This window comes from Hevea brasiliensis, chromosome 14 (genome assembly GCF_030052815.1).
Source record: "Hevea brasiliensis isolate MT/VB/25A 57/8 chromosome 14, ASM3005281v1, whole genome shotgun sequence".
In the NCBI taxonomy this organism is placed as follows: domain Eukaryota; kingdom Viridiplantae; phylum Streptophyta; class Magnoliopsida; order Malpighiales; family Euphorbiaceae; genus Hevea; species Hevea brasiliensis.
In genome coordinates, this window is record NC_079506.1 from 12,333,166 (window position 1) to 12,405,254 (window position 72,089).

Consider the following 72,089-nt stretch of genomic DNA (forward strand, 5'->3'; position numbering starts at 1 on the left):
TTTACGCTTAGGGTCAGCATAACTTCTCTATCGACTTTGAGCAGTCAAAAGTCTATCATGAATTAGTCGAACCTTCTTTGAAGTTAACTGTATCAATTCTGGTTTAGTAAGCCTTCTTTCTCCAACTTCATCCCAACAAATCGATGACCTACACTTTTGACCATATAATGCCTCATATGGAGCCATCTCTATACTTGCCTGATAACTGTTATTATAAGCAAACTCTACTAAAGGCAAATGATGATCCCAACAGTCACCAAAATCCATAACACATGCACGAAGCATGTCTTCTAACGTCTGTATAGTCCTTTCTGATAGTCCATCTGTTTGAGGGTGAAAAGCAGTACTAAAGTCTACTCGTGTTCCCAAAAGCTTCTTGGAATTTCTTCTAAAATTGAGAAGTAAATTGAGTACCACGATCAGAGACAATGGAAACTGGAACACCATGAAGACTAACAATCTTGTTTATATACAACTGTGCAAGTTTAGCAAACTTATATGTAGTCTTCACAGGAAGAAAATGAGCAGATTTTGTCAATCTGTCCACTATCACCCAGATTGCATTGTAACCACCTCGTGTACTAGGTAAACCCATAACAAAGTCCATAGCAATGTGCTTCTACTTCCATTCGGGAATAGGCAATGGTTGAAGTAACCCGGATGGTCTCTGATGTTCAGCCTTAACTTGTTGACAAGTCAAACATTTAGCAACAAAGTCTGTAACATCCCTCTTTATGCCACCCCACCAATAATGCTCCCTTAAATCATGGTACATCTTAGTTGAACCTGGGTGTACTGTGTAAGCAGAATGGTGCATCTCCTCCATGATTTCTCTTCTCAACTCATCAACATTGGGGACACAAAGTCTAGTGCCATAACAAAGAACTCCATCATCTTTTAACATGAACCCTTGAGCTTGGCCTTGATGAATACTATCAGAATCTCTCTTTTGAGTAGCCTTAATTCGATCAATCAAGATAGGCCTAACTCGAAAATGTGCTAAGAATGATCCAACTACGATTTCAAACTCTAATCTCTGATCTAACAACTCATGTAATTCACCAATCAGAGGCCTCCTCTTGGTAGATATATGGGCTAAACTACTAGAAGACTTTCTGCTTAGAGCATCAGCCACCACATTAGCTTTTTCAGGGTGATACTGTATGGTGCAATCATAATCCTTCAGTAATTTTACCAATCTCCTTTGCCTAAGATTAAGATCACGTTGGTCAAAGATGTATTTGAGACTTTTGTGGTCAGTGAAGATTTCATAAGTCTCACCATACAGATAGTGCCTCCAGATTTTCAAAGCAAAAATTACTACAACCATTTCCAAATCATGAGTTGGATAATTCTGCTCATGCCTTTTCAACTGACGAGAAGCATATGCAATAACCTGTCCATACTGCATCAAAACACATCCTAAACCAATCCTAGAAGCATCACAATACACTGTATAACCCCTTGATCCAGACAGAAGGGTTAACACTGGTGCTGTAGTTAAACGAGTCTTAAGCTCTTGAAAACTTTTTTCACAAGCCTTAGACCACTGAAATTTCACATTCTTCTGTGTCAACTTAGTTAAAGGTGCTACAATACGAGAGAATTCTTGAACAAACCGTCTATGATACCCTGCTAAACCCAAGAAACTATGAATCTCTGACATAGTTGTGGGTTTAGGCCAATGAAGCACTGCCTCAACTTTCTTTTTATCAACACACACCCTATCCTTAGACACTGTATGGCCTAGAAAAGCCACACTATCTAACCAGAACTCACGTTTGGAGAACTTGGCATATAGCTTGTGTTCCCGTAAGGTCTGAAGGACAATTTTCAAATGCTGCTCATGCTCCTCTTTACTCTTTGAGTACACTAGAATGTCATCGATGAACACTATAACAAATTGATCTAAGAAAGGCTTGAAAACTCTATTCATAAGATCCATAAAAAGCGGCTGGAGTATTAGTAAGACTAAAAGACATTACAAGAAATTCATAGTGTCCATACCTAGTCCTAAAGGCCGTGTTGAGTATATCTTCTTTCTTGACTCTCAATTGATGATACCCAGATCGAAGATCAATCTTGGAAAAACACTTTGCACCTTGAAGTTGGTCAAACAGGTCATCTATGTGTGGAAAAGGATACTTGTTACGCACAGTTACCTTATTCAATTGCCTATAATTAATGCACATTCTCAAAGGCCCATCCTTCTTTCGCATAAATAACACAGGAGCACCCCATGGAGAAACACTAGGGTGAATAAACCCCTTATCTAGTAGGTCCTATAGCTGCTCCTTCAACTCCTTAAGTTCTGCGGGTGCCGTACGATAAGGTGGCATAGATATGGGCTCAGTTTTAGGAACTAAGTCTATACCAAACTCTACCTCTTGCTCCGAGGGTAAACCTAATAAATCTTCTGAAAACACATCAGGAAACTCCTTAACCACTGCAACTTTCTCCAAACCTGCACCTTCTACCTGGACGTCTCTAACATAAGCTAGATACCCCTTACACCTCTTTCGCAATAATCGACTAGCACTCACTACTGAGATAAGATTGCTAGAGGCTATACTGCGATCTCCCTGAAATTGAAATTCTGCCTCCCCAGGAATTTTAAAGAGTATAATTTTATTATGACAATCCAATGAAACGTGATAAGTGGCTAACCAATCCATGCCTAAAAGCACATCAAACTCAAACATATCCAAAGAACCAAGATCTGCAGCTAATTCCCTATCTCCAATGTGAATTATACATCCCCTATACACCATATCAGTGTCTATTGCATTCCCCATAGGTGTTGATACAGATAAAGGATACTCTAACAAAGTAGGTGGTGTACTAAATCTCATGGAAAAATATGGAGAAACAAAGGAATGATTGGAACCAGGATCAAATAGTACTTTAGCATCAAATGAGTAAATAGGAAGTGTACCTGTCATTACTGCATTAGATGCCTGAGCATCTTGCTGAGTCAAAGCAAAAAACCTGGCTTGACCTCTACCACCAGATGTTTGTCTCTGAGTTTGAGCAAATCCTCTACCACCAAAACCTCTACCACCTTGTCCTGACCACCAGAACCCTGACTTCTACTACTATACTGTGAAATTGGCTGAACCTGAGAGGGAGTAGAATGTATTGTCTGACTAGCACCCTGAGTTATCCCACTAGTAGGACAGTCCTGTCTACGGTGTCCTAGCTGTCCACAACTAAAGCATGCTCCAGTGACCCAATGGCAAGTGCCCTTATGTGGCTTACCACAATGCTGACAAGGAGTGGAAACAAGCCCAGTGCTAATTTGACTATACCGAGCATTCGCTGTATGAGTCCTCTACTTACGTCCCTGATCAACTCCAGATTGATGTGCCTTATTACCAACTGTAGACTGAGAACCCTGCTTATTACCCTGATAAGAGCCCTAATGACTCTATTCTCTGTTAAACTGATTACCCTGACCATCTTTCTTAAACTGCTTATACTGCTCACAAGCCCAATGTTCATCATCATACATCTCCATCTGTCTAGCCCGATCAACCACCTTTTCATATTTAGGTAGTCGTAAAGGAGCTACACGATCAATTAGCTTGTCTTGTAAGCCCCTTTCAAACCTGTGTGCCTTTTTCTCCTCATTTGAAATCAAGTGTTTACCAAAGCGAGATAATTTGATAAACTTCATCTCATACTCTATAACTATCATGTTGCCTTGCTTCAAGGTTTCAAACTCCAAAGCCTTAGCCTCTTGAACACTAGGAGGGAGAAATTGCTCTAAGAAGAGAGAGTGAAACTCAGGCCAGAGGATAGAACCTTCGGGTCGACCATTCTTCTTAGAGATATACCACTCACGAGCAACTCCCTTAAGCTGATTTCCTGCCAACATCACCATCCTAGCACTACTGCAACCCATAGTGTCGTAACACCTCTCCATGTCATTTAGAAAATCTAAGGGATCAGCTAATGCATCTTCTGCAGTGAACTCTTTTAGTTTTAGCTTGAGAAAGTTTGTAAAGTCAAGAAATCGAGCCCTATCCTGAGCTAGTATTGAAATAGGGCCAACCATAGGTTGCTGTTGTTGAGTTGTAAGGTACTCGGTTATAGTATTAACAGTATAATTCAGTGCATGCAATCTCACTGCCAGATTTGCCATAGTAACCTGATAAGCTCTAGGTGCTTGAGCTGCAGTAGCTAATTGGAATTGTTGTGCCCCTGTCTTAGCTATAGGCATCTGTTAAGATGTCTGATTAATAGTTTGAGGTGGTACCTTCCCTGTTGGATCAAGGTTTGCACTATTAAGACCCTTGGCCCTAGCTCTCCTCTTATGTTTAACAGACCCAGACACTTATTCATTTTAATAGAACAGCATTAAATCTGAAAATGTAAGCCAAATTAAGACAGGCGAAAAAGTACGAAGGACGCAGATATCTAAAGCAATGATAAACTGAAAAGACGTTAAGGATCTGTAGACCCTTATTTTGTGATGAGTATGTGCATTAAGGCCGTGGAAAACCCGATGATGAAAAATTATATGACTGTAAGATATAATTAGAGACATGGAACTGAATTATTAATTCCGTGGCATGATCTTGAAAAAAAAATAATATGTTTTTTGGGAAATTAATTTAATTTAAATAAAATTTTATTTTGTTTAAATTTGATATGGGTAGTTCTTAAATAGACCTAATTAAGTTTAATTGGGCCCCATGGGCCTAAGAAAGCCTAGTTAAGAATTTTAAATATGACCTATTTAATTTATTTTTAAAAAATTTAAATAAGAAAATATCTTTTTCTCTATCCCTTTCCCATACAAACTCTCTCTCCCCCTTTGGCCCCACTCTCTTTCTCACTCCCTATTGGTGCCACCCCCTTTCCCTCTCTTCCTATTGGTTGGAATACCTCACCCATATCCTAGTCTCACCCAAATTCCTCAATCCCAGTTGTTTAAGTTTTCTGAACCTTATCACACTAGGACTTCAAATCCTACCACACCTCTTCCTCACTTCCTATTGGTGCCTTCCCCTTCCCCTCTCTTCCTATTGGTTAAAACACCTCATCCATATCTCAGTCTCACCCAAATTTTACAATCCTAGTTGTTTAAGTTATCTTAACTTTATCACTCTAAGACTCCAAACCCTATCACACCTCTCTCCTAAAACCCTATAAATACCCCACTGACAAAAAATAAAAAAAAAGAAGGTGGAGGAGAAAAAAAATTAATAAAAAAAGGAAAAAAATTAAAGAGAGGAATAACCAAAATTCTTTTAGTTCTTCTTTCTTTCTAGTGATATTTCTTAAAGGTTAGTTCTCTTATTTTCTTTTCAAGATCTATGCCATGTAATATTTAATTTTATGTTCCTTGTTTTAAATTTATTTTATATGTTCATATAAATCATGTAATCATGTTTAATTTGAGGGGATACACAACTCTATACATATTCAGTTTTCTGTCTCTCATATTTTTATTATTTTTCATTATTTGTAAAAAATTTGTAAAAATTATATTCAAATTCAACACAAAATTCTATTAATTTTAGGCTCAAGAATCACTAAAAAAGCTTTAATATTTTGTAAGTTATGGCTGTTTGAAGTTAGGGTTCCCATAAAATCTGATTTATAGGATATCTGATTTTTGGAGCCCATATCTCCCTTGTTTCTTAATATTTTTTTGTAAATCTGGTGTCTAAAATTAAGTTTGGAATCTTATGAATCTTTTCCAATTAGTTTCGCATTCATATCTGTTATGGTTGGTGAGTTGTGAATTTTACAAAAAAGTAGTGCGATTCTGTTATTGGAAAAAGTTATGATTTGTGTAGACCATTCAGTTAGGGTTTTGTTTGGTTTATAAATTTTATGATGTTGTATGGTATTTTGGCTATCTTCTGCAAGTTTTTCATGATTTTTAGGCTTGTCTAACTATTTTTTAAAAATTAAATTTCTTGCTATTGTCAATCTGCTAGAATTTGAAAATTGTATGTTTATGCATGTTCTTGTATTTTCTTGGGTTTCAATTGATATTTGATCTATTTTTTTGTGCTTTTTTAATTCAAGAAGTATTATGAAGTGTTTGGACTATGTTAGAAGATGTGGACCCTTAGGTAGTTGTAACTAATTAGGAATCTTAACCCTTTAGGAGACTAGAGTTAGAATCCAATATAAATTGTTATTAATATTTTCTTATTTTCTTTATTTCTTTTATTTTCTTTAGTTTCTTTATTTTTTATTACAAACAAAATTGGTAAGTAGCCCTAAGATAAGTACCAAAGAGGGCATTTACGTGGAGCTTACATGGAGCTAAATGGGAGTAACCTAGGGATATCATTGTTATACTAGAAGATAATACCCTTTTTTAAGGGTAGCTTACCCCAATGGCAACTGTAATTACTGACAAGTAAGTAATCCTAAATTCTTAGAATAACCATTGGCATAAAATTATAGTAATAATAGGATTTTTATTTGATAAATTAAAATTAACTTTGTTTTTAATTTAACTGACATTTGTATGTAATTAATTTAAATAAATACTTTGTAAATTAAAATTAATCTTGTTTATAAATTAAACTAACATTGGCATATAAAATAAATTTAATTTAATACTTGATAATTGTAAAATAAATTTATATGTTAGAAATATTTATTAGGTTGCGATTGTTTGGGCCTTATGTGATATTAGAATAAATTACGCATGTACATAATTAAATTAGTTCAATTATCCTTAGGGTAACTTGGTGAAAATTAATTAATTAGATTAAATATAAACTTAGTGTTATTTGAAATTGAATTTGTTTGTAAATTAAATTCTCAATAATAAATTAATTTTAGTAATCTGGTAAATATCATTTAAATAATTAGCAATCCCATAGATAGGAATTATTTGTGCATGAAAATTGTTTGTAAACAACAACCCTTTTGTGAATTACTTGCATGTGTAGGATTAGAATTGCATTTTTAGGATGAATTTTAATAAATGAATAATAAATAAGACTTCTAGAAACATTAGTAGATGACTGGCACTCGAATTAACGAGGTTAGACCAAGCGTAAGGGGTGCCTAACACCTTCCCCTTACGTACTCACTATCCTGAACCTAGATATTGGGCTATGGTAATGACGGTTGAGGAAACTCTGCAAGGAGTAAGTTGCCATTCATGACCCTCGGAAGAAACACTGAATATGTCCCGGTTATTACCCAGGTGGCGACTCCTGTCTATCTATGTCTTTGTGACATAAATCCTTAGTATCGTGGTAGTGTTATGGGAAGGCGGTACTTACTAGTGGTTCGATTCTATTAGGATTGTATGAAGTGCACGTCTAGAAAATGTTGTCTAAGGAGGTAGTACTTAAGTGAGACCATTGTGACTCCACCATCTTTTCTGGGCATTACCTGGTCCATTTTATATAATTCTAGTGGATGATATTTCGCCTCATGCCCGCCCCCTCTTACAGGATCCTATGCTCTGCAAGTTTACTAGATCTCAACCGGGCTCTGATACCAACTTTATCACGACCCAAAATTCTGAGCTGTGACCGGCGCATAATTTAAGTATTCTTAAATCATGCAAGCCTTATCAGAGTATCTTGAATAAATATATTATCACTTACTAATTCTAAAAAAATAGACAAAATCCAAATAAACAAAATATTGAATAAACATCATAAATATCTCATAAGTAAACTACGGAGTCTCTACAGATTTCAAATAAAAACTTAAACTATTTAATAAACTAAACTAATTATTTGCTCGAGGGAATATGAATTCGGGCATACTATGAGAACAAATCAAAGATTGTCCCTATCCAGAAAATAAACTGAATATTTGGATCAGCTGCAGAATTCTACTGATATGAAACAGATAATAGACAAAGAAAATGTGGTTTGAGCTAATGCTTAGTGAATGGTAATTAACACAAAGGAATAGGAACAGACAGACGCTTGATTAATTTCACAATAAATTTTCTATTCAATAAAATAATGCTCATGCTATCAAATCATTAATAAAATAATTTCATAAAACATATATATAAAAGAAATTCATTCAATAAAAATTTTATGGTACAGTGCATCAGGGTGATGATACCCCACTTCACCAAAGGTCAGATGGTAAGCGCGCTACCAGATATTAGATACCTTCATCCTCCTTCACAGATATTAATGTACATGATACTAATGCAAACCATAAAGTGCAATGATGCATGACTCAACAATGCAACCTAATACCATGATAGTCCACACAGCGAGGCCAGATAGCAGATACAGATACTGAGCACAGGTACCAATTCAAAACAGAAAATCAAATTGTACAAATCAATCAAAATCCATGAAAAATTTCACATAGCAAATAATAACTGATAGTGCAATTTCAACATTTTATTTCAATAAATTCAGAGAGTCAATAAGATCAAATTAATCTCAAATAAATTTAGTGTAACACATCGATAAATTTTATATTAAGATATCAATCAATATAAAGACATTAAAGGCTTGTTCCCAGGATCCTAATATCTCTAATGTAGAGATAATTGACAAAATCAATTATTTAATCAAAATCAGAATAAAATTCAATAATAAATAAAACTCTAGAACCTCACATATAAAATAATTGTTAAAATATTGATTTAAAATTTTATTTAATAACAATTTTAATGCTAAAAAATTTTAAAAGGAACTAAAACGGTGTCATGTATTATAATTATCACTCACCTGAAACCTCCAAGACAATAGCTATATTCAATAAAAGAGAGACAATTTCAACTGACAGATTGAATATTCGAATCTCCTATACACTCAAAATATAAAAGAAAAATATCAAATAATAATAAAATAAAATAACTTCAATATATATATATATATATATATATATATATATATATATATATATATATATATATATATAATCTAAATTTAAAGTTATTGTCTCACAGTATTCATGATCAACGCAAATAAATATCAATAGTCAAAGAAAAAAAATAAATTTTTAGAGTAGTTGTAACAATTCAAGAAAAGAAAATAAAATCAAATTCACTCATTATTGAACAAAGAAAGGAAATTTTTACCTTGAAAATAGAATCTAAGGTGATCAATAAAGAAATAAAAATTCATGAATTCTTTGCGCTCATCATATTATAAATCGTAAATATATATATATATATATATATATATATATATATATATATATTATAATAAATAAAAGATAATAAACATACTTGTTGAGAGTATTTGGTAGAAGAAGGAGGTGATACACAAGCTTTGAGAGTAAAGTTTAGCAAAAAAAGATGATTATAATATATATATTTCAAGAATTATATTAGGTATATAATGAAATAAAAATTATTATTAAATTGAATTATTTAAATATCAGATATATATTTAATTTTAAAAATAATATATATATATATATATATATATATATATATATATATATATATATATAAATAGATAAATCATCATTTAATAAAATATTTTATTTATTTATTTTTAATAATTATATTAAATTATTATTAATTAATTAAAATAAATAAATAAATAGGTAAAATATTAAATTTCCACAAAGCTTTTGCTAAAGCTGCAACGCTTCAATCCCACATTATTAGACCCACTCTACTGTTTTGCATTTAATTTGTGTGGACTAAATAGAGCTATACGATCCTTCCTGGAAGGCAAATCTTATGTTGACTAAAATTCCAGTTGTTCTTTTTGTCCATTAGTAATATGGTGTTTCTGGTCATCTTCATCTTCTTTCTTTTTTTATTCTTCCTTTACCTCTTCATTTGTTCATAAATTTCTTGCATCAGACTAGTCTACCCAAATATTCATCTCTAGTATTTTGCTTTCTCTACCTTCTTCAAACTCAGTTGCACAAGATCCTTCTTTTATCACTTATCATGGCTTCTACTTCTTCCACTCCTCCCAATCAGTGGAAGAAATGGGATGTTTTTATTAGTTTTAGAGGCGATGATACGCGTTATGGTATTCTCTCCCATCTCTCTAAAGCCTTGAAGGACAAACAAATCAAGACTTTTACGGACGAAGAGCTTCATAAAGGGGAAATGATATCACCAGAGCTCTTGAAAATAATTCGAGAATCAAGCGTCTCAATAGTCATTTTTTCTGAAAATTATGCAGATTCTCCATGGTGTTTGGATGAGCTTGTTGAAATACTTAAATGCAAGGAAGAATCAGGACAAATAGTTCTACCAGTTTTTTATAAGGTAGATCCAACTGACGTTCAAAAGCTTACGGGGAATTTTGGGAAGGCATTTGCTATTGCTACGCATGGAGAAAAAGGCAGTCCACAAAAGGTCGACAACTGGAAGCGTGCTATGATGGAAGTAAGCAACTTATCAGGATGGGATTCACAGAATATCAAGTAAGTTAATTACTCTTTACTGCAGTTTTTTTTTTAGTTTTTCATTTTAAGGAAAGAGAATCAAAATATAGAAACTTTTAATAGATTACATTATTCTTAATACCTAATTCGAATATAGGCAGCACTAATATGAAAATCGATATTTGTTAACTTATTCTAAAATCAAAACATATTAATTATATACTAATCGTTTTGCCTTATGTTGAGCATATTGTTTATTTTTTTATTTAATAACATAATTCAATATATTTTTTTATATTTTTATATTTTCATAATTATATTATAAAATGTTAATAATAAAATTTTTAATTAATTATAATTTTATCTCAAGTGTTAATAAGTAAATAAATTGATTAATATATTAATTTTTGTTATTTTTAAGTTATCTGACATATATAAGTAAAATAATAAATAAAATAAGAAAAATTGGATGACAGGTGATAATTTTTAAAACACCATTATTAAATTTTTTAAATTTTAAATATAATAAAAAATATTTTTAAAATAAATGCCTGAATTTTATAAATAATTTTTAGTGAACAAATTGTTTTTAATTTCATTTTTATTAACTTAGAAAAACAATGACTTATTTTTTTAAAAAAAATTATATCAATAATATATATTTAATAAAATAATTTAATGTGTATTTTTCTATATTTTTTATTTTTATAATCATATTATAAAATGTTAATAATACAATTTTTAATTAATTATAATTTTATTTCAAGCGCTAACGTATAAATAAATTGATTAATATATTAGTTTTTCTTATTTTTAAACGTAGCAATATTTTAAATATTATTTTTAAATTTTTTCAATTTTAAATATAATAAGAAATGTCTTTAAAAATAGTTACTTAAATTTTATAAATAATTTTTTAGCAAATAATTATTTAGATATAAATATGTATATATTAATATAATTTTAAATGAATTTAAAAATGGTTAATTTTTAAAAATATTATGATCAGTAGAAGTTCAAAAATTTTAAATTTTTTTTTTTTAAATAGGAAAATGAATTTTAAATAGTTATTAATAATTTTGTATTTTAATGGTCGAAATTCTAAAATTTTTGGATAAAAAGTTAATTTTTCATGTGATACAACTAGTTATGATATAACAAAATATAAAAACAAAAATAAAAAAGTTGTGCCTCATGTGCCCTTTTCTAGGCAGCACACACATGTAAAGTCATTTATATATATATATATATATATATATATATATATATATATATATATTAGTATTTACTTACAAGTGTGAGTCTATCTTACTTATCAGTGTTTGTTGTTTATATGTGACTAGGTATGAGGCCGAATTAGTAGAGAAAATCGTCAATGATGTGTTGAAAAAATTTAGTGATATGTCTAAAAGTGATGATTCTTATGATCCCAAATTGATTGGAATTAAATCGCGTGTGGAAAAAGTGGAATGCTTGTTAAAAGATAAGCAAGTTGTAGGAATTTTGGGGATGGGAGGCGTTGGTAAAACAACTATTGCACTAGAAGTATTTCGTCGAAACAAAAATCAATTTAATGGTCATTACTTTGTTGAAAATGTCAGGGAAACAATGATAAAGAAATCATCAAAATCAGCACGAAAAAAAATAATTTGTGAATTATTAAGGGACAAACATATAGATGATTTGAATGATCATGTTTGCAAAAGGCTCAAGAGTATGAAGGTATTGATTGTTTTTGATGATATAGAGGATCGAAACCATTTAAAAGATTTAGCAGGAGAGTGTCATTTGTATGGTGAGGGAAGTAGAATCATCATAACTAGTAGAAATTCACTTGGTTTATCAAAAGAAGGCATATATGAGGTTGAGGAGTTAATTGATTCTCAAGCTCTGGAACTCTTTAGCTTACATGCCTTCGAGCAAAATCGTCCCAAGGAAGAATATAAGGAGCTATCAAAGAAGGCGACAATCTATGTTGGAGGCCATCCACTAGCTCTTAAAGTTTTGGGATCTCATTTATTTCATAGGACGATAGAAGAATGGGAAAGCGAATTGGAAAAATTGAAAGGCAAATCTCTTAAAAAAATTGAAGATGTTTTGAAAAGAAGTTATGATGGGCTAGAAAAGAATGAACAGGAAATATTTCTTGATATTGCATGTTTCTTCAAAGGGGAAGATAAAGATGTGGTTGAGAGAAAATTAAAAGCATTTGGTTTCTATCCAGAAAGTGGAATACCTCGTCTAATTGAGAAGTATCTGATAACTATTTCAAACAATAGGGTAGATATGCATGACTTGCTAGAGCAAATGGGCAAGGAAATTGTTAATGAGGAATGCAAACAGCCTGGCGGACGCAGCAGGTTGTGGAATTATGAAGATATTGATCATGTATTGACAACAGAGACGGTAAGGACCAAATTAATCAATGAAGCTTTTATCAATTATCATATTTGAATTTTGTAAGAATTGTAGATCTCGTGACGAATTAAGTATTAATCAATAATCCTTTTTGCTGTTATTTTACTAGGGAACCGAAAATGTTGAGGCCATATCGCTTCTTCCTTTTGGGGGAGGTATTTTGAAGCCAAGTGCCACGGCCTTTACGAAGATGTGCAATCTTAGATTCATCCACTTAGATGAAATTTCGAACGAAGTGCTCCTTCCTAAGAACTTTGAATTTTGTGCACAAGCACTAAGATGTCTTTACTGGGATTATTATCCTCTGGAATCTTTACCGTTAAATTTTTGGCCAAAGAATCTTGTAGAACTTCACATGACTTCTAGCAAACTCATACAACTGTGGAATGGAGGAGATAAGGTACAGTTTATAAAATTTAGATACATTTTATAGAAGTTAATTTGTATCTTCTAATTTATTGATATTTTTCTATTTAATTACAGCCTCTTGGAAGTTTGAAATTGATGGACCTTAGCGGTTCTTGGTACCTGATCAGGATTCCGAACCTGTCTAGTATTGCCCCAAATCTCGAGTTTTTATATTTGAAAGAATGTTTGAGTTTGGTTGAAATTCCCTCTCTTCAAAATCTGACCAAGCTTACTGAACTTGATCTAAGTGACTGCCATGAAGTCAAAGATTGTCCAGAGATTCCGTGTAATATAAGGATTCTAAAATTAGACGGAACTGGAATAGAACAACTGCCCTCATCAATTAAGCATCTGTCTCAACTTGTCATATTGTCCTTGGATGAGTGTACAGCACTCGAGGGTCTTCCAAGCAGCATTGGCAATTTGAAACGTCTTGAAGAACTTCATCCATCTGAATGTCCAAGTCTCATGACTATTCCAAGGAGCATAGGCGAGCTGAAATGTCTTGAATATTTATTTCTCCCGAATTGCTCAAATTTAGAAAGTCTTCCTGAAAGCATCAAACAACTTTCGAAGTTGAAAGAGCTTAATTTAGAAGGTTGCAAGAGACTTAAAAGTTTACCAGGGCTTCCATCATGCTTAGAATTATTAAATGCAAATGATTGCCGCTCTCTGGAATCTGCATCAATTTCTTTCAATTTCTTAGAACATGAAGATGAAAATGAAGAAGCACATAAAAGTGAACATGAAAATGAAGCACATAAAAGTGAATCTGAAGATTGCAAATTTCTTCATTTTAGTCGTTGCGTCAAATTGAATAAGAAAGTAATGGAGGATGTTTTTGAAGCGCACCTGTTGGGTCAGAAAGTTACATTATTGATGGCAGGAGGTGAAGTGCCAGAAAGGATGAGGTATAAGAATAAAGGATCCTCGCTTTCCTTCAAACTTGACCTTCGTCACTTAATTGCCTTCTCTTTCTGCGTTGTTCTTCGTCCCAGCGGTTTTATTCATTTTCCTGGATTTGAAGTGGATTTCACATGTGAATCTGGAAATAGGCGGGAACGTAATGCGTTCAACTTATTTAGCGATAAGGACGTTGCGAATTGGAATGGTTATTATGGAGGTCCGTATCTTTCGGACTTATCACACGTGTTGCTTTCATTCAATGGATTGAGGACACGTTTTGATGAAGAGTGTTTCGTTGAGGCCTCATTTTGCTTCAACACTGACTATTACATGGATCGGCCGGAAATTATGGAGTGTGGGGTCCATCCTATATATAGTAGAGATAAAAGGAGAAGCAGAAATGAAAAGCATCAAGATGACGAGGAATGCCAATCACTTCTTCAAATATTGGAAGACAAATTGAAGAGAAGAAGAATAAATAATGAGGAGGAAGCTTCTTCTTCTTCTTCACTCGATCTAAATCTCTCTCTATCTCTTCCTGCTTCCTCTTAACCAAACCCCACTCACTTTCACAACAGGTATAGCTCATTTCTAGTTTGCCGTTACTTTTTAGCATTCTTAATTGCTTTACTCTTACAAATACCTGCAATCTTTTGCAGCTCTATCATCTGCCGCTCTATTGTCATTTGAGAGAGGGAAGACTATACAGGAGAATAATTAAGCTCAAATCAGGGGAAAAACAACAGGTGAAATGATAAATAGTATCTTCGTTATATGTAATGTGAACAATATTACAATATAATATGTTGTTATGTGAACATATAATCTATTCTGTCATCCACATTACAACATTAGCTTCCAAATCTAACGATTGACTGAAACTGAACCCCACTTCACTTCCAAATCAACTAAGATACACATTGCAAATAAACTACAACTCTCTAACCTGAAGAACAAATAGCCTTTATAATTATAACAGGCTTATAATGGAAAGCTAAAGAAATGATAAAATAAGGACGAGGAACAACAACATCACATTAGAGTAGAATAAACATTGTAAATAACTAAAAAACCTCTAAAATGCCTATGGTACAGGAACAACAGGAATTGAATTTTCTATTGGCTTCTTTACATAATTACTCTTTTGATTGTAGCCGTGGAGAGAGAGATTCTTCATTAGATTGATAAGAGTCATGGGATTAGTAGTTTTCTTGATCGTCAAATCATCATCACATTTCCTATCTCCTGCTTTTATATGCTTCTGCACGATAAAAATAGAGTTGCAAAATTAGCAACTAAAAATGAACAAACATTAAGCAGAATTCAGCTAACTTCCATAGCAGTCGGCAAATTTAAAATGGAGCACTAATACAATTCACAGCAGTCATTCAATTTTAGTTAAAGTATCTAGGCAAGACTTAAGGTTTAGTTGTTGTTGTATCTAGGCAAGATCCCTAACATTGCACAGCAAAACTCATAGAATTCAGCTACTAGTCCAAAACTGATAACAATGAGATCATGATTTTAACAATAGCAAATTTTAGGGAATAAATGCATCTTCTCAGAAGATGCAATGGTCAAACCTGAATTGTTGACAAAACTATAAGGCTAGTTTTCGAGAGTGAACTTGCAGAAACTCACCATTTTCGTGTATCTCCATTTGCAAAGTTGCAGGCTTATTGTTCTTTTTAGTGTGTAGAGATTTCTCTCGATTTTCATAGAAATTGAAGTCATCTAACATTATGAGGTCTTAGCTGAATAACTCTTAAATATATTCAGCATTTCCAAACCTTGCTAAAGTCCAATCTGCAAATTATTATAACAAATCGTGTCAATCCAACCTTTAATATATTCAACAAGAACAGAGGCCACCATGCACAAGTTTCTATTCTAGCAGCATCTTTTGCCAGATATATTGAAATATCAAGCCTAAATTGTATAGTACAACCACTGAAAATAACAGAAAAATGGCAACATACTCTGCTAAGTTGAGTTTTTAATGCAGGGGAACCATATGCACAGCATATTGCAGAAGACTTCCACAAATAGAAGCTGTCGTGTAAGAGAACAGGTCTTTTCTCAAAACCACGAACTTCAAAAATAGAGAGTAGTTTTTTTTTTTTTTTTTTGAGGTTAACATGAACTTAAAAATATTTCTGCTCCATTCCCAACATGACAAGGTCAGGTATAACAAATATTCATTGTAAAGCAGTACTACCATGAAGTAAACACAATTTTCGACAATCAATATGTATTTAGTTCTAGCCATATTTCTTAAAATATAATATAACAAATTAGAAGATGTAAATGTAGAGCAGACTGGCTTTCACAACAGAAACATCAGAAGACAATTGAGTTCTAAAGCAAAGGAGATACCTCTTGAGTGTCTCTGCTATAAGTTACAGGCCGCCTACCATTATTTTCAAGATCTCTGTTCTGCTTCATGGAATGCTGCATCTAACTTCTTATTGCCATTTGGAGTGCTTGCCCATACATCATATTTAATGCTCTTATGAATGCCATCTTCATTGTAAGATTTGATAACATAGAACTTAGCATCTGCGTACTTAGTTTCAAAATCTGGTTTGTTATACTGATCTCTTTGTACAGTGATTCCCAAGTCTTCCTTGACAGCAGTCTCCAGAGAAGGAAATTTGTTAGAGCCCCTAGGACCAGAAGTTAGTTCATTTGAGGTTTCAAAATCACTGTTTTTATAGAATCTGTCTCCAGATTTATTTCTATCATTTCCATTCCATATCCTTCCGTTCTGTCTATAGTTCATAGGACAATTATGCGGGAATGGACCATGTTTTTGGATAGAAAAAGGAGGCAAATTTCCTACAGGATGGTATCCTTTCGAGAGACCTGCTGAGAAATCAGAACCCAATGCAGACACCTGTAACAAAAAAAGTTAAATCAGCAACAACACTCATAACTGAAGACTAGTGATGACCAACAAGCACAACAAACTTCAAAATCAATTCTTTTTGGGAAAGTTTAAAGATATAGACATAAAAAGTAAGAATATTTCATACCTTGTTTAAAGGTCTGATTGCTTGTGTATTTGTAGACTTAGAGGATTTGCCAGCAGTATTGTCAGTAGACTTCATAGAGTTAAAACCACTGGACTTGGCAAAAGTAGAAGCTGATCCATATTTTCCATTTTGAGAACCAGTATTGCCATTTGAGACATCACTAAAATATGCTGAATCCCATGAATAGCAAGCCATGGCTTCTGATCCTTTGAAAACAGGATGTGGAAGGTATCCAGGTGAAGAAAAATATGCTTGTTGACCAACACTTTGCCCATCTACCCCAACCACTGCCCCAGAAGTATATGGATTATAGCCAGGTAAATAATAGACTAGTGATCCATTGTCTGATTGCATCCCTGATGTGATCAACCGACACACTAGTATCAATTATCAACAAGACACAATTATACAAAACTACCCTTATCAGCCAAGCAGAACGAGACATAGTTTTGCCTAATTTTTGCAAATAGAAATGAAAGTATACGTCAGAAGAACATACCATATGAGATCCATCTGCTTGAAAATAACCATGATCATCCAATTGTGTGAAGGATCCATTATACTCTGCAACAAAGAGTAAGTTTAAGAAATAATATACCATAAATTAATCTAATTCTCAAATTATAAACTTCAGAGCTGCAAATCAAACTGAAAAAAAAATCTTTAATTGAAGCAAAGTAAAGTAACTTAATATTTTCAAAATTATCATGCTTGAAGACGTGCTAAAGTATTATCTTTTCATTTTTCAAATGATTGCACCATTAGCCTAAAAAATGATTCTGACTATATGGAAGTCAACTAAGAAATATGAGTACTTAATCACAAGGCCGATTAACATCATCCTATGCAATACATTGAGGAGTATATTACCAGACATCTCAAGTCTCAACTTTACTGAAAACCTATTATATGAGTACTTTTAACTAAGATTATGGCATTCCATTTTATTGACTTTATCACAACTCCAAAAGATTATATATAAGAAGAATATATAACCGTCTCAATATCCCACCTGGGTAGCAATAATTGTAACTACTAGTCGGTGGATTGTAAATACCAAGGTCTCCAACAGACTCTTGGTCAGTCTCCCCTTTGATATCAGAATTACCATCTACTTCACCTTTGGTATTAGAAGTAGCATCCCGTGAAAAGCAACTGAATGATGTTGAGCCACATGGTAATCCATCTTTTCCAGAAGCCTGAAAACAAAGACATACAAAGGAAAATAAGATAATAAAAAGATAATCTTGTTCTACTAAGCATTAAGTAAGTTTGTTGTTAAAATAACCATCTAATCTTGTTCTACTAAGCATTAAGTTTGTTGTTAAAATAACCATCTACCATGCACAGAATAAATTTGTGCAATGTGGATGCCTAGAGATACACATACAGAGCCACAAAAATCTAAGATCCAAAAAATTTAAATAAAACACTAGCAATCCTTTTAAACAAGAAGAATGGATCTCATGGTACTCACACAAATAGATCATATTCTTGAACTTATGTTATAATGACCAAAAACATATTTCCTTGACCTTTTAGTGTTTTATAATTCTCAGTAATCCAATGCATACCATACACCAAACAGCAAAGTGAAAGTTGGCACAACTACAAGAAAGATAGGAATGCACAATAAATTAAAACCAAGCCTTTTCACCTTCATAACGCCATTTTTCCAAGCAATTATCCACAAGGAAGAAAACAAAAGCAACATAGATTAATATGACATACCACATCACGCCCAGCCAATTTCCTAATGGACTCCGACTTCAATCCTGTAGGAACAGATTCAGCTGCATTATATAGTTAAGAATACAATACTTATTCAATTAGCCAACAAATCATGGAGTTGCCAACAATATCTACACCATTAAACAGTCAATACAGAATTTTTCTTTTTTTCTTTTTTTCCACAGGACAAAGCCCATACGCAATTTTAGCAGCAAGAGGAAGGAATGAAAGGGGCGAAAGGGGCATAAATCAAACAAGCCAAACAATTTACTTTCCATAAAATCAAAATCTTGATCATCCACGATAATTATTACCCATCTTTAATATAAAATGAACAACCCAGATTTTTTTTTCCCATTTTCAGTTAAAAAAAAGTTAACACAAATGAAATTAAAAAACAGAACCCATAATAGCTTTATATTTAAAAAGTTGGGGGGGGGGTGGGGGGGTGTGGGTTTGGTGGGGGTGGGGAAGGAGGGGGGGGGGGGGGGTGTGGGTTTGGTGGGGGTGGGGAAGGAGGGGGAAGAAGAGGAGGAGGGGGAAAGGGGAAAAGAAACCCAATAAGAGAGGATACATTTCTCAAGTTCTGTTCCAGTGGCAATCGTCGATCGATAAAAGCCCAAGTTAACACCTGTTTGACAGAGAGACAAAATAAATAGCAAAAGTGTTAGTCAAAGTCAAAGCACCAGTACTTTTATACCAAAGTCTTACGATTTAGCATTGTATTTTGATGGGTGAAATTATTTTTTTTAATAAAAATATTATTTTAAATATTATTAAAAAATAATTTAAAAAATTTATTTTATTATTTTTATATTTTTATAATTAAAATAAATTTAATTTAATTTTTAATTATTTTTTAATATTTTATAATTAATATATTTTAAAAATAAATTTTTTAATAATAATTTTAGTAGCAATATCAACCCAACCTAATTCAACCCCTATCGATAAAACAAAATATTTATTCTTATAAAAATTGAATTTTATTGTTTTTCTTTTAATAATAAAAGTAAAAAAAAAAATCTCATCTTCAAAAGCAAAAACGCTGGTTGCACGCTATCCAGTGTCCATCAGGCACACGTTGGCAACTTACACAGAACGGGAAAAAAAGAGATTCAGATTCCTCTTATTATTAATTAATTAATTAATTAATTAATTAATGGAAAGCATAAAATTCTATTTTATTATTATCTTTTGATAGTTTTTTTTTCTTTTGAGATAAAAAACAAACAGAAAATGGAATTTTGTATATAAATTATAAAAAAAAATCCCTGGAGAAAAAAATCAAATGCAAATTCTCAACTTAAAAAAAAAAAAGAGAGATCTTTTTGAGTAAAAGTGGGAAATTCAATATATATCTTACAGAAAACAAACAACTTTCAAAGATTTTTCGTTTTTAAAGGGGGGGAAGGGAAATCGGGAAATTGACCGTACAAGGGTAAGTTAGAAACAAAAATTACTAAAATTGGGTTCGACATGAAAAATTTACCTGACTGGGGTTAGAAAAATCAGGAGCCTAAAAATGCTAGTACCAGTAGCGTTTTAATGTCCAAAACGCTATTAATAAAAGCGTTCAAACAAAACGCTACTCTTAATAGTGTGCAGACGCTATCCAAATTAAAAAAAAAAAAAAAGCTGGACGCTACTATAAGTAGCGTCAAGCTTTTGTTTTAATTTTTTTAATATTTTAAATAAAATATAAATATTATTTTAATAAATAATATTATAATAATTAATATTATATATTATAATATTTTTATTATAAAAAATATTTTTTAATTTAAAATTAAATTAAATTTTAATTAAATAAAAATTAAAAATATAAAATATTATTATAATAAAAAAATTAAATGAAAACCTGGACGCTACTATAAGTAGCGTCCAGCTTCTTATTTAATTTTTTAATTATTTTATTTTTATATTTTAAATAAAAATATAAATATTATTTTAATAAATAATAGTACAGTAATTAAAATTATATATTATAATTTTTTATTATAAAAAATTATTTTTCAATTTAAAATTAAATTAAATTAAAAAAATATAAAAAAATTTGTAATGTAATTTAATTTTAATTTTTAATTTAATTTAATTTTTATAATAAAAAAATTAAATAAATTAAATAAAAACCTGGACGCTACTATAAGTAGCCTCCAGCTTCTTATTTAATTTTTTAATTATTTTATTTTTATATTTTAAATAAAAATATAAATATTATTTTAATAAATAATAGTATAATAATTAAAATTATATATTATAATTTTTTATTATAAAAAATTGTTTTTCAATTTAAAATTAAATTAAATTAAAAAAATATAAAAAATTTGTAATGTAATTTAATTTAAATTTTTAATTTAATTTAATTTAATTTTTAATTGAAAAATAATTTTAATTTTTTATTTAATTAAAAATATTATTTTAATAAATAAAATCATAATATTTAATATTATACATTATAATATTTTTATTATAAAATATTATTTTTTAATTTAAAATTAAATTAAATTTAATAAAATAAAAAATTAAAATTAAAAAAAAATAAATAATTAAAAAATTTAAGAAAAATTGGACGCTACTTTTTCTTTAAATTTTTAATTATTTTATTTATATTTTTAATAAATTAAAAATATTATTTTAATAAATAAAATTATAATATTTGATATTATACATTATAATATTTTTATTATAAATATTATTTTTTAATTTAAAATTAAATTAAAATTTAATGAAATAAAAAATTAAAATTAAAAAAATAAATAATAAATAATTGTTATTATTAATAATAAAATAATTAAAAATTTAAAAAAGCGTTCAACTTTTCTTAAATTTTTTTAATAATTTATTTTTTTTAATTTTAATTTTTTATTTTATTAAATTTTAATTTAATTTTAAATTAAAAATAATATTTATAATAAAAATTTAAAATATATAATATTAAATATTATAATTTTATTTATTAAAATAATATTTTTAATTTATTTAAAATATAAAATAAAATAATTAAAAATTTAAAGAAAAATTGGGCCTACTTATAGTAGCGCCCAATTTTTTTTAAACTTTTTAATTATTTATTTTTTTAATTTTAATTTTTTATTTTATTAAATTTTAATTTAATTTTAAATTAAAAAAATAATATTTTATAATAAAAATATTATAATATATATTATTAAATATTATAATTTTATTTATTAAAATAATATTTATATTTTATTTAAAATATAAAATAAAATAATTAAAAATTAAAAAAAATGTTGGACGCTACTATAAGTAGTCCAACCTTTAAATTTTTTTTAATTAATTTTTTATTATTTAAAGGAAAGCTAGACGCTATTTTAAATAGCGTCCTTTTAAACTTTTCGGACCTTAAAAACGTTATTATAGTTAACGTCTCACACTCAGCCCGTCCAACTCAGCACAATTCGCCCATTTTTGGTAATTAATTTCAAACTCACCTATTTTGATAAAATTTCGTTTTTCATTACCCCTTTTTGGTAATTAACCCAGGGAAATATGCTTGGTTGGAGAGAAATCGCGAGAAAATGAAATTTCATGACTTCAAGTCCGCATAAATAGAATATCATTTTGCAAATTGATATTCTATTTATGCGGACTTGAAGGAAAGAAGAAGAAGCAGTGAAAGTAAGGTCGAGAAGGAGAAGAGGGAAACAAAAGGGTCTAATTATGGAAGGATCGGACATGTCAGATGAGTTCCTGGTTTGAGAAGAGGAAATAGTGATCGTTGGATGTAGGGTTTAAAGACGAAAAGGGTGGGAAAGCGCCAATATTTTGGGAGTGCATCCAGTTTTGTGCTAACCTTGTTCGGAAATTAAATTCTCTTTGTTGTTTTTTTTTTTCCTCTTTTCTCCAACATGTTTAATAATGAAATATAATTAGTTTTAAAAATTAACGAAATAAAATTAAAAAAATTATATTTTATGAGTATGTTTTGGCTAGTTACTGATTCAAATTAGATTGATTTTGAGTTGAAATCGGCAATTCAAGATTTAATTAGATAATAAAATTAATCTTGATTTGATTCTAATTTTAGTTTCAAGTTCAAAAATGTTTTAATTCACATTGTGCCTTATAAAATTATCATTTTTTTTTTTAATCTGATTTCAATAAGATTAAAATTGTCTATTCGAACCATCAATTTCAATTTTATAATAAGAGAAAACAAAATTAAAACCCATCACTATAAATTATAATCAGTTTGATTCTAATTCAAACTCTTAAATTATTAATTTGAGCCAATTTCATATTTCAATTTCGATATAATTCAAGATTTATCTAGGTAAGTTCAATGTTATTTTGTTATTGATTGGTTAAAGATATAATTAAAAATGCACAAAATATATAAATTATAATTTACATTAATTATATATCATTTATAATGATATGGCTATATTTATATATTTTATGATATATTAAAAGTTTTTTAATATAATTCATTAATTAAAATGTCTATGGTTTAAAAAGATAATGTAAATATAATCATTAATATTTTTATATAAATAAGAAAATATTTATATGTAATGAATTTCTAGTATGAAATATTAATTAATTGTTGAGAAAATAGTTCATACCTACATGAGGGATGCTCCATGTGATTTTACTTCATATTATTTTGAAATTTGATGATATGCGTCTGTAATTTTTTCATTTTAATTTTTACTTTATATTTTATTTTTTTAATTATTATAAATTGATATATATATATATATATATATATATATATATATATATATATATATATATAATACAAAAATAATTACTCTAGTTAACATTATTGTTATAAGAATCGGATCGGTTTAATTAGGAAGAGAACTAATAATCAAGTTGAACAAATGGTTGGTTATCAACTTTAGAGTATACACACACACACACACACACACACACATATATATATATATATATATATATATATATATATATATATATATATATATATATATATATATATATATATATATATATTATTGTACAATATATTATTAGTATTATTTTTAATATATTGTTAATTATATAAAATATAATTAATATTTATTTAATAATATACCCATTAAATCTCAGTTGAAATAAGAATAGATTTAGTATGGGGGCAATGGGGCGCTGCTCTCAATTTTCCTTTTAAAAGATAATTTTTATACAAAATTTTAATATTATCCTATATTTAAAGATATTAATTTGCCCTACATTTAAAGATGTGTCATATAATTTCTTTTGTTAAATAATTTTCTCTTATTCCATTAAAGTTTGGATGATTCTATTAATTGAAATAAATTTATTAGTTTTCTTAGGAAAAATAAATTTATTAATTGAATATATATACAAGTGAAAATGAATATTTTTTATGTTTATATATTACCCCTATTAATAAGAATTTATAAATTCATTATTGATTTAAATCTTAAATTTTTAATATTTTTTTTGGCAAATTTAAAAAACACGCTTAGAGCAATTTAAAGCTAACCTTTTTATTTTTCAAAAGTTGAGAGTTCTCAGCTTCTAGTGGAAATTTATTTATTTTTTAATTATAAATTTAAAAATATTTTGTATTATTTTTGCACATTCGATGGAAAATTTAGAACAATTATTTTGTATTTATTTTTATTATTTTTATATAGATTAATTTTTTTATCTTTTAAATTTTTTAACAAAAATTTCATAATAAAAAATAAAAATATAATAATATAACAAAAATATTAATTAAAGATATGAAATCATTTGAAATTGGTTTAATCATATGGTTATTTTTATCATTTTTAATATTATATTATATTTTTTTAATAAATTAAAAGAATATATAGAATATAATATTATATTTTCATATTAAAAAGAATAATATATTTAAATATTATTTTTATTTATTAATATTAATATTATTCTTAAAAATAATATTTTTTAAAGAAAAAAAAAAGAATTAACATGATAGAGAGTGTCATGCAATAATACTATGAAAAAGAATATCGCATGTCAGCTCCTTGGAAACATCTATTTTAATATATGGATTCAGTGTTTAATTAATAAAACAAAAATAGATTTTTTGAGTTTAAATTTCCTTTTCTAATTACTTTAAAAAATTATTATATGGGATGCTTTAGATGTGCATTGGCTCCACATATTTAGAAATGATTTTTCTTGAATCTATAACATATGATATATGATGAAATTTACTTATTAAATATATAAATCTCACGTACTTATGTCTTAGTTTCAAAGTGAAACGAGTTTACATATTATTAATGCCATCACTTCATATCTATAAACATTGATTATAACATGAAGGGGGGGACAAAATGTAGAGGAGGGGCAAAAAATGAAGTAATGTAAAGCAATCAAATATAGCATTTGTATAGAGAAGAGTATATAATACAAAAAGCATTCATGATCCCTTTAATAAAAGATTGCAAGCTCTCCACCTAAGGAGGACACTCCTTAAAAAGAAGGTAACCCACAAATTATTCCTACATCTATATGCCTAATTCTATGCCCAAGAATCATAAAGAAAAAAATTATTCTTTGCACATTAATAAAAAAAAAAAAGCTATAACAAAAATCAAGCCAATTTAAAGACAGCATTAAAATTCAAAGGGAAAAAGAAAATTATTCAAGCTTAAACTAAAAGATCTTGTTTGGATTTTGCAAGTATTTTCTCATTTTCCCCATTTTTCAATTGTTGGGAAACAATAGAAGATGATGAAGAATCGTAATTTGGAGAGTTACGAGGAAACTCAGAGAGCATTTGAACTAATTCTCTCATTGTAGGACGTTCAATGCTATTTTCTTGGCAACACAACATTGCAATGAAAAATAGATGCATTGCTTCATCTTTAGTCACCATTGTTAGTCTTGGATCAACAATGCGCATCACATCTTCTCTCCGATTATTCGTTACTCTTTTGCCCCATTGTACAATATCCACCCCTTCGCCGAAATCACCCACAGGTCGTCGTCCTGTTAGCAGCTCCAAGAGAACAACTCCAAAACTATACACATCACTCTTCTCGTCCACCTTCAATGTGTATGCATATTCTGCAATATGAACAAAATTTAGTCATGACATAGCTAAACCATGGGATAAGGCCCATAAGACCACCACAATCCAAGCCCAAACACACAACCCAATTTGCAGCATCTTCATCTTGGGATTAAGGAAAGTACCCCCCAAAAAAATCATAGATATTAGGTCAAAGGACAAAGACAAAAACAGATGCCAAACTTGCCAAGAAAGCTCAAAGCAGCCAAAGAAGACTGGTCGGTGGGAAGAAGAAGAAGAAGAAAAATACGCTTTACACGTAAGACCAAAATCAGCTATTACACGAAAGATTAGTGTTGTAAATAGGTGTGCATGCATATATGTGTCGGTTAGCTTTCACTAATCTCAATGTGCTGGTACGTTAGAATCATTATCAGACTGAAAATAAGCAACAATTTGTCAGATTTGGACCTCCAAGAGAGTTTTTCGTGGGTCCCAACAAAGTCCTTCGGCTCTTTTGTTTCTGTGTGATGTTGTGCTGTGAATGCCAATAAAACCTATGCGCCTGTCTCCCTTTGGCACAAATCACGGGTGGTTTTTCTGCTGTCACTTTTTTTTTTTTTTAATTTAAGAGTTTGAAGTCGAGATCCTATAGTTTCTCAATGACTTCAGTTTCACTGAGGTAACACTATTGCGTACAGTACCTCTTATAAGGGATCAAAAGTCAGCTATACGTGGCTTGCAACTGTTCTTACCTTGGGAATATCAGATGGTTGCTGTTCATCTTGAGTTCTTGAAATATTTAGACAATTTTGACATTACAAGAAAAATTTACTACGCACAAAATAACTAACTGAACTAACAAGGTCACTATCAATCATCAATCATCTACAGTATCACTGTGCACAAAATCAGAAAGCAAGCATTAGTAATGTGTGTAAAAATGTGATGCAGTGGTTAAAAACTGGCTTAGTGATATCATTTAATTGCAAATATAGTGAAGTAATGAACTTACCGGGTGCTATGTAGCCATAAGACCCTGCAATTGCTGACATACATTCTGATGCTCCCCCATCAATAAGGAATTTTGCTAATCCGAAATCTGCAACATGTGCTTCGAAGCTCGAATTTAACAGAATATTGTTGAATTTTACATCTCGATGAACGATCAATGGTGAACAATCATGGTGGAGGTAGCATAGGCCTTTAGCAGCCTCAATGGCGATTTTGTACCTAAAATTCCAACCCAAGAAAGAACCCTTTTTGCCATGTAAGGCTTCTCCTAGGCTTCCATTTCTCATGTACTCATAAACCAACAAGTTGGTTTCTTTGTTGGAGCAGAAAGCAAGCAATCTAACGATGTTTCGATGCCTAATGCTGCCTAGTGTTTGAATTTCTGCTCTAAAGCCATGGTCATGGCTATTGGTGCCAAAACCAAGTAGTTTTTTAACTGCAATTTCAACCCCATTTGGCATTTTCCCATGGTATACAATCCCAGCTCCTCCTCTACCAATTACGTTTCCATCTTTTACACATTCCAGGATGTCTGTGATAGTGAATTCTAGCTTTTGGAAAGCTGTCATGTTCCAAGAATCTGAGCTGTTTTTCTTGAAAGACTTGGCCTTTATTATGGCAGCAGTTGCAAATATCAGAGAGCATATCAGCAAGCCTAAAGCGAAGATGAGCTTGAAATCACTAGGGGCTTTTCCTGGTGTGTTTGTGATGGTGGTGAAATTGCAAGGATTGTTAAGTAGAGGACCACAGAGTTGAGGATTTCCTGCAAAAGAGGAGGCATTAAAGAGGGAGAACTGACCGGATTCTGGGACCTTTCCGGAGAAATCATTGAAAGAGAAATCAGCAACAGTGAGGCTTTTCATGGAACCAATGGATTTTTGTATTGTTTGGTTCAAGTGGTTTCTTGACAAGTTCAAGTAATTCAAGATATAGATGTTGGATATCTCTGGTGGGACTGAACCAGAGAGGTTGTTCTGGCTCATGTCAAGGAAAGTGAGATGGAAACAGTTTCCTATTTCAGGTGGAATTGGACCTGAAAGTGAATTTCTGCTAAGATCAAGCATTAGTACTTGCTGGAGTTCTCCTATGGAAGTTGGAATTGGACCTGAGAATTGAGTTCCACTGAGCAGAAGGATTTGAAGGGAAGAGAAATTTGAAAGCGAAAATGGCAGAGGACCCGAGAGGAGATTGTTTGACAAATTGAGTTGGCCTAATTTAACAGGTTTAGATGAACTATTACCATTCTCAGATAAATTCCCTGACAGGACGTTGTTCTGCAACTCTGCTAAATTCAACCGAGGCAAGTAAACGAAACCATTTGGAATGCTTCCATTCAAATAGTTCTGCCCCAACCTCACTCTAGTGAGACTATAACATGTCTCCAAACCTTCTGGGATTGGACCCAACAGGAAATTCTTTAAGAGAATGAGAATCCTCAACTGATTAGAGGAACACAAGTCTTGCGGGATTGTACCAGTGAGCTTATTTGAGGACAAATCAAGAATGTGAAGCTTCCCATTTTGGCCATGTTTTTGAGGAATCTCACCGGTGAAATTGTTCATCCACAGCCCCAGCGTTTCCAAATTAGGCAATTCCGCGACATAGTCTGGAATGGAACCGTGTAGTCTATTCAAGAAGAGATTGAAGAGCTTCAGTTGCTTGAGATTGATGAACTCAAATGGGATTTCACCAGTGAGTGCATTGTTGGAGAGGTCAAGATTCACCAAGTTGGTCAGGTTGCCTAACTCCTTTGGAATAGAACCTGAAAAATGATTGGCATGCAAATATAGAGTATCAAGCAGCTTCAGGTTTCCAAGCTCCCTCGGAACTAGACCATCTAGTCCACAGTCTGGTGAATTCATGATGGGCTACAGAGGAATGAAAAGAAAATATTTCTTGATATATGTTTCTTCAAAGGGGAAAATGAAGATTGTGTTGAGAGAACATTAGAAGCATTTAGTTTCTATCCAAAAAGTGGAATACCTCATCTAATTAAGAAGTCTCTCATATCTATTTCATCTGTCAATCATATTCATGTGCATGACTTGCTAGAGCAAATGGGCAAGGATATTGTTATTCAAGAATGCGAACAGCCTGGAGGACACAGCAGGTTGTGGAATTATGAAGATGTTAATCATGTATTGATAATAGAAACAGTAAGGACCAAATTAATCAGATGAAGCTTCTTTCACGATCATATTTAAATTTGTATGAATTTTAGCTCTTATGAACAATTAAGCATTAATGAATAATCCCTTTTGATGTAATTTTATTAGGGAACTGAAAAAGTTGAAGGCATATTGCTTGTTATGCCTTGGAGTTATTATTTGGAGCTATGTTCCACGGCCTTCATAAAGATGTGCAATCTTATATTCCTCAAACTCGAAGTTTGGAATAAGTCTTTAAGTGAGCAAGTGCTCCTTCTTAATGACTTTGAATTTCTTCCACAAAAGCTAAGATATCTTTCTTGGTGTAGATATCCTTTGAAATCTTTGTCATTAAATTTTCGCCCAAAGAATCTTGTAAAACTTCACTTGCATTGAAGCAATCTCATACAACTATTGAATGGAGATAAGGCATAGTTCATAAATTTTAGCTACATTTTATAAAGTTAATTTGTACCTTTTAATTAATTGATATTTTTATATTTTATTATAGCTTCTTGGAAATTTGAAATTAATGGACCTCAAAGACTCTAATGAGCTGATTGAGATTCTGGACCTGTCTAGTATTGCCCCAAATCTTGAGTTTTTATATTTGAATGAATGTTGGAGTTTGGTTGAAATTCCCTCTCTTCAAAGATTGTCTAGAGATTCCTTATAATATAAGGATTCTAACTTTAGATGGAACTGCAATAAAACAATTGCCTCATCAATTGAGCATCTGTCTCAACTTGTCAAATTGTCCTTGAATAAGTGTATATAGCTCGAGAGTCTTCCAAGCAGCATTGGCAATTTCAAACATCTCAAAGAGCTTTATCTCTATGAATGTTCAAGCCTCATGACTCTTCTAAGCAGCATAGGCAAGTTGAAATGTCTTAAAGAACTTTGTCTTGATGAATGCTCAAATTTAACAAGTCTTCCAGAAAGCATTAAATAATTTTCGAAGTTGAAACAACTTGATTTAAGAGATTGCAAGAGTCATAAATGTTTACCAAAGCTTCCATCATGCTTAGAATACTTACATGCATCAAAATGCACCTCTTCAGAATATGTTGGAACAAAATAAATGCAGAAGAATAAAGAATAGAAGAAAAAAAAACTCTCTGTATAACTCCATTGACTCAAATACTGATTAATTGTGCTATTTACATAGCATTAAAGTCTAATAAATAAAATAAAGTCTCATCTAAATCTCGACCACTAGTCAAGATTAAATTACTACTTTAAAATTGAAATGCATTAACCTTAAATACTATTATCTCCAAAATCTTATAGGATACTAATGGATCAGAATCAACCATGTTTAAATTAGGTTCTAACATTATGTCCCTTAATTCAAACATAGACTCAAAACAATTTATTTTTTAATTGTGTTTCAAGCATTTCTCTCGAAAAGATAGGTTAATATGTTGTAGCACTTCTCTCTAGCTGACAATTTTGTGTGTTGGAGCACTTCTTTCCAACTGATAATTTTGGTACACTTCTAACCAATTTCATATTATTGATCATCTTGGAGCACTTCTCTCCAATCTCTTCATTATTAATGCACTTCTAGACCTTTTTATGTTTTTTTCATCAAAACTTTTCTTGGAGTACTTCTCTCCAACAACCCATGATAAACTTGTATCTAAAGATTTATCTCATGTGCCCATAGGATCATTGAGGCTCTGATACCACTGTTGGAACAAAAACAAATGCAAAAGAATAAAGAATAGAAAGTGATACATGTATTTTGTATAGTCATTTACGTTTAATTTCATGACCATTTTATTTGATTGTTAGTCACTTTTAGCCAATTTTATTAGTTATTTAGTTAGTTTTTCATGATTGTCAATTTTTGGATTAATTTGTAATTTTACTTTATTTTGTAGGAAAAATGATATTTTTGAGGGACTAAAAAAAGAAATTATGCCAATGAGGAGTGATTCCTACAGCCAAAGATGTCAAAAACAAGTTTGAAAGTTGAAGTATGCATTGGCCAAATTGCGCATAACTTACCGCATAAGTTGTGCAGTTCTGCACAAGGAGAAGAAGCAATTTTTTCTATTCCTGCTGAAATCTGCATAAGTCACTGCATGACTTATGCAGACTTACTCCTTGCTTATGCAGCTTCACATAGAAGGCCCAAAAACCTGTCGAAAACTACATAAGGGACTGCATAACTTATGCAGTTTTATAGAGTCTTCATAATGAGCTGGCAGAAGATTCCCACATGAAAAACACACCTTAAACACACCATTTTAGGGCTACTTGTCAGCAAAAGATATAAATAGGCCCTTATCTCATTTTGGAAAGGGAAGATGAGACGAAAAAGGGAGCAGCAGCAGGGGAAGAGTCATAAAACAGAGAGCAAAACATCACCTCTCCATTTCTAGACCAGATTTGGAGTTTTCTTCCCTTCTTCCCTATTTCCTATCTTTCTTGTAATGGGTTTATTAGTTCTTAGCTTAGATTTAAGATTTATTTCCATATTAACTCAGAATTTCTTGTAAATATTATGGATAATGAGTAGTTTTCATTAGATTCTGGAGTTGGGATGTAATATTTGAGATATTTTGTGGATTTTGATTGGGTTATCTATATTTTGTGGTTTTAATGAGTTTTATTCATTTCTTGTGTGCTCATTGACATGCTTAGTGTAGGATCCCATTAAGTGTTGTTCTTAATCCATGGTTGAAGTACCGAAAGGAGAAAACCTTGTGATAGATAATTAAGAAATTGGACTTAATTAACTTAGATATAGAAATAGACTAAGGATTAAGAGGATTTACAGATTAATTAAGAAACTTAATGGGTCTTGATTAATTTTAACTCCACGAAAGTAGGATTAAATTGATTAAGGCACTATTTGTCCCACTCGAAAGGGTATTCAGAGGATTTAAGAATTAATCTCCTTAAAACCCGTAAGTTCCACAAGATTGGATAACCAATTTAAAAATCCCAAAATAGCTTGAATATGAGCTCTCGAACTCCGGAATCGCCCTTTTTATCATTGTTAATTTCTAATTGAGTTTAATTGCTTGTCATTTTAAATTTTGCCATATTTTAATTTGCTTATTTTAATTTAATGCAAATTTAGTTAAATCATTACATTGTTGAATAGATTATAAATTTTACACATATAGATTTCACACTTTAATATCTATCAATTTATTACTTTAATTTCAAAGATAGTTCAAATTAGTCCATTTTTATATCAAAAATTTGATCATTAACACAACTCCTCGTGGGAACGATATCTTTTCTATATTGCTTGTACGACCCGTGCACTTGCGGTTAGGCCACATCAATATTAAATTTCAAAATCCACATGGCTGTATGTTGGTTTTTGAAATAGTCGTATAGTGATTATGATTGAATATGATTGAATTTCGTAGCCCATATGAAACCTGCATACTGTCATATATAATTAATTTAATAAAAGTCAAGAGTATAAAATATTTACAATTCTATTTGATTATGTGTTTGTTAATTATGGTAATATTATATGTTTATTAATAGTTATTGGTTTTAATAACTAATTATATTCAGGCATGTTGAGAACATATTTATGAGTATTAACATTATTACTATGCTCATAATATAGTGTCCATGGAAATTCTGATTATAGTAAACACTTTTATGATTATGAGCTCACCTATCATGGGACTAGTCATAAAATTGTTTTGTTAATTTGTTTAAAAATTTATTCCATGGATTTCAAGAACTATTTGGATCATTTAATAGTGGATATACCCATCGGTATAACACTATTAATATAATATGTTATTGTTGGTTATAATATTATTTGTTAATTGTCTTTAATATTTTTTTAATACCCTATCGGTATAAAAGTGTTAAAGATGTTGGTTTACATATATATATATATATATATGATGAGTTCAATGAGTTTTCTTGATTTTATTGTAATCTGGGACCTTTAGGCGGGATTATAATAAATAACAGTTTTGTTCATAATTGCTTTCTTAGCTGGATCTAAAAGGAAGCTTTAGTTTTGTGATTATGTTATATACATAATTCATGTTTCCTTTATTATTTGATTTCAGCTGCTATTTCTATGCAATTATCTGCTGTGAAAACTCTGAATGACTCCAATTTTGATGACTGGAAAGAGTCTCTGAGCATGTACCTTGCAATAGCCCAACTAGATTTAGCCTTAAGGGTTGATGCACCTACTGAACTTACTGATGAATCCATAATTGCACCTGTTCTCTCAAGTGAGAAACTCTCTAAAGCTCAGTGTCCTCAGGATGACAAGGAAAGGACTGAAATGGAAAATATTCCATATGGTTCTTTTCAATACTCAAGGGATTTGGCAAAAGATTTTAATGCATGATGCATGATTCCTAAAAATGAGCAATGCATTAACTAAATGGAGGAAATCTATTTGTATGCAATGTGTACAATTTCTAAGTGATGTATAATGTGTGTGTAAATGTGTTATGTATATATATGTATGGATGTATATGTAAAATATTTACAATATATGTAAATGGAATGGGGTGAGATGTTCCTATACTCAAAATGTGAAAAATGTAGCAAAAATCAAAATGCACACCCCCAAACTCAAAATTGGACATTGTCCTCAATGTCTCAAGCAGTGTATTATCAAAACTCAAAGCAAAGAGTAATTACCAGGAATTGTGAAATTTAAGAGCAAAAAGAAAGAGTTACCTGGTATAGAGCATATGAGAATTCAAGAGATAAAGGTGATGCATAAGAAGCTGCACAGGTTATACAGAATAAATGGCTGTACAGAACAGGTGCATAAGGAGGGTGTAATACCCTAGGCAAATCCCACATTGACAAAACACGGGAGAGATGCTGGGTTTATAAGTTGGTGGTTCGTAACTCCTAGTGACGCGTTTTAAAACCGTGAGGGCTTCAGCCCAAAGCGGACAATATCACTAGTGGGCCGGGCCATTACATTTGTGGTATCAGAGCCGCTCCGCGTGCAACCTTGAACGATGGTGGGGCAAATCTCAGCGAGGACGCTGAGTCCCATAAGGGGGGTGGATTGTAACACCCTAGGCAAATCCCACATCGACAAAACACGGGAGAGATGCTGGGTTTATAAGTTGATGGTTCGTAACCCCTAGTGACGCGTTTTAAAACCGTGAGGGCTTCGGCCCAGAGCGGACAATATCACTAGTGGGCCGGGCCATTATATTTATGGTTAAGTGGTCCTCATGAAAAGTGTAGCCCTATGTCTAAACTTTCCATGGTTAAAATTTTAGGTCATTTGGACCAGTATAGAGAGAGTTATGACCAAATGAACAGTACGTGTTCATTTGGTCATAACTCTCTCTATACTGGTCCAAATGACCTAAAATTTTAACCATGGAAAGATTAGACATAGGGCTACACTTTTCATGAAGACCACTTAACCCAGTTTTGCCTTTAACCAATTCAAATTATTAGCACAAGTTGGGTCACTGAAACTGCCAACCCAGAAAATGTCCCAAAATAATATTCCTTTGGTATTTTGACCATAACTTGAGTTCTATAACCCCAAACTCAGTGATTCAAAAACTAAAATTCAAGTTTAAACATAGAGGAGCAATTGTTATGAAGGAATTGTGACTAAATATACATCCCAACCTAGTCAAATTCCTAGATAAAGATAACACATTAACATGAACCTAAAGAAAGGTTCATGGGAAAAATGCTATATAGGATAATTAAAATACTCATAAGGAAAATTTAATATTTAAAAATGATATGAATATGTAAATTAGGACTAATGTCCTATTAATATGAAATTTATGGTACCAATGAACAGTACTAGATAATAGTAATAGTGAATAGTGCTAAATTAATTAAAAATATTTAATTGCCCATAGTATACCTAGACTTATTTATTTAGTTGGATAAATTGGTATACCAATTAGGGACTACAGATAGCAGTACTGCCTACCGAGAAAATCATGAACTGACAATATATGTCTGGTATGATTGTTCTACAGGCTATACGCCTACTTTATTTCTGGCTTTACAAGCCTGACAGGGGGCCTCGTGCCCGATACCGCCTCGTGCCCGATGTGACGATATCTTGAATAGACATATGGTCGTCTAACCAAAGATACACCCGTACATCCAGCTTTTATAATTTGTTATAGGTTTTCTTGGGCACTGAAAAAAAAAATTAATTAAGACTTAAAATACAATAAGTAATCATAAAAGATCCTAATAATGTTAATTATTTTCAAAGAGCAATAAAAATGTAAAATACCCAGAAATTATGAGTTGTATATATTATTTCAAATTATTAAATTATTGCTATTATAAATTATGCACCACTAAGCGTTATTTTTCAAATGTAATGGCCCGGCCCACTAGTGATATTGTCCGCTTTGGGCTGAAGCCCTCACGGTTTTAAAACGCGTCACTAGGAGTTACGAACCACCAACTTATAAACCCAGCATCTCTCCCGTGTTTTGTCGATGTGGGATTTGCCTAGGGTATTACAATACACAACCCTTATGTGACTCGGCCTCGCTGAGGTTTGCCCCACCATCGTTCAAGGTTGCACGCGGAGCGGCTCTGATACCACAAATGTAATGGCCCGGCCCACTAGTGATATTGTCTGCTCTGGGCCGAAGCCCTCACGGTTTTAAAACGCGTCACTAGGGGTTACGAACCACCAACTTATAAACCCAAAGATCTCTCCCGTGTTTTGTCGATGTGGATTTGCCTAGGTGTTCTGACTCCTTCTTATCTCTAATCTCCAAATCAAACTCTTGTAGCATCAGAATCCACCTAATGAGCCTAGGTTTAGCCTCCTTTTTACGGAGTAAATACCTGATAGCAGCATGATCTAAAAATATAACTACCTTTGAGTCAATAATGTAAGGTCTGAACTTTTCCAATTCAAAGACAATTGCTAAGAATTCCTTTTCAGTTGTTGCATAATTTGTTTGAGCCTCATCCAATGTTCTACTAGCATAATAAATAGCATAAGCCCTTTTGTCCTTTCTTTGACCAAGAACAGCTCCAATTGCATAGTTGCTAGCATCACACATAATTTCAAAAGGTAGGCTCCAATCGGGCGGTTGCATGATTGGTGCAGTGATAAGGGCTTGCTTCAACCTGCAAAATGCATCCAAACACTCTTGGTCAAATACAAATGGTATGTCATGACTTAACAAATTAGACAAAGGTTTAGCTATTTTAGAAAAATCCTTGATAAAGCGTCTGTAGAACCCAGCATGTCCTAGAAAACTTTGAATTCCTTTGACATTGGTAGGAGGAGCCATCTTCTCTATCACTTCAACCTTGGCTTTATCAACCTCTATTCCTCTGTTAGACACCAAATGTCGAAGCACCATCCCTTCCTGAACCATGAAATGACACTTTTCCCAGTTTAAAACAAGGTCAGTATCTACACATCGCTGCAAAACTTTAGAAAGATTAACCAAGCATAAGTTAAATGAAGATCCATAAACAGAAAAGTCATCTATAAAAACCTCCATTATATCTTCAATGAAATCTGAGAAGATTGCCATCATGCACCTTTGAAAAGTGGCTAGTGCATTACACAACCCAAATGGCATCCTCCTATAAGCAAAGGTTCCATATGGACAAGTAAAAGTGGTTTTCTCTTGATCATTTGGATGGATAGGGATTTGAAAAAAAACCTGAGTATCCATCTAAATAGCAAAAATAAGAATGCCTAGCCAGTCTTTCTAACATTTGATCAATGAAGGGAAGTGGAAAATGATCTTTACTAGTGGCAATATTTAATTTTTTATAATCTATGCACATTCGCCAACTAGTCACTGTTCTTGTGGGAATTAATTCATTATTTTCATTTTTGACCACTGTCATTCCACTCTTTTTTGGGACAACATGTACTGGACTCACCCAAGTACTGTCTGAGATAGGATACATGATCCCTGCATCAAGCAATTTCAAAATTTCCTTTTTAACAACTTCTTTCATATTTGGGTTCAACCTCCTCTGATGTTCAATAGATGGCTTACAATTTTCTTCCAAAATAATTCTGTGCATGCAAAAGTGTAGGCTTACTCCCTTAATGTCATCTATGGTATATCCTAAAACTTTCCTGAATTGCCTCAACACTCTTAACAACTTATCAACCTCTAAAGTACTCAAGTTTGCATTTACAATTACTGGATAAGTGTTATTGGTGCCAAGAAATTCATACCTGAGTTGAGGAGAAAGTTGCTTAAGTTCTACCTTAGGTGCATCTTCTTCCTTGAATGATGGTTGCTTAGATTTGACTTTTTCCTTTTGTGTGAGTTGAAAAACTGGAGCAGAAATGAATGGTGGACTACCCTCTAAATGTTGAGCATATGCAGCCACATGAGGGTTGTCATAGTCTATGCCTCCTCCATGAAGCAAGCAATTTTCAAGTGGATCTTCCGGATATCTCTTTCTGAAGTGTTCTTCAACCAGCTCATCAATGATATCAATTCTCAAATAAGTATCAGCTTCAGAATGATGCTTCTTCATAGTGTTATTAATATTGAAAACCAATTGATCTTCACCAACTCTAAGAGTTAATTTTTCTCCCTTAACATCAATCAATGCTCTCACAGAGCTGTAAAGGGTCTTCCCAAGATAATTGGAATATTAGAATCCTCTTCCATGTCCAAGATGACAAAGTCAACAGGTATATAGAACTTCCCAACCTTCAGAGGCACATTCTCCAAAATCCCTTCAGGATACTTAATTGATCTGTCAGCTAACTGAAGAGAAATGTGGGTTGGCTTAAGATCTCCCATATTGAGCTTCTCATAAATGGAGAGGGGCATAAGGCTAACACTAGCCCCTAAATCACATAAAGCTTTTGTAGAACATGATTCCCCAATGTGGCATGGAATTGAAAAACTCCCTGGATCTTTGAGCTTTGGAGGAAGTTTCCTTTGGAGGATAGCACTGCATTCTTCTGTCAAAGCTACAGTTTCATGGTCTTCAAGTTTCCTCTTGTTTGAGAGAATTTCTTTTAAGAATTTTGCATAAGAGGGCATTTGTGAAAGAGCATCAATAAAAGGCACATTTATGTATAGCTTCTTCAGAACCTCTAAGAACTTTCCAAATTGCTTATCAAGCTTGGCTTTTTGAAATCTTTGTGGAAAGGGAAGTTGTGGCTCTGGAGGTATATACTTCTCTTCCTTCTCTTCAATTTTCTCTTTACATTTTTCTGCACTTTCTTTCTCACTTTCTTGTTTTTCACTCTCATAAGTTTCTTTCTCATTTTCTCTCTTCTCACTATTTTCACTCTTCTCATTATTTACAACTTTGCCACTTCTTAAAGTGATAGCTTGACACTGCTCTCTTGGGTTTTCTGGTTGACTTGGAAGTTTTCCAAAAGACTTGGTACCTGAGGAAGATGCTTGTTGTGCAATCTGATTTTCCAACATTCTGTTATGTGTTTGCATCTGTTCTAGCCTTGCTTTCATCTCTCTCATCTCTTCATCATGCTTAGTTTGGTTAGCAAGAATCTGTTGTAATAAAGCTTCTGTGGTGGAACTTTGTTCTTGCTGTTTTGGTGGAGGTGCAGGATTCATGTTTCTCTGCTGAAAATTAGGCAAGGGTTGCCTATTTTGCTGATATGGAATTCCTTGTTGCTGTTGTGGTTGAAAATTCTGATTTGGAACTTGACTTTGCTGATTTCCCCATGAAAAGTTGGGATGATTCCTCCAAGTTGGATTATAAGTTTGAGAATAAGGATTCCCCATTTGTTTGTTTCCATAATTACCAACATATGCAGCTTGCTCTCCATAGTCTACTCCACAGCTGGTAGTTCCCTCTGCATAAGCAACTTGTTGTGAACTTCCAGATAATGATGATGAACTAACCAACATACTTAAATCTTCCATCTTCTTAGCCAAAACATTTGTAAGTGCATCAAACTTCGCATTAATCATGTTGAATGGATCAAGGTCATACATTCCAGCAGCTTGCCTCTTTTGAGTTGGAGCTGGTCCTCTTGGACTACTCCAAAGATGAGTATTCTTTGCAATTTTCTCCAATAGCTCATAAGCTTCATCTTCATGCTTCATAATAAATTCTCCTCCTATTTGAGCATCAATAATCCCTCTAATTGCAGGAGTGACATTTGTGTAAAAATTTTGGTTTATCATCCATTTTGGAATGGCATGATGTGGGCATTGTCTCTCTAATTCCTTCCATCTCATCCATGATTCATAGAGAGTTTCATCTTCTCTTGGTCTGAAAGCTGTCATTTGATTCCTCATTTCTTGAGTTTTTCCAGGTGGAAAATATTGTGCAAGAAATGCATCAGTGAGTTGCTCCCAATTTGTAATGGAGTTGTGAGGTAAATAGTCAAGCCAATCCAATGCTCTATCTTTCAAAGAGAATGGGAATAGCTTCAATCTTGCCGCATCATCAGATACTCTAGGTTTTTTTTGCATATCACAAATCATAGCAAACTTCTTTAGATGTGTGTGTGGATTTTCAGAAGGATGTCCCCCGAATTGGGAATTTTGAATCATTTGAAGAACCCCAAAATCCATCTTATAACTATTTGCATCAATTCTTGGTCTTGCTATGCTCTCTCTCAAGTCATCAAATCGAGGAAAAGCATGATCCATCATACTTCCCCTAGGCACATTAGCATTTACAACTTCTTCACCTTGGGCTACATTTTCATTGTTTCGACCATTTCCAACATTACCGCCAATTCTAATTCTTTCATCAGCCATGTCTGCTTCTATTTCAGTTTCTCTCAAGGCTTCTTTCCTTTTTCTGGTTTCTTTCTTGTTGGCTTTATAAAATTTCTCAATTTCAGGATTAAACAATAAGGATGTGTCACTTGTGCTTCTAGCTCTTCTCATAAAAGATTAAAAGTACTTGAAAAAGAACAAACAAACACAAAATGAAAAGATAACAAAGATAAAACTATAAACAACTAAAATAATCAAGAATTCAATCTTAAACAAACAACTCTCCGGCAACGGCACCAAAAACTTGATGTGGCCCAACCGCAAGTGCACGGGTCGTACAAGTAATATAGAAAAGATATCGTTCCCACGAAGAGTTGTGTTAATGATTGAATTTTTTATATAAAAATTCTAACTAATTTGGACTATTTTTTGAAATTAAAGTAATAAATTGATAGATATTGAAGTGTGAATTCTATGTGTGTGAGATTAATAATCTATTCAACAATATAATGATTAAACTAAAATTGCATCAAATTAAAATAAGCAAGATGGAATATGGCAAAATTTAAAATGGCAAGCAATTAAATTCAATTAGAAATTAACAATGATAAAAGGGCGATTCCGGAGTTCGGGATTTCATATTCAAGCTATTTTGGGATTTTAAATTGGTTATCCAATCTTGTGGAACATACGGGTTTTAAGGAGATTAATTCTTAAATCCTTTGAATACCCTTTCGAGTGGGACAAAGAGTGCCTTAATCAATCTAATCCTACTTTCGTGGAGTTAGAGTTAATTAAGACCCATTAAGTTCCTTAATTAATCTGTAAATCCTCTTAATCCTTAGTCTATTTCTAGATCTAAGTTAATTAAGTCCAATTTCTTGATTATCTATCACAAGGCTTTCTCCTTTCGGTGCCTCAACCATGGATTAAGAACATCACTTAATGGGATCCTACACTAAGCATGTCATTAAGCACACAAGAAATGAATAAAACTCATTAAGATCACAAAATATGGATTACCCAATCAAAATCCACAAAATATCTCAAATATTACATCCCAACTCCAGAATCTAATGAAAACTACTCACTATCCATAATATTTACAAGATATTTTGAGTTAATATGGAAATAAAACTTTAATCTAAGCTAAGAACTAAGAAACCCAATACTAGAAAGGTAGAAAAAATGCAAGAAAGGAAAGAAAACTTCAAATCTGGTTGGAAATGGTGTGGGAGACGATTTTGACTCTTCAGCTGCTGCCCTCTTCCTTTTCCTTTTCTTCCTCTCCTTTTCTCCTCCTTCTAAAATGGGATAAGGGGCTATTTATAACTTTTTCTGATATGGAGCCCTAAAATGGTGTGTTTGAGGTGTGATTTTCTGAGGGAATCTTCTGCCAGCTCATCAATGAAATCTTTGTGAGACTGCATAAGTGGACTGCATGAGTTATGCAGTCCCTTATGCAGTTTTCGGCTGGTTTCTGGCTTTCTTGTGCGAAACTGCATGAGCAAGGTGCAAGACTGCATAGGTTATGCACAATTCTGTGAGGTTGCATAAGGGAGGCATGAATCTGCATAAGTTATGCGGCAACTTATGCAGATTTCGGCAAGTGCCTGGGACAGTTTCTTCTCCTTATGCAGAACTGCATAGCTTATGCTGCAAGTTATGCACAATTTGGCCAATGCATACTTCAACTTTGAAACTTGTTTTTGACATCTTTGGCTGCAGAAATCATTCCTCAAAAGTAAAATTTCTTTTTAGTCCTTCAAAAATACCATTTTTCCTACAAAACAAAGTAAAAATTACAAATTAATCCAAAATTGACAATTATGAAAAACTAACTAATTAACTAATGAAATTAGCTAAAAATGACTAATAATCAAATAAAATGGCTATGAAATTAAACCTAAATGACTATGTAAAATGTATGCATCAATTTTTAGTTTAATAAATAGATTACTGCTATCCAAGTGGGGGATTATTGGATTATTTATTTGTATCTGAATGTGGATTAGCATTAATCAATTGTTAGGCTCATTGACAGATTAAATAATGATATCAAATAATAGGTTTAGTAATTAGTAATATCTAAATGGATTGGGTCATGTGATTGGACAAACCTATAATGGGTCAGGCTGTCCATAAGCCCACTAAGGAAGAGGCCCCAACTCTCAGTCCTATATATATATATATATATATATATATATATATATTCTGATAACCCCATTTAACATCAGATAGAATTCATATAGAATTTGAAAGCTGTGGATATTGAGAGTTGTGAACCTACCCATTCACTTCCGTTCTTCATTGTTCATAGAAAATCATGGAAACAAGCATATTTTCAGGTACACATATTCTCTAATCATGTAATCTATAATGATCAAATTTATATTTTTAACAAAGAAAATTTGAAAGTGGAAACTTGGTAAGTATAAATATGGATAGTAAAAATGTGATAGAGTGAACTAGAAAGTAAATACGAGTTGGAAAAATTAAATTAGTCTTGTGATGATATATTTTTAAAATTATAGTTATATGAGTTACGTGATCATGATATACTTGGTGGCAATGATTCTATTGAATTATGAGGAACTGGCTCAACATGACCGTGATGTTATTATGATTGTAAATGGCAATTATGGTGGTTGTTGATGCTAGTAAATTCAAAATATTAAGGAGTATAAGATATATCAGTAACTGGAGATTTTTATTTAAATATTATATTATAGAGCATATATCTTGATGGAGTGCTACAAGAGAACTATGGGTCTTATGAAGATATCAAATATGATATGTGAATAGAAGAGTGTTAGTAATAAAAAGAAGTTATAATGTGTGATCATTAAATTTTATTGGGAGTCTTATGCTTACATGATGAGAAAGAATGGTTGGTTCTAATGAGGATTATGAAAGATTAAGGTGAATTAAGAGCCTTGTTACATTCTTATATGTACCTGTTAGATCACCCTTTGATGACAGAGTTAATATTTCAGCATTATACTGTCTTTGGGATAGAGCTTGATATATACATAGCCTTTGGGGCATATATCAGGTGGTTCGCCCTTTGGGGATAGCTCTGCACATGAGTATGACTAGTTTATTTTTAATTGCTCTCCTAGAGTGATGCTTGCAGCATTTGCATCTGCATTAGCATTAGCATCAGCATCAGCATCAGCATCAACATTACTAGATAGTCATTTTCATGGAGTTAGCATTTGCTCCTCTAGGTGGATGCCAGCTTATTTGCCCTTTGGGGGCTGCTCTACGCATTGTGCATGACCAGCATTTTTATTGCTCTTGGGCCTTCAGTAGTGTCATCATAGAGCCGAAGATGCCAGCATTGCTCTCAGGCTGTCAAAGTTTATTATAAATAGTTGAGATGCCAGCAGATCTAACAGGATACATAATCAGAGTGTAATAGGATCTATGCCTTGGAAATTAATTTGGAGTCTTAGTTAGTAATAAATTTTAGAGTGAGAAATAATGAAATGGATAGAATTTTCAAATGGTATATCAATCATAGTTTGACAAGTATCATGGAGATAATGATATTTGTATTAAAGAGGAATTTGCATCCTTTGGGGATTATGGGACTATTGTATAGCTTTGTATAGCAAATGTTGACTTGAATAATGAATTTTAATGTTTGATAATAATGATATGTCATGAGTTATGGGAATGAATCAATTGCGGTGTTTATATGCAGTGAAAAACATAAGATCATAGGGAAGACAATTGTGTCAGGTATAAATAGTTAAGTTTATAAAATAATTTGTAGCTAGCTCTACTAAGATTAAGAACAAATATATGATTATGGGTTTAAAGACTAACTATGCACAATATAATAATATAAAGGGAGATATTATAAACTAAAATGGGAGCATAAGTTCTGAAGTGGACTCTAGTAATCAGAGCATTAGGTTTTGTCTTGCTTTACTGGGTTTTGAACTGATTGTTGTATGATAGTTGCTTTTATTATATGGAGAAACAGAGTTTAATTTCAGCGGAAGCGTGGTGGTTTTGGATTAGACTTTGTGGTTCCTTAAGTTGTGGAATTTCGAGGACGAAATTCATTTTTGGGGAAGAGAATTATAATACCCCAATTTTTGAGAAAATATTAAATATAGTTATTATTAGAAATACAAATAAAATTTATAAAGTTTTGGGGAGAAAAATTTAATTTGAACTTGGACTTGAAAGAAAAGTTTTAGAAGTTTTGGGGTAGAAAATAGGATTTTTGAGAAGTTGAAGGACCAAAATTAAATTTAATTTAAAAAAAGTGGACAACACATGATTCCTCCAACAGGGTCTATAAAAAAAAAAGAAAAAAAGAAAAAAGAAAAGAATGGGAAGAAGAATCAGGAAAGAGGAAGAAAAGGGGAAAAAAAGGAAAAGAAAGAAAGAGAGAAGAAGGAAAAGAAGAAGAAGAGAAGGAAGGAGGAAGGATGGCCAAATTCTTTAGAGTTTTTCTAGTGAAGGAGGAAACTAGCAAGGGGAAAAGAAGGAATTTGGTCTACAATATCAGAAATTAGAGAAAGAGAAAGGCGTGGAAGATGATGAATTTTAGCAGAACAGTGGTTAAGCAGGGGTAGTAGCTTTGTCTTCCGTTTGGGTAAGATTGGTTTATCTTTTACTGTTGATTTTTGGATATGTTAAAGATCTATATGTGAAAAGTTATGGTTAAATTTTGGTTATTTTTCAACGGTTGGATTTGGAGAAATAAATTGTTGAACACAGGCTATCTACAATTGGAATTCTAAATTTTGGCTACTGAAATTTGAGAAAAATAAATAGTTAGGATGCTTAGAAAATTATGAAATTCGGTACAGATGATCTTTGGGATGTTGAGGCTGTTGTGTTCAAATTTGGTGAATTTTAGACTTGTGGTGTATGAGATGTAAATTATTTTGTATGAGTTGTCTAATTAAGAATGATTTCTGAAAAATTCAGAATTTGAAGGGTTAGATGAATATGTTGATATCTCATGATGTAGAGATAATTTGATGATAAAATTTTTAGAGATGTTGTATATGGATGTCTTAAATATATGGTTAAATTTTGGGATTTATCTAACGGTTGGATCATGATATATAAATTTGAATGTGCAAGCTGCTAAATTGCATATTAAGGATTGAGTTAAATTGAATAAGTGATTTTGATAGAACTAAAATTATTGGAGATGGGATATAGTGTTTATTGAATTTTAATGTGATTGTGGAATATTTTTGAGAAATACATACATGGATTTTTGGTATATGGGTATATGTGATTATGTGAGTTCATGGTATTTAAATTTTATATGATTGGTTGAAGCTTGAGAATGAAGAATTATGTTGTGAAGGGTTGAATTGAGTTGAAGCAAGAATATGCTAGTTGTTGGAAAAATTATGGAATTGAGTATTATTTTTGATATTATATTTTTATGGAGCCATAAGTTGGATAATTAAAAATTGATGTGATTATTGGCTTGTGGATTAGGATTTTAGAGATGAATCTTCATATTATTGATGATAAATTATAAATATTTTGGGCTAAATCATGCTTATGGATGTCTAAAGGTGCTAGAGGTGCTTTTTATCTATTGATAAGTATGTTTGATATTCAATACAAGTAACTTGGGATATTTTAGCTAATTTATTTGTAATTTGTAGCTCTAATTAATTTGAATATTATCTTTGTCTGGAGGATGTTATGGACATTGAAAATGTGTGATATTGTCCATACGGAAATTTGTAGCTAAAGTATGGAATAAAACAAGAATTCATTAGGATAATGTTCAATAAGAGAAATGTAGGATAACATTTTGATAATGAGATATGGTTTTTTTTTTTGCAATAATGTTATTTATGGGATATATGTATATAGTGGAAATAATTGTTGTGCAAGTAAATGATTAATGTATGATTCCTTGCTACTCTCATGTCAAAAAAAAAAAAAAAAATTAATGACTTCCTGAATATGTTTCTTTCTTTTAAAAGTTTCAAGAAGTTTTCTTGGTACAATATGAGATCACTGAGTGCTGAACGTAATAGTTGTTACAAGCATAAATAAATTTTCTTTCCTTTTGTGTGTGTAGTCATGCCTTTTTAGTGAAAAATGATTATTAGTAAATTTTTGTGCACATGTATTCACATATAAATGTATATACGTAAAAATTCAATAAGAGGCAAATTCAGTCTAGCTAGAGGCAATTTGATATCGTTGAAATGCATAACCAATACTACTGTATTATTGACAAGGCTTGACTTGGGTCAGTGCAAGTCATGAACTACTAGATGATAACGTTGGGACAATTAGGAAATCATGTATAACTAAAATAATTTCTGATCATGATAGAACAAATGTTATTTTATTTAAAATTTATTGTTGAATTTTCTTAGCGGTGATGTTTGAGGAAAATATATTGTGATTGGATTAAAAGTTGTAAAATATTTATTTACAGAACATGTGGCACTAAGGCGATAAAGAAATATAAACATGGCAATGTTCACTTGTGATCACAATGAGGCATATTAATTAGCGAAATTAATTGTCTGATTTTGTGTGGTGTGAACCCATTCTGGGCTTTGATATTATTGTCTGATTTTGTTTGATCTTTTAATAGGGAGAAACATCAAATTTTAAGAGAAAATTTGTCAAGATTTCGCTAAAATTTTAAGAGCTGCGTGGACCTGATCCTCCATAGGAGATACATAGGCAGCCTTCGAGTGTGGTCCAAAGTAGCTAAAATTTTGCTTTCTTTGATTTTAATGTTCCCTTTTTAGTTCCTAGATCTTGTCATATTATTATTATTATTATTATTATTATCATTATTATTATTAATGAAGACACTCTGGAAACGTTGTATATCACTAGTTATGAATGAAGGCACTTTAGAAACATGGGGTCCATCCTATTTTCCATTTATAATTTTTAAAGATATAATTGATGTTATGGTCAATACTGAAAGTAAGAAAACATGGGGGGGTTGGGTACTATTTGCACATCTAGCAAAGATGAAGGAAGAAATTGCATTCTTTTTTTGCTGGAAGCAAAGACTAGAAAATAAAGGAAAGCTTTTGTTACTTACGCTGGAAAATATTTTTTAGTGTTTGGGTAATTAATAGAAAAAAATTAATGAAAAATATTTTTGAGGTTAAAAGAAAAATTAAGTCATTTTAAAGAAAATAATTTTTCTTTTTACGGAGAACGTCGTTTACAGAACTTTGACAATCTCATTAATATGAAAACACTTATATATGTATGCATAACGTAGGCACCTATCATCAGTTTAATATTGTAATTTAATAATAAAAATATTTTTCACAAAAATTATTTTCTTAAAAAATAATTTTTATTGAAAATATTTTTATATATAAATTTTTTTTTTATAAAACAATCGAAACCTTAATTAATTCCCATGGTTGAACCCCACATAATAAAAGCCCCAACAGGTGCCTTCGCCATTAAGTATGAAATTGAAATTTCTGATTAATGCCGGCCATAAAGAACAAGATATTAGAGCGAGACCATTGAAAAGAAAAGATAGTTTGGACAAAATCATTACTTATTCGATCTTTTGCTTTATCTCTACATATAAACAATTTCATTCATATCATCTTTTTCGTTTTGCATTTAATTTGACGACTAAATAGAACTACGTGCACCTTCCTCAAAGGCAAATATGGTTTTTCCTTTTTTTTTTTAATTGAAATTTCTGAATGAAATTATTTAATTTTAAATTACAACTATTTTAAAAATCATTTTCTTTGTAGATGTAAATTTGTAAATGAAATTTAAAGATATACTCTAATATGGTTGGTCTGATTTATGCAATTTTAAAGATACAATTAATCCTATAGTCAAGACTAAGAGTAAGAAGTATGCATTTTTAAAGATGTGTTTAGTAAACATCTAAATTCAGCCATCAAAAGTTTAAGGCTTCGTTTATTTAGTGAAAAATATTCTTCTGTATGTTAAAGTTGCTATGCTTCAATCCCACACGCTAAGTTTGGAAGGCGAATCAGGTGTTGACTAAATGATTCTACATAATTATCACATACTTTGTTGACTAAATGCTAGTCGTTCCTTTTGTCCAATGGTAATATGTTGCTTCCTAGAAGAATATTATGGTGTTTCTGGTCATCTTCATCTTCTTTCTTTTTTTGTTCTTCCTTTACTTCTTCATTTGTTCATAAATTTCTTGTATCAGACAATTTAGTTTACCCAACTATTCATCTCTAGTATTTTGCTTTCTCTACCTTCTTCAAACTCAGTTGCATAAGATCCTTCTTTTATCAGTGATCATGGCTTCTACTTCTTCCACTCCTCCCAATCAGTGGAAGAAATGGGATGTTTTTATTAGTTTTAGAGGCGACGATACGCGTTATGGTATTATCTCCCATCTCTCTAAATGTAACACCCTAGGCAAATCCCACATCGACAAAACACGGGAGAGATGCTGGGTTTATAAGTTGATGGTTCTTAACCCCTATTGACGCGTTTTAAAACCGTGAGGGCTTCGGCCCAGAGCGGACAATATCACTAGTGGGTCGGGCCATTACATTTGTGGTATCAGAGCCGCTCCGCGTGCAACCTTGAACGATGGTGGGGCAAACCTCAGCGAGGACGCTGAGTCCCATAAGGGGGGTGGATTAGAACACCCTAGGCAAATCCCACATCGACAAAACACGGGAGAGATGCTGGGTTCATAAGTTGATAGTTCGTAACCCCTATTGACGCGTTTTAAAACCGTGAGGGCTTCGGCTCAGAGCGGACAATATCACTAGTGGGCCGGGCCATTACATTTGGTATCAGAGCTGGACTCCCTCTAGTATGGTGTGTGGTGCGAGGACGCACCAGGCGGAAGCTGGTGGGCTTGTCACGACCCAGGGATGGGGTTGGGACGTGCTTGTTCAACCAGCTACGCACTGGGGTGGAAACTTCATGTCCCACATCGGAAACGGGAAGAAAAGATTTGGGCCATATATGTGGGAGCCTTCCTCACCTGGTCAGCGCGCTTTTGGGAATGAAACCTCCCAAGGGACAAATCCGTGAGGCCCATGGGCCAAAGCGGACAATACTAACTGGAGAAGGATCGGGCTATTACACTAAATCCTTGAAGGACAAACAAATTAAGACCTTTACGGATGAAGAGCTTCATAAAGGAGAAGAGATCTCACCAGAGCTCTTGAAAATAATCCAAGAATCAAGCGTCTCAATAGTCATTTTCTCTGAAAATTATGCTGATTCTCCATGGTGTTTGGATGAGCTTGTTGAGATACTTAAATGCAAGGAAGAATCAGGACAAATAGTTCTACCAGTTTTTTACAAAGTGGATCCAACTGACGTTCAAAAGCTTACAGGGAATTTTGAGAAGGCATTTGCTATTGCTATGCATGGAGAAAAAGGCAATTCACAAAAGGTAGACAACTGGAAGCATGCTTTGATGGAAGTAAGCAACTTATCAGGATGGGATTTACAGAATATGAAGTAAGTTAATTACTCTTTACTGTAGTTTTTCTAAGTTTTTCAATTTAAGGAAAGAGAATCAAAATATTGAAACTTTTAATAGAGTACATTAATCTTAATACTTAGCACTGATCCGTGAGAAATTTTTATCTAAATCCGATTCACCATGTATCCAAAATATAAATATGTAGGATCCATGTATTTAATATAGACAACAAATAAAGACAACACTAATATGGATATTGATATTTGTTACCTTATCCTAAAATCAAAACATATTAATTATATATTACTATTTACTTAGAAGTGTGAGTCTATCATTACTTACTAATGTTTGTTGTTCATATGTGACTAGGTATGAGTCCAAATTAGTTGAGGAAATCGTCAATGATGTTTTGGAGAAATTTAGTTATATGCCTAAAAATGATGATTCTTATGATCGCAACTTGATTGGAATTGAATCGCGTGTAGAAAAAGTGGAATGGTTGTTAAATGATAAGCAAGTTATGGGGATTTGGGGGATGGGAGGCACTTGTAAAACAACTATTGCTCAAGAAGTATTTCGCCGAAACAAGAATAAATTTGATGGTCATTGCTTTGTGGAAAATGTTAGGGAAACAATGACAAAGTAATCATCAAAATCAGTATGAGACAAAATTATTTGTCAATTATTAAGAGACAAAAATTTACATATAGACACATCGGATTTGTATGTTTTTACTAGGAGAAGGCTCCAGAGTATTAAAATATTCATTGTTTTTGATGATGTAGATGATTTTAACCATTTAAAAAATTTAGTAGGAGAGCGTGATTTGTATTGTGAGGGAAGTAGAATCATTGTAACTAGTAGAGATCGGCAAGTACTTGAATATGTTTGTTCAAAGGATGGCATATATGAGGTTGAGAATTTAATTCATTCTCAAGGTTTGGAACTCTTTAGCTTGCATGCCTTCAAGCAAAATCTTCCCAAGGAAGGATATATGGAGCTATCAGAGAAGGCAACAACCTATGCTGGATTCAATCCATTAGCTCTTAAAGTTTTGGGATCTCATTTATTTAATATGGGGATTGAAGAATGGAAAAGTGAATTGAAAAAATTGAAAGGCGAATCTCTTGAGAAAATTCAAGATGTTTTGAAAACAAGTAATGATGAGCTTGGAAAGATTGAAAAGAAAATATTTCTTGATGTTGCATGTTTCTTCAAAGGGCAAAATAAAGATGAGGTTGAGAGAACATTAGAAGTATTTGGTTTCTATCCAAAAAGTGGAATACCTCGCCTAATTAATAAATCTCTCATAACTGTTTCGTCACTCAATGAGATTCATATGCACGACTTGCTGGAGCAAATGGGCAAGGATATTGTTATTAAGGAATGCAAACAGCCTGGAGGACGTAGCAGGTTGTGGAATTATGAAGATATTAGTCACGTATTGACAACAGAAATGGTAAGGACTAAATTAATCAATGAAGCTTTTTTCATTATCATATTTTGAATTTTGTAAGAATTGTAGCTCTCCTGACGAATTAAGTATTAATCAATAATCCTTTGTGCTGGTATTTTATTAGGGAACTGAAAATGTTGAAGGCATATTGCTTTATACGCCTTGGAGCTGTAGTTTGAAGCTAAGTGCCACGGCCTTTATGAAGATGTGCAATCTTAGATTCGTCAAAGTCATGCGTGATCCGAGGAATATCATTGAATTTTGTCCAAGCCAAGTGCACCTTCCTAACAACTTTGAATTTTGCCCACAAATGCTGAGATATCTTCACTGGGATTATTATCCTCTAGAATCTTTGCCACTAAACTTTTGGCCAAATAATCTAGTGGAACTTCATATGCGTCATAGCAAACTCATACAACTGTGGAATGGAGGAGACAAGGTACAGTTTATAGAAGTTAATTTGTATCTTCTAATTTATTGATATTTTTCTATTTAATTACAGCCTCTTGGAAATTTGAAATTAATGAACCTCAGCTACTCTTATAACCTGATCGGGATTCCGGACTTGTTGAGTATTGCCCCAAATCTCGAGTTTTTATATTTGAAAGGATGTTCGAGTTTGGTTGAAATTCCCTCTCTTCAAAATCTGAGCAAGCTTACTGAACTTGATCTAAGTGACTGCCATGAAGTCAAAGATTGTCCAGAGATTCCGTCGTAATATAAAGTTTTACACTGGAATAGAACGACTGCCCTCATCAATCAAGCATCTGTCTCAACTTGTCAAATTGTCCTTGAATCGGTGTGATAAACTCGTGACTCTTCCAAGCAGCATTGGCAATTTGAAACGTCTTGAAGGACTTCATCTCGGTCAATGTTAAAGACTCGTGACTATCCCAAGCAGCATAGGCGAGTTGAAATGTCTTGAAAAATTATTTCTCTCTTACTGCTCAAATTTAGCAAGTCTTCCAGACAGCATCAAACTACTTTCGAGGTTGAAACAGATTGTTTTAAGCAGATGGGAGAGTCTTAAAAGTTTACCAGAGCTTCCATCATGCTTAAAATACTTAATTGCAAGTGATTGCCCCTCTCTGGAATCTGCATCAATTTCTTTCCATTTCTTAGAACATGAAGATGAAAATGAAGAAGCAGATAAAAGTGAAGATGAAAATGAAGAAGCATATAAAAGTGAATTTGAAGATTGCGCATTTCTTAATTTTAGTGATTGAATCAAATTGAATAAGAAAGTAATGGAGGATGTTTTTGAAGCGCATCTGTTGGGTCAGAAAGTTAGATTATACATGGAAGGACGTGAAGTGCCAGAAAGGATGAGATATAAAAATAAAGGGTCCTTGCTTTCATTCAAACTTGACCTTCGTCACTTAATTGCCTTCTCTTTCTGCGTTGCTCTTTATTCCACGAAAAAAATTTGTTGTTACCCAGGAAGAATTGAATGTAGAGTGGATTTCATATATGAATCTGGAAATAGGCAGGGACGTAATAAATTCATCTTATTTATGAATTCTGATTGGTTATTATGAAGGTCCGTGGTGTTGGAACTCATCACACTTGTTGCTTTCATTCAATGGATTGAGGACACGTTTTGATGAAGAGTGTTTCGTTAAGGCCTCATTTTGCTTCACCACTGACAATGACGAGGAGTATATTATGAACTGTGGGGTACATCCTATATATAGTAGAAATAAAAGGGGAAGCAGAAATCAAGGGCATCAGGATGACGGGGAATATTGGAAAACAACTTGCAGAGAAGAAGAATAAATAATGAGGAAGAAGAAGAGGAAGAGGAGGCTTCTTCTTCTTCACTCGATCTAAATCTCTCTATCTCTTCCCGCTTCCTCTTAGCCAAACCCTACTCACGTTCACTACAGGTATAACTCATTTCTAGTTTGCTGTTACTCTTAATTGCTTTACTCTTATTACAAATACTTGCAATCTTTTGCAGCTCTATCATCCCCTTATTTGGTTCTTAACAACCTGCCGCTCCATATTTTAGAAAGAGAGGGATGACTATACAGGAGAATAATTGAGCTCAAATCAGGGGGAAAAAACAGGTGAAATGATAAATACTATTTTCGTTATATGTAATGTAATCAATATTGCAATATAATATGTTGTTATGTGAACATATAATCTATTCTGTCATCCACATTACTACATTAACTTCGAAATCCAATGATTGACTGAAACTGAACCTTCTTCACTTCCAAATCAACTAACATAAACATTGCAAATAAACTACAACTCTCTAACCTGAAGAATAAATAGCCTTTATAGTTATTGTTACAATTCTGGAAGTGAAAACAGAGCAGGGTAAGTAGATAAAAAACTGTAAAAAACCAGTTTTTTTTTAAGATAATACTTCTCTCATATGGAGAGTTCATTTTACAGGTTATATATATGCAAAAAGAGAGTTACATCAGTTAATACACATCACCTACTGCTCTAACAACTACAGCAGTAATTAAATAACAACTCTCAGCAAATTAGGCAGCAAATTAAGCCCAACCATACATGACCAAAAGAGCTGTTATATCAGTACAAAATACACAGTTGTGAGGACATAAACATAAACCAAAATAGCTTCTAAGTATCTAGGAAAAATCTCATTACATCAACACTCCTCCTTGAGAGTTTTCCTGGATACTCCAAGCTTTTTCCTTATCTCTTCAAATCTACTTTTAGGAAGGGCTTTGGTCAGAATATCAGCAAGTTGCATTTCAGACTTGCAATGAAGCAACTTAATCTCAGCATTCTTCTCAGCTTCCCTCAGAAAGTGATACTTCACTTTAATATGTTTAGTCCTCCCATGCTGAATAGGATTATTAGCTATAGCAATTGCAGATTTGCTATCACAGCAAATGACAGTAGGATCAACTTGTTCAACTCCCAAATCAACCATCAATTTTCTAAACCAAATGGATTGATTTGCAGCAGCAGCAGCTGATATATACTCAACTTCAGTAGTAGATTGTGCCACCACATCTTGCTTCTTTGAATTCCATGATATAGGACCTGATCCCACATAAAATACAAAACCAGATGTACTTTTTAAATCATCCAAACAGCTTGCCCAGTCACTGTCCACAAAACCTTCAAGCTTAACTTCCTTTCCCTTTAAATACCAAACACCATAGTTTGCAGAACCTCTAAGGTATCTCAATATTCTTTTAGCAGCAGCTAAGTGAGACTTGGTGAATGCATATACCTAGATAGTAAACTAGCAGGGTACATTAAATCTGGTCTAGAAGCTGTCAAATATAGCAAACTTCCAATAAGACTTCTATACACTAAAGAATCTGATTTTTCTACCCCATCATCCTTGCTTAACTTCTCATGTGAAGCGTAGACATACGGAGGCTCCAGTTAGACAAGTAGAGCACATTAAGTTAGAGGATAGAAAGAAAAAAAGGGGTAGACCTAAATTGACTTAGAGGAAAGTAGTACAACATGACCTAGAAGCATTACACATTTCTGAGGATTTAACCCAAAATCGTTTAGAGTTGAGAAAGCGAATCCATATAGCTGACCCCAAATCTTTGGGATAAATGCTTAGTTGAGTTGAGTTGAGTTAATGAAAATTCCCGCATCCTCTTGATAGATTTCCAGACCCAAGAAATACTTCATGATTCCCAAATCTGACATCTCAAACTCCAGCTGCATATCCCTCTTGAATTCAGTTACAAACTTGTGTTCAGTTCCAATCACAAGCATATCATCTACATACAGTGAGACCACCAGCTGAACTCCATTCTTGTCAGATTTTATATACAAAGTTGGCTCATTGTCACTCCTCCTGAATCCATGATGAGTCAAGTGTGAGTCAATTCTAGCATACCAGGTTCTTGGAGCTTGCTTGAGTCCATAAAGTGCTTTCTTGAGCCCATAAACCATGTCTTCTTTCCCAATAACTTCAAATCCCTCTGGTTGCTGAACATAAATTTCCACAGTAAGAACTCCATTCAAAAATGCAGATTTGACATCTAGATGATAAACTGATCACCCATTTTGAGCTGCAAGGGACAGCAGCAATTTGATCGTGTCATGCCTAGCTACAGGTGCAAAAGTGTCTCCATAATCTACACCAAGTAACTGAGCATGTCCCTTTACCACAGGCCTTGCTTTGTGTTTGTATACTGAGCCATCTGGATTTACTTTAGTTCTATAAATCCATTTACCTCTAATAGCATTTCTCCCTTTTGGCTTAGTGGTGAGTTCCCAAGTATCATTCTTTTCAATTGAAGCAATCTCCTCCTTCATGGCTTGTTGCCATTCTTCCAACTGAATTGCTTCTTGAAAGGTCACAAGTTCAACCTTTACCAAATTGCATCTCTCATAAATTTTAGAGAGAGGTTTAGTCTTCAACATAGGAGAATCAATGCTGCAATCAACATCTTCATCAGAAGCAACATTCGAAGCTTCATCATCATCAACTTCAATATCACTAGAATCTGAATTTGACTTTTGGTTGTGAGTTTGATGCCTCCATATAACTTCTGGTCTATCCCAATCCCAAGAAGCTTCTTCATCAATTTGTACATCTCTGCATATCACAACTTTATTTATTTTTATATTATAAATTCTATATCCCTTGGATGTTGCTGCATAACCCAAGAAGATTCCCAACTCTGCTTTATCATCCAATTTAACTCTCTTGGCATCAGGAATATTCATGTAACAGATAGAACCAAAAACCCTCAAATGTTTTGCAGAAGGTTTAGTCTTAAGCCAAGCTTCTATGGGTGTCTTACCTTCAACCGATCTAGTGGGCAACCTGTTGAGTAAATACACAGCTGTATACACAGCTTCAGCCCAAAACTCTTTAGGAAGTCCCTTCTCCTTCAACATGCATCTAGCCATTTCAACAATAGTTCTGTTCTTCCTCTCAGAAACTCCATTCTGTTGTGGTGAGTAAGGCACTGAAAGTTGATGCTCAATTCCTGCTTCCTCATAGAATTTATCAAATTCACTCGAAGTGTACTCTTTTCCGTTGTCAGACCTCAAAGCTTTAATGACACATCCACTTTGCTTCTCAACAAAAGCTTTGAATTTTTTAAAAACATTGAACACTTGACTCTTTTTGCTTAAAAAATACACCCAAGTCATCCTTGTCAAATCATCAATAGACAAAATGAAATATTTGTTTTGGCTCAAGGAAGGAATGCTCATGGGACCACAGACATCAATATAGATTAACTCCAACTTCTTTCTAGCTCTTTTAGACTGATTACTTGGAAAGGATTTTTTATGCAATTTTCCAATTGACAACTATCACATACTTCATTACGGATAGAGATTTCAGGCATATCCCTAACCATGTCTTGATTTTGGATAAACCTTAAGGACTTCAGATTATAATGCCCAAACCTTCTATGCCACAACCAATAATCATCAATTTTAGCACTATTCACATGTTGAGATACACCATTAGACACCAAGGGAAAACTATTATCAATCATGTTCACCTTGACCAATTCACAGCCATTAACATCATAAACATGACAGCATAAATCTTTGAAATATAAGGAATAACCCTTTTTAATCATTTGAGCAACACTTAAGAGGTTTTGATCTAAGCAAGGGATGTAAAGCACATCAGGAATGCATTTAATACCTTGCTTGGATTGCACAACAACTGTTCCTTTTCCCTCAGCTTGAACCAACTCACCGTTTCCAAGCTTCACCTTAGTTCTGAAAGAGTTATCTAAATGAGCGAACAAGCTTTTATCTTTTGCCATGTGACTTGTACACCCACTGTTAATAATCCAGGTGAGTTTGTCTGCTTGTTTGAGTGATTGTGAAGCCATGAATAAGTGATTATCTTGCTGCCTGGACTGATCACCAGTGAAATTGGCTTGTTGAGCTGGTTGTTTTTAAGCCTTATATTGCTTAATTCTGCAATCTTTAGCAATATGGCCATACTTCTTGCAATAGTGACATTGGACAGGTTTGATTCCCTTCTTCTTCCAACAATCTTTCTCAAGATGGTTAGTCTTGTTGCAAGTAGAACAAGGTGGGTATTTCCCTTGTTTTTCACCCTCCTTTGCACTTTCAGTTTGCTTCCCTTTGCTGTCCTTTTCTTTGCCATTTCCATTTCCTTCTTTTATTGACCTTCCCTTTTGCTTTGCAACAAATGCCTCCTCAGAAGCATCTTCTTGTCTTATAGCTCTTCTCTGCTCAATAGCTTGCAATGCATTTACTAGCTCAGCCAATGTAATCCTCCTCAAGTCTTTAGAGTCCTCCAAAGAAGAGATCTTTGATTCAAACCTTTCAGGTAAACTAACCAAGACTTTCTCCACAATTCTCCTGTCAGTTAACTCTTCACCAAGAAGCCTGATCTTGTTAACAACATTCATTAGTTTATCAATATAATCTTTTAGACTTTCAGACTCTTTCATCTTGAGAACCTCAAATTCCCTTCTCAAGTTGAGTATTGACATTTGCTTTGTCTGCTCACTTCCTTGAAACTCAGCTTTAAGTAAATCCCAAGCTTGCTTTGCTGTCTCACATGCCATATTTCTGGAGAAAATCACCTCAGAAACAGAAGCATGAATGCATGACAATGCCTTAAAACCCTTAGCACACTCCTCACTTTGAGCTTTTATTTGTGCAAGAGTAGGATCCTCCCTCAAAGGTCCTGGTTGCCTACCTATTTCAGTCGCTTCCCACAAATCAAAGGCTTTAAGGTAAGCCTTCATCTTGACAGCCCAAATAGCATAGCCTTCTCCAAAAAATGCTGGTGGAGTAGGAGCAGAGTATCCACTTGAAGCCATCACTCTCAGCTCTAGTGTTTAAGGTTTTTTAGCGCAAGGAATTCTTACTTGTTTTCTCTCTTTGTTTCATGCCCTTAAGATCATAAGGAGCTCTGATACCACTGTTACAATTCTGGAAGTGAAAACAGAGTAGAGTAAGTAGATAAAAAACTGCAAAGAACCAGTTTTTTTGAAGATAATACTTCTCTCATATGGAAAGTTTATTTTACAGGTTATATATATGCAAAAAGAGAGTTACATCAGTCAATACACACCACCTACTGCTCTAACAACTACAGCAGTAATTAAATAACAACTCTCAGCAAATTAGGCAGCAAATTAAGCCCAACCATACATGACCAAAAGAGCTGTTACATCAGTACAAAATACACAGCTGTGAGGACATAAACATAAACCAAAATAGCTTTTAAGTATCTAGGAAAAATCTCATTACATCAACAGTTATAACAGGCTTAAAATGGAAAGCTAAAGAAATGATAAAATAAGGAAGAGGAACAACAACATCACATTAGAGGAAAACCTCTCTAGTAGAATAAACATTGTAAATAACTAAAAAATCTCTAAAATGCCTATGGTACAGGAACAACAGGAATTGAATTTTCTATTGGCTTCTTTACATAATTACTCTTTGGATTGTAGCCGTGGAGAGAGAGATTCTTCATTAGATTGATAAGAGTCATGGGATTAGTAGTTTTCTTGATCGTCAAATCATCATCACATTTCCTATCTCCTGCTTTTATATGCTTCTGCACGATAAAAATAGAGTTGCAAAATTAGCAACTAAAAATGAACAAACATTAAGCAGAATTCAGCTAACTTCCATAGCAGTCGGCAAATTTAAAATGGAGCACTAATACAATTCACAGCAGTCATTCAATTTTAGTTAAAGTATCTAGGCAAGACTTAAGGTTTAGTTGTTGTTGTATCTAGGCAAGATCCCTAACATTGCACAGCAAAATTCATAGAATTCAGCTACTAGTCCAAACTGATAACAATAAGATCATGATTTTAACAATTGCAAATTTTAGGGAATAAATGCATCTTCTCAGAAGATGCAATGGTCAAACCGGAATTGTTGACAAAACTATAAGGCTAGTTTTCGAGAGTGAACTTGCAGAAACTCACCATTTTCGTGTATCTCCATTTGCAAAGTTGCAGGCTTATTGTTCTTTTTAGTGTGTAGAGATTTCTCTCGATTTTCATAGAAATTGAAGTCATCTAACAATGAGGTCTTAGCTGAATAACTCTTAAATATATTCAGCATTTCCAAACCTTGCTAAAGTCCAATCTGCAAATTATTATAACAAATCGTGTCAATCCAACCTTTAATATATTCAACAAGAACAGAGGCCACCATGCACAAGTTTCTATTCTAGCAGCATCTTTTGCCAGATATATTGAAATATCAAGCCTAAATTGTATAGTACAACCACTGAAAATAACAGAAAAATGGCAACATACTCTGCTAAGTTGAGTTTTTAATGCAGGGGAACCATATGCACAGCATATTGCAGAAGACTTCCACAAATAGAAGCTGTCGTGTAAGAGAACAGGTCTTTTCTCAAAACCACGAACTTCAAAAATAGAGAGTAGTTTTTTTTTTTTTTTTTTTTGAGGTTAACATGAACTTAAAAATATTTCTGCTCCATTCCCAACATGACAAGATCAGGTATAACAAATATTCATTGTAAAGCAGTACTACCATGAAGTAAACACAATTTTCGACAATCAATATGTATTTAGTTCTAGCCATATTTCTTAAAATATAATATAACAAATTAGAAGATGTAAATGTAGAGCAGACTGGCTTTCACAACAGAAACATCAGAAGACAATTGAGTTCTAAAGCAAAGGAGATACCTCTTGAGTGTCTCTGCTATAAGTTACAGGCCGCCTACCATTATTTTCAAGATCTCTGTTCTGCTTCATGGAATGCTGCATCTAACTTCTTATTGCCATTTGGAGTGCTTGCCCATACATCATATTTAATGCTCTTATGAATGTCATCTTCATTGTAAGATTTGATAACATAGAACTTAGCATCTGCGTACTTAGTTTCAAAATCTGGTTTGTTATACTGATCTCTTTGTACAGTGATTCCCAAGTCTTCCTTGACAGCAGTCTCCAGAGAAGGAAATTTGTTAGAGCCCCTAGGACCAGAAGTTAGTTCATTTGAGGTTTCAAAATCACTGTTTTTATAGAATCTGTCTCCAGATTTATTTCTATCATTTCCATTCCATATCCTTCCGTTCTGTCTATAGTTCATAGGACAATTATGCGGGAATGGACCATGTTTTTGGATAGAAAAAGGAGGCAAATTTCCTACAGGATGGTATCCTTTCGAGAGACCTGCTGAGAAATCAGAACCCAATGCAGACACCTGTAACAAAAAAAGTTAAATCAGCAAAAACACTCAAAACTGAAGACTAGTGATGACCAACAAGCACAACAAACTTCAAAATCAATTCTTTTTGGGAAAGTTTAAAGATATAGAAATAAAAAGTAAGAATATTTCATACCTTGTTTAAAGGTCTGATTGCTTGTGTATTTGTAGACTTGATTTTCCAGCAGTATTGTCATTAGACTTCATAGAGTTAAAACCACTGGACTTGGCAAAAGTAGAAGCTGATCCATATTTTCCATTTTGAGAACCAGTATTGCCATTTGAGACATCACTAAAATATGCTGAATCCCATGAATAGCAAGGCATGGCTTCTGATCCATAGAAAACAGGATGTGGAAGGTATCCACGTGAAGAAAAATATGCTTGTTGACCAACACTTTGCCCATCTACCCCAACCACTGCCCCAGAAGCATATGGATTAAAGCAGGTAAATAATAGACTAGTGATCCATTGTCTGATTGCACCCCTGATGTGATCAACCGATACACTAGTATCAATTATCAACAAGACACAATAATACAAAATTACCCTTATCAGCCAAGCAGAACGAGACATAGTTTTGCCTAATTTTTGCAAATAGAAATGAAAGTATACGTCAGAAGAACATACCATATGAGATCCATCTGCTTGAAAATAACCATGATCATCCAATTGTGTGAAGGATCCATTATACTCTGCAACAAAGAGTAAGTTTAAGAAATAATATACCATAAATTAATCTAATTCTCAAATTATAAACTTCAGGGCTGCAAATCAAACTGAAAAAAAAAATCTTTAATTGAAGCAAAGTAAAGTAACTTAATATTTTCAAAATTATCATGCTTGAAGACGTGCTAAAGTATTATCTTTTCATTTTTCACATGATTGCACCATTAGCCTAAAAAATGATTCTGACTATATGGAAGTCAACTAAGAAATATGAGTACTTAATCACAAGGCCGATTAACATCATCCTATGCAATACATTGAGGAGTATATTACCAGACATCTCAAGTCTCAACTTTACTGAAAACCTATTATATGAGTACTTTTAACTAAGATTATGGCATTCCATTTAATTGACTTTATCACAACTCCAAAAGATTATATATAAGAAGAATATATAACCGTCTCAATATCCCACCTGGGTAGTAATAATTGTAACTACTAGTCAGTGGATTGTAAATACCAAGGTCTCCAACAGACTCTTGGTCAGTCTCCCCTTTGATACTAGAATTACCATCTACTTCACCTTTGGTATTAGAAGTAGCATCCCGTGAAAAGCAACTGAATAAGAGAGGATACGTTTCTCAAGTTCTGTTCCAGCGGCAATCGTCAATCGATAAAAGCCCAAGTTAACACCTGCAAACAGAGAGACAAAATAAATAGCAAAAGTGTTAGTCAAAGTCAAAGCACCAGTACTTTCACACCAAAAGTCTTACGATTTAGCATTGTATTTTGATGGGTGAAATTATTTTTTTTTGAATAAAAATATTATTTTAAATATTATTAAAAAATAATTTTAAAAATTTATTTTATTATTTTTATATTTTTATAATTAAAATAAATTTAATTTAATTTTTAATTATTTTTAATATTTTATAATTAATATATTTTAAAAATAACTTTTTTAATAATAATTTTAGTAGCAATATCAAACCAACCTAATTCAACCGCTATCGATAAAACAAAATATTTATTCTTATAAAAATTGAATTTTATTGTTTTCCTTTTAATAATAAAATTTAAAAAAAAAATCTCATCTTCAAAAGCAAAAACGCTTGTTGCACGCTATCCAGTGTCCACCAGGCACACGTTGGCAACTTACACAGAACGGGAAAAAAAGACATTCAGATTCCTCTTATTTTTAATTAATTAATTAATTAATTAATTAATGGAAAGCATAAAATTCTATTTTATTATTATCATTTGATAGTTTTTTTTTTCTTTTGAGATAAAAATCAAACAGAAAATGGAATTTTGTATATAAATTATAAAAAAAAATCCCCGGAGAGAAAAATCAAATGCAAATTCTCAACTTAAAAAAAAAAAGAGATCTTTTTGAGTAAAAGTGGGAAATTCAATATATATCGTACAGAAAACAAACAACTTTCAAAGATTTTTTGTTTTTAAAGAGGGGGGAGAGGGAAATCTGCTTGGTTGGAGAGAAATCGCGAGAAAATGAAATTTCATGACTTCCAGTCCGCATAAATAGAATATCAATTTGCAAAATGGAACATTAAAAAAGAAGTCACCGAATCAAACTACTCATAGAGAGCAAAAAAATTAAAACTTTTCATTTTCTTTGATACACATACGCTACAGAGGAAGCAACAGAGGACTAAAAACGAAGAAAAATGAGAAATCAGAAGCGGACCTAGAAGCGACGGATCAAGGCCGATACGAAACCGAGAGACCCGATATGATGTGTCCGGAAAACTGCTTTTCAGTAGAGTAGAAAAGCGGTTTTCCAGATAAGGAAAGAAGAAGAAGCAGTGAAAGTAAGGTCGAGAAGGAGAAGAGGGAAACAAAAGGGTCTAATTATGGAAGGATCGGACAGGTCAGATGAGTTCCTGGTTTGAGAAGAGGAAATAGTGACCGTTGGATGTAGGGTTTAAAGACAAAAAGGGTGGGAAAGCGCCAATATTTTGGGAGTGCGTCCAGTTTTGTGCTAACCTTGTTAGGAAATTAAATTCTCTTTGTTGTTGTTTTTTTTTTTTTTCCTCTTTTTTCTAACATGTTTAATAATGAAATATAATTAATTTTAAAAAATAACGAAATAAAATTAAAAAAAAATTATATTTTTTGGGTACATTTTGGCTAGTTACTGATTCAAATCAGATTGATTTTGAGTTGAAATCGGCAATTCAAGATTTAATTAGGTAATAAAATTAATCTTGATTTGATTCTAATTTTAGTTTCAAGTTCCAAAATGTTTTAATTCACATTGCACCTTATAAAATTATTTTTTTTTAATTTGATTTCAATAAGATTAAAATTATCTATTCAAACCATCAATTTCAATTTTATAATAAGAGAAAAAAATTAAAACCCATCACTATAAATTATAATCAGTTTGATTCTAATTCAAACTCTTAAATTATTAATTTGAGCCAATTTCATATTTCAATTTCGATATAATTCAAGATTTATCTAGGTAAGTTCAATGTTATTTTGTTATTGATTTGAAAAAAAAAATTAGATATTAATTTGATTGGTTAAAGATATAATTAAAAATGCACAAAATATATAAATTATAATTTACATTAATTATATATCATTTATAATGGTAAGGCTATATTTATATATTTTATGATATATTAAAAGTTGTTTTTTTAATATAATTCATTAATTAAAATGTCTATGGTTTAAAAAGATAATGTAAATATAATCATTAATATTTTTATATAAATAAGAAAATATTTATATGTAATGAATTTCTAGTATGAAATATTAATTAATTGTTGAGAAAATAGTTCATACCTACATGAGGGATGCTCCATGTGATTTTACTTCATATTATTTTGAAATTTGATGATATGCGTCTGTATTTTATTCATTTTAATTTTTAGTTTATATTTAATTTTTTTAATTATTTATATATACATAATTGTGACAATATATTATTAATTATATAAGATATAATTAATATTTATTTAATAATATACCGACTAAATCTCAGTGGAAGTAAGGAATAGATTTAGTAGGGGGGCAATGGGGCGCTGCCCTAAAATTTCCTTTTAAAAGATAATTTTGTATAAAATTTTAACATTATCCTATATTAAAAGGTATTAATTTACCCTACATTCAAAGATGTCACTTAATTTCTTTTATTAAATAATTTTCTCCAATTCCATTAAAGTTTGGATTATTCTATTAATTGAAATAAACTTATTAGTTTTCTTAGGAAAATTAAATTTATTAATTGAATGCATATAGAAGTGAAAATACATATTTATATGTTTATATATAATCCCCATTAATAAGAATTTTTAAATTTATCATTGATTTAATTTCAGTTGAATATTAAATTTTTAATTTTTATCCTTTACCAATTAAATAAGCGGACAAATTTAAAAAACATGCTTTGAGCAATTTAAAGCTAACCTTTTATTTTTCAAAAGTTGAGAATTTTCAGCTTTTAGGCTACGTTTATTTTAAAAAAATATATTTTTTAAAAAATACTTTTCATATTTAAGTAAATTAATTAATAGAAAATATTTTTTTATCAAAGAAAAATTAAGTTATTTTTAAAGAAAATGACTTATTTTTTAAAAGAATAAGTCATTTTTCATTTTTTAAACTTTGAATATCTTATTAAAATGTAAGCACACTTATACATACATGAAATAAATAAATATTATTAATTTAATATTACAATCAAATAATAAAAAATATTTTTTATGAAAAATATTTTTTTTATATAAGTCATTTTTCGTAAATCAAACGGAGTCTTAATGATAATTTATTTTTTAAATTATAAATTTAAAAAATTGGGGATGGAAAATACCAACGTCAGCTTGTACATTCGATTGAAAGTTGCCAAACACCAAATTTTGACTGTCGGACGGATTAACCATTAATCTCCAAAGAGCAAAAGCTCAACCTAGCAGCCACTTAGCCCCGAATTTCATGCATAAATTAGGAATGGCTTTTGCCAATTTACATTATTAGTAATTTTAATTTATACATATTTTTTTATTTTAATAATTTTTTATTAATTATTTTATATTTTTTATTATTTATATATAGATTAATTTTTTATTTTTTAAACTTTTTAATAAAATTTCAAATATTAATTAAAGATATGGAATCATTTGAAACTAGTTCAATCATATGGTTATTTTCATATTTTTAATATTATAATATATTTTTAATACATAAAAAGAATATATAGAATATAATACTATATTTTCATATTAAAAAATATAATATATTATAAATATTATTTTTAGGCCTATGCTTTTGCTTGACTAACTATTTTTTTTTTGTCTCTTTCTTTGCTATCTTGTATTGTTTATATGCCTCATTATTATCACACTTAGGTAATTTCTAATACAATTCCGTCTTTCTCTTCACTGCTTTTTGTACTTTTTAAATCTGATTTCAATAAGATTAAAATTGTCTATTTGAACCATTAATTTCAATTTTATAATAGGAGAAAAAAATTAAAATCCGTCACTCTATTTATTATCAATTTGATTCCAATTCAAACCCTTAAATCATTAATTTGAGCCAATTTTGATATAATTCAAGACTTATCTAGGTAAGTTCTTTAATATTTAGTGTTATTTTGTTATTGATTTGAAAAAAAAAATTGCATATATCAATTTGATTGGTTAAAAATATAATTAAAAATGTACAAAATATGTAAATTATAATTTATATTAATTATATATCATGATGACTAACTCCGCTCAAGTAGTTTGCGCTTAGCCGGTCCCAAACCCAGATAAAAGAGGAGGGTTACGGTAGGTGACAACCAGCGTAAAAATTTCGTCACACCTTATGATATGGATTCAAATGATATAAACGTTGGGGCGTCCTCTACTAACGACATGCTACATCAGAGTCCGAGTGTAGTGAGAAATATGTAAGGGTGTAGAGCGTTCACCGAAAGCTACACGCCATGCCGGCGCCCGGGTGTGGTGTTAAGTGAGCAAGGGTTCCTACATCATGGACGGGTGTGGGTAAACAAGTTAGTCCATAGGATAAATAGTAGAACAAATAGTGGAATAGAACACAAGATAGACATAGAAAACAATAAAAGATATCATAAAATGAGACCAATTAGGAAGGAAAAGGATAAGAGGAGGATCAGGGTTGGTACTTGGAATATTGGATCACTTACAGGAAAATTAATGGAGCTTGTGGATACCTTAGAAAGGAGAAGAGTGAATATTGCTTGCATTCAGGAGACTAAATGGGTAGGAGAGAAAAACAAAGAAGTGGATAATTCAAGGTACAAACTGTGGTTTACCGGAAATGAGAGAAATAAGAAAGGAGTGGGCATAATCATAGACAGGACATTGAAAGACGCTGTAATAGCTGTGAAAAGAGTAGGAGATAAAATTATACTAGTAAAGCTAGTACTAGAAGGAAAAATAATAAATGTAGTTAGTACTTATGCCCCACAAATAGGACTAGATAGTGAGAGTAAACAAAGGTTTTGGGAAGATATGGATGATTTAATGCAAAGCATACCAAATGAAGAGAATGTTCTCATCGGTGGAGATTTGAATGGACATGTAGGAAGTGATAAGCAAAGTTATGAGAATGTTCATAGAGGATTTGGTTTTGGTAGTCGAAATGAGGAAAGGAAAAACATCTTAGATTTTGTCATGGCGTATGACCTAATACTAGTAAATACCTACTTTATAAAAAGAGAGTCACATTTAGTGACTTTCAAAAGTGGACAACATAGAAGCCAAATCGACTTTCTCTTAACCAGGAAGACAAATAGAGCTCTATGCAAGGATTGCAAGGTCATTCTAGGAGAGGCTTTAACAAGTCAACATCGGTTAGTAGTCTTGGATGTCAAGTTTAGGAACAATTCAAGTAAGGTCAGAAGAAATAATGTAGCTCGAACAAAGTGGTGGGAGTTCAAAGGAGTAAAGCAAGTGAAGTTCAAAAATGAGCTTCTCGAGTCTGAAGCATGGAAGCTGAATATGGAGGCCAATGATATGTGGATACAGATGGCATCAAAAATTAGAGAAGTAGCTAGAAAAGTACTTGGAGAGTCTAAAGGACATGGACCACCCTCAAAAGAGAGATGATGGTAGAATGAGGAAGTACAAAAGGCAGTGAAAAGAAAAAGAGAATGGTATAAGAAATTACCTAAATGCAATAATAATGAGGCATATGAACAGTACAATATAGCAAAGAAAGAGGCAAAAAAGGCAGTTAGTCAAGCAAGAGCACAAGCTTTGAAAAGTTATATAAGAAACTTGCAACTAAAGAAGGGGAGAAAGATATTTATAGATTAGCAAGGAGGAGAAAAAGGAAATGTCAAGATCTCAATCAAGTTAAGTGCATTAAGGATAAAGAAGGAAAAGTGTTGGTGAAAGATGAGGACATTAAAGAAAGATGAAGAAATTAGTTTAATGATCTCTTTAATAATAGTCAAAATGGTAATAGCGTGAATATAGACTATAGAACGATAGAAAAGAATGTGAATTATACTAGAAGGATTAGATCTTTAGAAGCAAAGGAAGCACTTAAGAGAATGAAAGTGGGTAAAGCCTATGGACTCGATGGAATATAAATTGAAGTGTGGAAGTGTTTGGGAGATATGGGAGTGGAATGGTTAACTAAATTATTTAATAAGATTCTAAACTCAAAGAAAATGCTTGATGAATGGAGGAGGAGTATTTTAGTACCTATTTTTAAAAATAAGGGAGACATATAGAGTTGCTCGAACTATAGGAGAATTAAACTCATGAGCCATACTATGAAGTTGTGGGAGAGAGTTGTGGAGCATTGACTACGTCGTGATACTGTTAGTAGTATGCCCTAGAGCATATCATTTAGTATGTATCTTGTACATATTCTTATTAATAAAAAGGCATTTCTACTTTTCCGTTTACATAATATATTTATGTGTAATAGAAAAGGTCCATTGATATTTTATTAGAAATATTATTCTTAAGTTGTTAAGAATATGAGTGACTATATTTCTAGCACAAAGTCTCATAAATAGGTTCACAATAGATGATACTTCATAGTAAGTACATGACTTATCCAGAAAGATTGTATTCATGTTTATTCCCAAGTTATTTATATGAGATATAAATAAGATGGAATGGTGAGTCTCATGCCATATAACAAACATGATAGGCACTTATAAATGATAAGTAGGCCGAACCAGTGACACTTATGACAAGCACATGGAGTTTACTCTTGTCAATATTTTGTCATAAATCATATCAATGCATATAATCTTTAGACCTGAGATAGGACAGTTATCCTGTATATAGGTAGTTTGAGTTTGATACTGCTTTCATACTTGTACTGTGTATGGGTATATGGGCATCTGTTGGCTCCTACTAGTTATATATGGAGGTAGGTGTTGATCAAGATGGAATCTGTTCCTCTAAGTAAATAGAGATAAAATCCTATGTTCATTTAATTGTTCTTGATGTTTCAAGTTCCTGGCCAGGACAGATAGATTTATTCAGAAAAGAGTTTCTGATGAGAAAATCTTTTTAATCAAGAACTGGAATTAAAAGAGAACATAATATTCATAGCAAATGGAGTTTGACATAAACCATGACTCCAGCTTGAGTTGGGATTTTGTAACAGAGAGATTCTAGTGCATGGTAACATATGATTATAGGTTAATTTAAGGTAAACCTTATTACTAATTGGGTGGCCATGGCATACTATGTTAGGTGTTAACCATGGTTTATGAGGTGCATACAATGATTTAGAGAAATCATTTATAGTAAGAAAGAGTTCTGATGATATTAAGAGTTGATATCATGTCTCATTGTCAATTAGTGATGAGCCTAGTAAGTCACACACATATACAAGTTATCACCTATTTAAATATGATTTAATTAATTAATTAAAGAGTTTAATTGATTAATTAAATAGGTTTGATTTGCAACTAAATTGCAAAGTCCCTAGCATAACTTGAAACCAAATCTAGATTATTGGATGTATAGTATAAGTTAAATTTATATTTAAAGTGTTTAAATATGAATTTAATTAATGAGAGATTAATTAATAGAGATTAATTAATTAATTTATATTTGATATAAATTAATTAGAAGAAGAGAAATAAGTATTTTGGGTTGAGAACTCAAAATTAAGACACAGGGGCATTTTGGTCATTTCACAGTGTGACACGTGGCACCATGAGATGGTGACACATGGGATTACACATAAACTTGCCAAATGTTTTTTAATCATGTAAAATGATTAAAATCAGGATTAAATATAGGTTTGACACTTGGGACAATGTGATTGGGTCACTTAAACCTAGAGCTAATCAAATGGTGACATGTGGTAAGGGTTTAATGTGTTAACCTAGCTATTTAAGTGTTGTTATGAAAAGAAAAATAACCAGCAGCCACTCCTCTCCTTTGTCACGCCATTTTGAGGCTTTTCATCTATTCCTCTTCATCTCTCATCAATTCAAAGAGATTAGCCATCAATCTCTTGAATTAAGAACACTAGAAATTGTTTCTAGTGTCCTGTTTACATCTCTAATCTCTTAAAAGGCAGAACTTGAATTTCTAATTAATAGAAAAAGCTTTAAAAGCTATTCAAGGACTGTCATAGGTGTTCTTGGTGTGGACAAGCTAGAGGGACAACATCTGGTGTCCTGAAGATGAATCTCAAAGGCGCAGACACGCTGCAGTGTATCAAGAGGTTAGTGTAATTGTTCTTGATTTAATCTAGGGTTCTAAAATTAATCTGATTAATTTTTAAAATCTTAAATGGAAAATACAGATCCAAAAACATATTAAAAGAGTTTTAATATGTTGTTTATCATTGAAATCATATAGATAAAAATAAATCTTGCATGATGCATGTGACCCTAGGTGAAAATTTTTGAATTCAATGGTATAAACTTGTGTTTTTCACGCTTCCGTTCCTTCAATTGGTATCAGAGCCACTATTTTTTCCATTTAGATTGATGTTTATATGATTTAATTGTGTGTTTGATCATGAGATCAAAAGTTCATTACTGGTTGCAAAGCCAAGGTGGCGGCACAAATGATGAACACCATGGTGCGCATGATTAACGCACCACAATGGTGTGCAAAGGTAAATGGATGGTGAATGTACAATTGTTGTATGATCTAAGATCCATTTTATGTCTAATTAGATTGTTTTATTAGAATTTTTATCACACAATTAAATTATGATTCAAATCAGAATTTTAAAAATTGTTTGAATGTGATTCAAATCTGAATTTTAAAAGTTGTTTGAATGTGATTCAAATCTGAATTTTTAAAGTTGTTTGAATCATATTTAAATCTGATTTTTTAAAATTGATTGAATAAAATTCAGATATGATTTTTTAAAAAATGTTTGAATGTGATTCAAATCTGATTTTTTAAAAAATGTTTGAATGTGATTCAAATCTGATTTTTTAAATTTGTTTGAATGAGATTCAAATCTGAATTTTAAAATTTATTTGAATCATATTCAAATCTGTATTTTTAAGTTGAATATGAGATATTCAATTTAATTTAAGTATGTATGTTTTATTTAATTGTTAAATAGTGATATGCATGATGGATGATCATGGACTATAAAAGACCAATGTGATTGGATTTATTTCTTTTATGTTTCTTTGGGATTGTAAATTAATTAATTTATTTTAATTTATTTTAGGCATGTATTATTAAGTTTGTAATAATTTTTGGGTTGTAATTTCATTTATTTAAGTTCTTGTAAATTCGCCTTGGTATGCTAAGGATTACTATGTAATATTGGATTGCAAGAAGTTCAAGGAGGTCAAGAGCATTGGTGGGACCAGTGGGAGGAATTCAAGATCAAGTGTTGATTATGTACTCCTTCAGCAACTCTTGTAAAATGAATGAATGAAATGCACCTAGGAATGTCCTGATTCAATTATTGGTGGCTCAGAATTGAATCCCTTAGAAAGTCCATAATCATACCATATTTACTGCTTATCCATGAATGCATGAGATGTATGGGAATGTATGCAATTATATGATATATGCATGCTAAATGGATAATGTGCAAAGTGAGACCTTAATAGTAATTAGAATGACCATAAAATCTTCCAAATAAATGATTGAGTTGGAAATACTATAATTAAAATAATTATAACATAGGCCCTCCATTGGGGCAATTATTTTAAGAAATTTTAAATAGTTGCATAAGATGCAATTAATTTAAGAGATTTTCTTAAGAATAATTGTTAAGCATGAGATGTTGTAAATATGTAAATAGTTTGGTGGCCAATATTGGATGTACCTGAGGACATTAAAATTATTTACATAATTACTGGCTCAATGGGATCAACTTAACTAATGCAAGATAAGTCAATAATGGATGTACCTGAGATTTTGAGCATTAGGGGCTAGGTAAAGGATTGAACCTCACATGAGATGTGATGGGCAAGGAGTTGCTCACTTATAGTTTATTGTAATTCCAATAATGGATGTACCTGAGGATGATCAATAGAATTATAAGAATTCAATCACCCACTAGAAATCTATCCAACTAGGATTTCCATTTTCTACTTTGGAAGTGTAGGATTCGCTAAGTTAGTGGGAGGACCAATTTGATTAAAAGACCATAATTATTTTGGTTAATTACATGATACATTAACTAATTAATCTGGTTATTTTCTGCAGTTAATTTTCTGATAAAAATGAGCACAAAACAACCACCACTATCCAATATCCTTGCAAGCATACTTGATCGCAATAGGTTGATAGGACCTAATCTGTCTGATTGGCTAAGAAATTTGAAACTTGTCCTGAACCTTGAACATATAGGATATGTTCTAGATTCAAATGTTCCTGGTCCCTTACCTCCAGAGGCCACTCAAGAGGAACATGAAATTTTGGACAAGTGGAAGGAGCATGATATGAGAGCTAAGTGTTACATGCTTGCTTCCATGAGTAATGAGTTACAAAAGCAGCATGAGAACATGTTGAGTGCGAGTGAGATCCTCCTTCACCTACAAGAGTTGTATGGTGAGCACAGCAAGAATGCTAGGTATGAGATATCTAGACAGCTATTCCGTATGAGGATGTCTGAGGGACAGAATATTGGGGATCATGTCCACAAGATGATTCGGCTGATTGAGTAGTTGGAACATCTTGACTTCAACATGGATTTCCAACTATAAACGGATTTGATCCTTCAGTCCCTTCCTGAGTCTTTTGGCAATTTTGTGACAAATTTTCATATGACTAAACAGGAATGCACCTTAGATGGTTTACTCAACATACTGGTTATTGCCTAAAAGAATATCTAGGGCAATAAAGGAAAAGAGGTAGCTTTGATTACATCTTCTTCTGCTGGAAAGTCCAACAAGAAGAAGGGCAATAAGAAAAAAAAAACCTCAGATTCCTAGTCCTTCCAAGAAAGTAGCTAAACAGAAAAGGAAGACTAAAGCTGATGAAGGCAAAGGAAAGTGTTTCCACTGCCAAAAAGATGGGCACTGGAAAAGGAACTGCCCAGAGTATCTTGCTTTTCTGAAGGACAAGAAGGATACACCTTCGGGAAGGTATGTCCATATCTTGTTATTTAGATTTTGATGATACTCATAGTTCATCTACAACTTGGGTTTTAGATACTGGTGCCAGTTCTCACATTTCTAATGATATGCAGGAACTAGCAAATAGTAGCAGCTTGCGTTCTCAAGATATTAGAGTCCGGATTGGCAATGGCTCAACTGTTGAAAC

General features: G+C 32.2%; 5 protein-coding genes and 1 non-coding gene across 6 annotated transcripts; 3 read left to right on the plus strand and 3 right to left on the minus strand.

Annotated features, from left to right (window-relative positions):
* Positions 1 to 9,700: 9,700 nt before the first annotated feature.
* On the plus strand, positions 9,701 to 14,604 carry LOC131172759 (disease resistance protein RPV1-like). Its single transcript, XM_058134278.1, has 4 exons — positions 9,701 to 10,356; positions 11,661 to 12,723; positions 12,845 to 13,135; positions 13,219 to 14,604. Exons 1-4 carry the CDS (start codon positions 9,872 to 9,874, stop codon positions 14,599 to 14,601), a joined length of 3,222 nt encoding a protein of 1,073 aa, XP_057990261.1. The 5' UTR covers positions 9,701 to 9,871; the 3' UTR covers positions 14,602 to 14,604.
* A 1,867-nt stretch (positions 14,605 to 16,471) lies between these two features.
* On the minus strand, positions 16,472 to 19,133 carry LOC131172760 (YTH domain-containing protein ECT4-like). Its single transcript, XM_058134279.1, has 6 exons — positions 19,130 to 19,133; positions 18,816 to 18,877; positions 18,097 to 18,283; positions 17,580 to 17,648; positions 17,085 to 17,461; positions 16,472 to 16,945 (listed from the first exon to the last, which is right to left on the minus strand). The coding sequence occupies exons 1-6, from the start codon at positions 19,131 to 19,133 to the stop codon at positions 16,472 to 16,474; spliced, it is 1,173 nt and encodes a 390-aa protein (XP_057990262.1).
* Positions 19,134 to 25,112: 5,979 nt separating this feature from the next.
* Positions 25,113 to 28,673, minus strand: LOC131172761 (leucine-rich repeat receptor-like serine/threonine-protein kinase BAM1). The gene is made up of 2 exons (XM_058134280.1): positions 26,813 to 28,673; positions 25,113 to 25,853 (listed from the first exon to the last, which is right to left on the minus strand). The coding sequence occupies exons 1-2, from the start codon at positions 28,671 to 28,673 to the stop codon at positions 25,435 to 25,437; spliced, it is 2,280 nt and encodes a 759-aa protein (XP_057990263.1). The 3' UTR covers positions 25,113 to 25,434.
* Positions 28,674 to 28,868: 195 nt separating this feature from the next.
* Positions 28,869 to 51,016, plus strand: LOC110646264 (putative disease resistance protein At4g11170). The gene is made up of 6 exons (XM_058134281.1): positions 28,869 to 28,967; positions 29,088 to 29,217; positions 33,020 to 33,262; positions 48,703 to 49,099; positions 49,434 to 50,523; positions 50,645 to 51,016. The coding sequence occupies exons 1-5, from the start codon at positions 28,869 to 28,871 to the stop codon at positions 49,708 to 49,710; spliced, it is 1,146 nt and encodes a 381-aa protein (XP_057990264.1). The 3' UTR covers positions 49,711 to 50,523; positions 50,645 to 51,016.
* Positions 39,093 to 39,199, plus strand: LOC131173500 (small nucleolar RNA R71). Its single transcript, XR_009143816.1, has one exon. It is a non-coding gene; the product is annotated as a small nucleolar RNA R71 (small nucleolar RNA).
* Positions 51,017 to 59,214: 8,198 nt separating the features above from the next.
* Positions 59,215 to 61,143, minus strand: LOC131172762 (YTH domain-containing protein ECT4-like). The gene is made up of 6 exons (XM_058134282.1): positions 61,134 to 61,143; positions 60,944 to 61,053; positions 60,322 to 60,386; positions 59,865 to 60,199; positions 59,750 to 59,775; positions 59,215 to 59,688 (listed from the first exon to the last, which is right to left on the minus strand). The coding sequence occupies exons 1-6, from the start codon at positions 61,141 to 61,143 to the stop codon at positions 59,215 to 59,217; spliced, it is 1,020 nt and encodes a 339-aa protein (XP_057990265.1).
* Between the last annotated feature and the right edge of the window lie 10,946 nt (positions 61,144 to 72,089).

Coding starts and splice junctions, on each gene's coding strand:
- LOC131172761 (XM_058134280.1), bottom strand. CDS start 28,673: ATGAATTCACCAGACTGTGGACTAGATGGTCTAGTTCCGAGGGAGCTT. Junction 25,854..26,812: donor TTATGGCTACATAGCACCCG/GTAAGTTCATTA, acceptor TTCATATTGCAG/AATATGCATACACATTGAAG.
- LOC110646264 (XM_058134281.1), top strand. CDS start 28,869: ATGGGCAAGGATATTGTTATTCAAGAATGCGAACAGCCTGGAGGACAC. Junction 28,968..29,087: donor ATGTATTGATAATAGAAACA/GTAAGGACCAAA, acceptor TAATTTTATTAG/GGAACTGAAAAAGTTGAAGG. Junction 33,263..48,702: donor AATGGAAAATATTCCATATG/GTTCTTTTCAAT, acceptor TAACTGGAGAAG/GATCGGGCTATTACACTAAA.
- LOC131172760 (XM_058134279.1), bottom strand. Junction 17,649..18,096: donor TTACAATTATTGCTACCCAG/GTGGGATATTGA, acceptor TCTTTGTTGCAG/AGTATAATGGATCCTTCACA. Junction 16,946..17,084: donor CAATCAGACCTTTAAACAAG/GTATGAAATATT, acceptor TTTTTGTTACAG/GTGTCTGCATTGGGTTCTGA.
- LOC131172762 (XM_058134282.1), bottom strand. Junction 60,387..60,943: donor TGCTACTTCTAATACCAAAG/GTGAAGTAGATG, acceptor TCTTTGTTGCAG/AGTATAATGGATCCTTCACA. Junction 60,200..60,321: donor AAGCAGATGGATCTCATATG/GTATGTTCTTCT, acceptor AATTGATACTAG/TGTATCGGTTGATCACATCA.
- LOC131172759 (XM_058134278.1), top strand. CDS start 9,872: ATGGCTTCTACTTCTTCCACTCCTCCCAATCAGTGGAAGAAATGGGAT. Junction 10,357..11,660: donor TGGGATTCACAGAATATCAA/GTAAGTTAATTA, acceptor ATATGTGACTAG/GTATGAGGCCGAATTAGTAG. Junction 13,136..13,218: donor TGTGGAATGGAGGAGATAAG/GTACAGTTTATA, acceptor ATTTAATTACAG/CCTCTTGGAAGTTTGAAATT.